This window comes from Nannobrachium achirus (genome assembly GCF_963921795.1).
Source record: "Nannobrachium achirus genome assembly, chromosome: 20".
NCBI classification, from domain to species: Eukaryota; Metazoa; Chordata; class Actinopteri; order Myctophiformes; family Myctophidae; genus Nannobrachium; species Nannobrachium achirus.
The window spans coordinates 14,039,917-14,107,331 of record NC_137827.1 but is presented as its reverse complement, the minus strand read 5'-3'; the positions used below and the strand labels follow the sequence as shown (position 1 = coordinate 14,107,331).

At 42.3% G+C, this 67,415-nt stretch overlaps 1 protein-coding gene across 1 annotated transcript; it reads left to right on the top strand.

Moving 5' to 3' along the window:
* Positions 1–8,471: 8,471 nt before the first annotated feature.
* On the top strand, positions 8,472–11,443 carry foxa2 (forkhead box A2). The gene is made up of 2 exons (XM_080750383.1): positions 8,472–8,835; positions 9,635–11,443. The coding sequence occupies exons 1-2, from the start codon at positions 8,767–8,769 to the stop codon at positions 10,934–10,936; spliced, it is 1,371 nt and encodes a 456-aa protein (XP_080606509.1). The 5' UTR covers positions 8,472–8,766; the 3' UTR covers positions 10,937–11,443.
* The last annotated feature ends 55,972 nt before the right edge of the window (positions 11,444–67,415 follow it).

Here is a 67,415-nt window from a genome sequence, read left to right as displayed (position 1 = left end):
CAGATCTACAAGCTCGCAGCGTGGCACTCAGTGCTTGTATATCTGCTATTTTTCAATAGCTAAAGCATAAATTAATGGTTAACATGCGTAATAATGCGTTCCAGCTCTAAATGGGTTAATCAATTGGGGTTAATCAATTGACAGTAGAGCACGCTCTGCTCGGGACGCCTGTCCCCCGCCTAGGTCCTAGGATAACTTAAAGGAGTAGTTCACCCTCCAAATGACTTTTTTTTTATTGATTACTCAAGCCATGGAGACTTGATATAATAATATTTTGTGGGGAGTTCTTCCCATTCCTAAGACAAAAATTTGATTATAGCAAATTTACCCCCATTGATTCTGGATGGGGACCCAAATGCATTCGGGTCCCCAACCGGAATCAATGGGGGTACATTTATTGTAATCAAATTATTGGCTTAGGAATGCAACAAAAAACTAAAAGTATTATTGAACTCATGTCTCCATGGCGTGAGTAATCATTAGGAAATAAGTCATTTTGGGGGTGAACTACTCCTTTAAGACACAAGATGTGCACTGTACCAAATGGTTATGGCCCACACCCGTGGCTCAGGAGGTACAGCAGGTGTTTGGGAACCAGAAGGTCCATGGTTTGATCCCTGTGTCTCTCCCAGCTTCTCTGTCCAAGAGACCCTGGCTGAACCTGTAACTTGCAGTGTGGCTGCATGGCTACACATGTAACTGATAGGGGGGGAAAACAGATAGAGAGATAACACATTTATGTTCAACTTCAGCATATGGTTGTAGAAATTATACCAGTAAGACTCCCTAATTGGGAGATAAGCGACCGTCACGTCGCAGACACAAACTTTAGAAGGCAATGGTAGCCAATCAGGAGGGAATATGGGAAATGGGACAGATCCATGTTGATGACATGACTTTAGAGATACTGTGTACCGCTTTGCGGGATTTTAGGGCAAATTCTGTAGGAGCAGTGTACCAAAAAATTGTTTTGCAAAAATCGGCCTGATGGTGGCGCTAGAAGAGGGGAATGTGAGAAATCACGGTTGGAGGTTGTTATTTGCCATCCAAGGAGTGTGTGCGCAAAGTTTGGCATCGATAGGGCCAACGGTGCCAGAGATAAAGTAGGGGCAATATTTCTAATGGACATACCTGTATAGAGAATTACACATCAGTTCTAAATTAACATCATGAATAATAATCAATTTATCCAAAAAAGTACCTCAGAAAAGTCATACTCAATATTGAATCCATGAGGAGACAAGGTTCTCAAGATGTCGATCCAATAAATCTTCACCAGAAAACAGGAGGTATTTATTGAACATTCATCTTTAACTATACTATACAATGAACAAGCAAACAATTTATTTCATGTATTCACAGATATCATATTCCCTATTATATCCAAAACCTTTTAAAAATAGCAGATCTGTAGAACTGCTATTATCTGACTGATACATTATTTACTTGGGGATGCATTACTTTATGTAGCCCGTATTGCATTGTGATGTTGTTCATTTGCATTTTATTTAAAACACATATAGTTTCTTGTATATGTTGTGTTCAATAAAATATATCATCCTAACCAATATATATCGGTCGAGCTCTGCTCCTAATAGCCTGGGTCAAATGCAGAGAAGTCGTTTCCCCCACAGGGATCACTGCAAATCCCATTCGTTTTAAGCATCTTATCGTTAGAAGGGCCATCACGGTAGTGACACAACTTTTTAATCGCCGGGCCAAGTTTGTCCTCTTGTCAACGCTGACAGGGATCTAGCAGCATGGAGGCATGAGAGTGAACAGCAATATCTCATCATGGATTAGGGCAGAGGCCTGATTGTAGTGATATTTAGAACCACCAGCTTCCCATGGGAGCCTGTCACTTTAATTAACATTAATTAACATAGCACTACTGTCCCCCTGGTTTAATTGTCTTCAGTCTGTGATTAAATGTGTATTGACTCTGCAGTTGGCCCACTAATGAATAACAATGTGATATTAAAGCCTTTGGCCCCCAATACGCTTCCCATTCACATGGCTTGGAATGGCACATGGCACACTACAAACAGGCCTGTAAATCGTCGTTGTCGGGTGGAAACCTTGTATGTCCAAAACTGTTGGTTTTGCATTTATCATTTTAAAAATGATTTAAACTAGTGAAAACAGCCGATCTACAAGCACACAACGCCTCGCACCGCGAGGCGTTGTGTGCTTGTAGATCGGCTGTTTTCACTACTTTTGTGCGATGAAGCAGGGCTTTACTTTGTGAAAGAACTTACACATTTGAAACTTGGAGATACAAGGTTTCCACCCGGCAACGACGATATACAGCCTCTATATTATATGTTCTTTAGTATATCACACTCGAGGCTCTTAAATGTAGGTTTGTTCAAAGGAGTAGTTCACCCAAAAAATGACATATTTTTACTCAAAGAGTCTCCGTTCCACCAGTCATCAAATTATTGTCTTGAATGCGACAAAAACAAAAAAGAATCTCTGTGAATTCAAGGCTTCATGGGATGTGCAATAATTGCTTGAAAATAGTGCTACTGCTTTAATGAAGTAACCTTTCAAGCTTCCTTGTAGTTGCTACTGCAGCTTAGTATACTGTACCATATGGTTACTTTCTTCTAGCACAGGGGTTCTCAAACTTTTCATGCCGCAACCCCCAAAATAATCATATTTTAACCGGGGACCCCCCACCCTGACGAGCACTAAGAGTTGAGGCATTACATTTTGTATAACACGGTTCTATTGTGAAAATAGTAGGCTATTTTCACAATTTCTGCCTCTAATATTTGACAATTGTGTCATTTTAGAGGTAGAAAGTTCTTCAAATTGTCACTTGTGTGCAGATACCCTCTATCTATATACACTTAAACTGAGTGAGAAAACAATGTTACCCATTAAGTTAATCATCTGGGGACCCCCCCAGGTGTCCCGTACCCACAGGTCGATAACCACTTTTCTAGCAGACCAGCTGAAGAGACATGCTATTACTTTTACAGTCTTACATATCGTCGTTGTCGGGTGGAAACCTCGTATCTCCAAGTTTCGCAAAGTAAAGCCCTGCTTCATCATACAAGTCCGTAGCACAAAAGTAGTCAAAACAGCAGATCTACAAGCACACAACGCCTCGCGGTGCGAGGCGTTGTGTGCTTGTAGATCGGCTGTTTTCACTAGTTTGAATCATTTTTAAAATGATAAATGCAAAAGAAACGGTTTTGGACATACAAGGTTTCCACCCGACAACGACGATATATTCTATTCTGCCCTCCTAAAACCTTTTCTCCTTTAGTGTTTCCTGGCTGTCCTCGTCTGCCCTTCCTTTCTGCCCAGCCTGCCCGGCTGCATTCCTGGATGCCATCTGATCCGAGCATCCCTTCAGATCCCGGCCTCTCTCTGTGTGCACCTTCTCCCCCTGTGGTCCTGCTATGATGAGATAATTCTGTCACCGTGTTTGATAAACGGACAGAGGGCAGTGGTCAACGTAGGCTCCTTTAACATGACAAGAGGGGGAAAAGTATTGACCCGGGCAAGGCCCCTTGGATACAGAGCCTATACGTAGAAACCTATCAAACGGCATTCCCGCCTGCATTCCTCCTCTCTATATCAAAAGGTGCGTGTTTGAGGATGTCCTTAGCCTCCGTTTACGTCTGTGTGTTTGCACCGCCAACCCAGATGGGCCCAGTGCAATAACTATGCCCCCCCCCCCTTCCTCCCTCCCAACCACCCACCCACCCACGGCGTCCAGTTGCAATTGGTTTTTATTTAGCCGGGGTTGTGTGTGCCTTCCCAGTCCAGCCGCTTTTCAGATTCATTTCCAGGTAAACATGGTGTCGCCAGCCACAAACCTGCAGCCAACAGCAGTTGTCACAGCTGTGGCAGATAATGGCAGGTCCAAACTCCAGCCTGACTCTGGAATGTTTACAATCACCACAGGCCGGTTGGCAGCAAACATTTTTTTCTCTCTTCTTCTCTCCATCGCTTCTCCCGAAAGAAAGGCCCCCTCGTTATTAATTTTATTTTGACAAATTGCATGCTTAACCCCTTTAACCCCCTTGTTACCCTGTGGGCATTTTGTCTCTCTCATGCTGTGGGGGCTTGGTGAAGAGTCAAATCTTTAAGTGAATCTTGAAAGCTCGGCTGAAAAGCACATGCTGAGAGAAAAGGGGAAGAAAAATAAATCCTAACTTTGAAAGTGATGCTTAAAGTAACACGTTCTCGCCAACAACTCTTGGGTGTTTGATGGAATGTTTGAAGGGCCCGCCTTTCTCTCAGGGTGCAGGGAGCACCCTATCTCCGTTCCCCTGCACCCAGTCCTAACCTGGAGCTCCCAGGCACCCAAGAATATCCCATGGGTGATGCAGAACACAGGCCCTTGTACTTTGTTTTTTAAGAGTTTTGCATTCACACCTGCTGTCACACTTTCACTTAAGGTTCTCTTCAGATCCATTCATTGACTCATTAAGAATGTCATTGTTTAATGTTTTCTCACATCATAATCAGTTAAGAAATGACACCTGAATGTGTAAAATGTGACACTTACCATCATGGGTACTAATTGATCAACAAAGTGACACATCTATAAGAATCGGTGTTAAAGTTCTTGAGTATTCAGTAACAGAGTAGACTTTAATCAACAGTAAAATGTTGACTCTACAAGAGTTAGGGTTCGTATTGTTCCAGCAGAAGTGTAATGAGTGCCAATGTGTACAGTGTAGGTCAAGTGACACAGTTCTGTCCTCGACTGAATATGCAAAAGAAGAACATATATAGATTTTTAATCTATTTTGATAATAATCACTAAATTATGTAATTAAATTGCATGTATACATACATTCATACATACAGTGCTATTTTAAATGATTACGTTTTTTCATTGAAATGTTACCTTTTTAATGTAAGACAATAAAATGTGTGGGGTTTTTTGTATGCACTGCGCGCACCTCTTGTTTCCAGGTTGTTTGAGCTCAAATATGTTTGGGAGAAGGACTGAAATAAAACCGAGAATGAAATTACATCAAATTCAGGTCATACAAGGTCCATGGCAATTCAGCAATCCATCATAAATCCAGTCTCCTCCATGCAAAAGTAAATCACGTCGTATAATATGAGACCTGAAAGAAAGCTATCGTTCTTTATTCTAATGTATTGTAGCTGTATTGATAATTTCTCAGACTCCAGCCTATAAGAAGGGATAGTGCATGTGTCATTCCTCATATGGCTGAAAGGATATCACACCACCATGACACAACCTCAGTCATAACCCTCTTGAAACAGCTACTAATGGTTTTAAAGTCAAACCTTGGCTTTTCTGTATCTAACTATTGGAAGAATGTAAGCATGGCGTCCATAATGCATGCTTGAGAATATACAGTAGACCTGTGTACAATCCTTAGTGCTATTATAGGGCCTGCATGGCAATATGAACAAAAACAAATATTGCAATATTTTTTTGACCAACCACCTCAATGTCGATATAGTGATAATATCGTATTAAGACAATACCAATTTTTGAAGAATTACAGAGATAAATAATGAATATACAGGCAATCAACAATGCAATGTGAAGCATTGAGAGCATGTAGATCAGCAATTTCTTGACTTTTTTTGTTGTTGTGACAATTTCAACACTTATACCATCAATATCCCAAATCCCAGAAGATAGTCTCATATGATGCCCAGCCCCTATAGTGTATTTAACTCTGTACAGTAGCCTTGGTCCACTATGGCACTGAGAGGACTTTGCTGTGTGCATGAAAACAGGGTGAAACGGCACAGCTTAACTTTTTGTTTTTGACCAAATCCAAAATGTGACCTTCACCCAAGAGAAGGGAGTGCAAGCTGTGGGTTAATGATTAAGCACAGAATTAGCAACATGTCTGCATCAGGAACATGATGTCATTCAGGTCAGGGACAAATCTTTTAGAATGTTTGCGATATATGGACTCTAAATCCAGGACCTGGATCAGGCCCATATATTTGTATGAAAGTATATCATAGTTTGTCTCATTATGTTATGTGTGATTTTTTTCGACTCAAGCTGTCAATAGCCAAACAAACATTTACTGAAATCCAACTTTTTCAAATAGATTATATCTCTGAATTGAGTACAAAGGACCCCAGTGTAAACAAGCCATAGTGCTTTGGGTTTACTTACTAAATCCTAGACCTCGTATCTGAACTGTAGCCTACTGTCCTGCATGTGCTTTTCCATGCAAACGCTAATAGAATATTCAGTCAACATAACTATATTACAGTGCATTTGGTTTCTGATATATCGAAAGCCAAAGAGTTGACTAACGCCATATAAATAGTCCTATTGCTCAATCCGTTTTATATAGGCTATATGTTAATTGTTTTAATATATTGGTAAATAAAGTGTAAGCTAAATAAAACCAAGACTTCAATGTGTGCATATTGTGACCATGTAGCCTATACTAATCCCGGTTAGTTCCATTAGGCCTACTCAAATTATGTCCTATTAATTTAACCCTGCAGACAGAGAGTTAAATTGATATTTGATTATATTTTCTGCACTGTGTTCTATTTGTCTGTCATTTAATGTTGTGTGAGCTGTAGAAGGGACCCCAATTTTAAACAAGGCAAAAGGCTTTTATCCTTTTAGTTGACCTTGTACCTGCGAACTGTCCTGTATACCTTTTCCTATGCAAACCTCTAATACAATCAATCAATCAATCAATCAATCAATCAATCAATCAATCAATCAATCAGTAGGCCTACAAGTGGAACCCACCGTTATTTGGTTCCATTTGTAGCCCATAGTCTACTCTCCTTGGAGCTAAATGAACAGCGCAGAGGGATTTATTTTACTGTGAATCCTCAAACACACAGACAGAGATTCTCATGATCTCATTTCCAAGTTAAGCAGAGTGGTGTTGGTCCCTCGTCAACATCGCAGGTTTACTCTGCCTTACTAATGGGCCTCTATACTGATAGTTATGCTCTTGCGTAAATATGCAGTCAAATAGATGTACAACTACTGGCACGCGTCTGGCACCGTTCTGTAGCCTCACCTTAATGTTTGTGTAATACAAATATAAATACTGTAACTGACAATGGCCCGATGATGGGCTCTTCAGTTCAGTCGGAGTCGGGCCTGGTTTTGGTTACATTGCGGTGTCTTCTAGGCCTAATAGTGCTTGGTTAGAAGAATACAGGAATTAACTGATATTTTCTATCGATCCCCAGCATGTTGACAGATGTTTGATTTCACTAGATAAGCGACACAAACAAGGGGCCTACAGCAACACAAAGCGATTGCGCAAAGGCATACCGAAAGAGGGCGCTGTAAAGCTTGATTTGTGGGTTATTCTCATGCCTAATTAAGCACAAATAAAACATCGATTCGGTCATTATCTCATTTAAAACGTGTGATTATTATCTTGCCTGTATCCGCTAAAGCTATATAGGAATAGTCAACGAAATTATAAATGCACACGGCTCTTGACAGTTGCATATTCCACTCAACAATAATTGGATATAGGCCTAATGTTTGCTTTCTACGAACAGGCATTTGAACATAATTCAACGCATATTATGCGTTGGATTAAATGATACATTTTAACGACCATTATAGCCAATTATACCAAGACAGTGTTATAACAGCGAGGACGTTTAGAAAGACAGATATTTACTGTGTGTATTCGTTATTGTTGGTTATTGGGCTCCTTAATTTAAAGAACATCTTCACCACAAGAGTAGAAATCATTTGAATGAACTTTGAATAACGGCAGTTGCAGTTCAGTTATATCAGCAGAAAATTAGTGTATTCGCAATGACCCCGTTTAAAGCAACACCTATTACATCCTATATAGGCTATATGGAGTATAGGCCTATATCCTATATCAATATCACATATTAACCTATATTATATTTACCCCATAACAAGACAAAATATATGTAGTGGTTTAGTCGCCCTTTAACGGAATAGGCCTACATGCATTTTAAAACATGGTAGGTCTATTTATTAGTCATTATTGAGATCATTAATGTCTAGGCCTGGTTTAATATAAAACAATGGCAGCATGCTGTAGTTAATTATGAATTATAAAATATAAAGCTGTTAAATGAATTGCCAACAAAAAGTGTCATTGCTATTTCCCCCCAAAACATCCACCTTATTTGTTTTAATAGTCGTTTAAATATTGTAGGCTACAGTATACATTCAATACAATAATATTCATCAGGCCAGTAATATTGAACAGGGCCACTTCGATGTTCTTCTTTTTAACCCCCCTCCCTCCCCATGCAGGCCAACAAGAGCACAATGAGATAGTTTCTAATGAACCTATTCATATGAAAGCGCTCCATTCAGCCGCATGCAGGTGTATACAACAATCGGGGGGCTGAAAGCATGGAAGGAGTCTCGCGTCTAGGTGTGAGAGAGGAGATTATTCAAATGGGGGCCGAGCCGAAGGAGTGAGGGATTGGAGGTTTGCCTCTTCGCGCACAGCGCAGCGCACACGGCTATATCACTGCGTTAACAGGCTGCACTCAACGTCATTCCAACCCCAGTCTTCCAACAGACAGCATTTCAGGGCACAGGCAACGACTACTACTGGCTCCACATACACACACACACCACACACACATGCGTCAGTCCTTGACGAAAAGGAACGACGCGACCCAACGACGATCCGAATATAATACCCGCGTGTCCCTAGTCACGTCCCGCCGCCACAAGACGGTTTAGTGACACTTTCTTTTTTTTTGTTTCTGCGGGGGAAAGGACTGGTCTGTAAACTCTGTGGATCTTCCAGGATGCTCGGAGCAGTTAAAATGGAAGGACACGAACACACCGATTGGAGCAGCTACTACGGAGAGCCCGAGGTGGGTACCTTAAATATAGTTTTTGCTCTCTCTCTCTCTTTCCCCGCGCCGTCCGCCTAGTAAAGCCGATCCCATTTTATACAACTCAATATTAGCCCTGAGATAATATTAACTTTGTGATCAAATATTGACTTGAGGCGCCTCCAAATCCTCTCCCATCTCCACGCAGCGAGCAGCGCACTATCCTAACAAAGTTGCTTGACATGTAAGGAGGAGGAGGAGGGGGTGGTGTGGTGGGGGGGCGAACTTTTCAAGCTGCAGGTTTATAATTTCATAAGTCTATATGTATCTTTTACTAAATCAGATTTTTTTTTCCTTTCCCCCGGCCATTAAACAAACATTTGAGGTATTTGTTGATAGATTGATTCGATCATTCAAATATTTGTGTTGCCGCCGCGGCGGCTCGCTCTATATTATGCTTGCTTGCAGCGCGTGAACATGCAGTGTTCTGGAGCGTTTCAAGAACATTTTCATCGATTTTGTATATTTCCAGTCAATCATTGATACATGGTTTCCCTACACACACATGTACTCGTGTAGCTATAATCATATCTACTCCAGGTTATATTTAAAGATATCAGCAATGAGCGCCAAACACAATACGGATCATGTTGCTGGCACACAAAATAGGGAATTTATACATATTTCTGTCATTTTGGATTGACATTCAGATTTTTTTTTTCTCGCATAGGAATGATAATAATCAATCAAAGGTTCGGACACTTACCGCATGTATTAACGTGTGATATATTTCTGTTCTGGTCTTTTAACCGATGTTTTTTCGCTTGTTTCTTTGCAGTGTTACACCTCAGTTGGCAACATGAACACCGGCCTGGGAATGAACACGATGAACACCTACATGAGCATGTCGGGCATGAGCAGCACGGCCAACATGACGGCCAACACCATGAACATGTCCTACGTCAACACGGGCATGAGCCCCTCCATGACCGGCATGTCGCCGGGCGCCGGCGTCGCCGCCATGAACGGCATGGGCCCGGCGGTGGGCATGACGGGCGTGATGGGCTCCGCGCTCAGCCCCACCGGCATGAGCCCCATGACGGGCCAGCCGGCCTCCATGAACGCGCTGGGCTCGTACGCCAACATGAACGCCATGAGCCCCATGTACGGACAGTCGAGCATCAACCGCTCGCGGGACCCCAAGACCTACCGGCGGAGCTACACGCACGCCAAGCCGCCCTACTCGTACATCTCGCTCATCACCATGGCCATCCAGCAGTCGCCCAGCAAGATGCTGACGCTGGCGGAGATCTACCAGTGGATCATGGACCTGTTCCCCTTCTACCGGCAGAACCAGCAGCGCTGGCAGAACTCCATCCGCCACTCGCTGTCGTTCAACGACTGCTTCCTCAAGGTGCCGCGCTCGCCCGACAAGCCGGGCAAGGGCTCCTTCTGGACGCTGCACCCGGACTCGGGCAACATGTTCGAGAACGGCTGCTACCTGCGGCGGCAGAAGCGCTTCAAGTGCGAGAGTGCGAAGATGATGATGAAGGCGGCGAAGGAGGGCGGAGGCGGCGGCGGCGGCCGCAAGACCAGCGAGGGCGGCTCCAACAGCAGCTCGGAGAGCTGCAACGGCAACGAGTCGCCGCACTCGAACCACTCGTCCGGCAACGAGCACAAGCGGTCCTCCCTGTCGGACCTGAAGCAGCAGCAGCAGCAGCAGCAGCAGCAGCACCAGGCGCAGCAGCAGCAGCAACAGGGCCAGGCGCTCAGCCCGGACCACGCGGCCCCCTCCCCGGTGTCCCAGGTGTCGCAGCACCTCATGGCCCACTCGCACCACGCGGTGCTCTCCCACGACGGTGCCCACCTGAAGCCGGAGCACCACTACTCCTTCAACCACCCGTTCTCCATCAACAACCTCATGTCCTCGGAGCAGCAGCATCACCACCACCACCACCACAAAATGGACCTAAAGACTTACGAGCAGGTGATGCACTACTCCGGCTACGGCTCCCCGATGGCCGGCGCGCTCTCCATGGGCTCCATGTCGGGCAAGGTGTCGGGCCTCGACCCGTCGTCCATCCCGGACGCCACGTACTACCAGGGCGTCTACTCCCGGCCCATCATGAACTCCACATGAGCTCGTTGTCAAAACGGACCTTTTCCAGCGATTTGTACATTTGTAAAAAAATATATAGTTTGTGTATAATAATATGTCTTTTCGGATATTTTTTTGACGTTTCTCACCGATTTTAGTTGTCGGAATTTTGTTAGTAGCCTATATAAAAGCCTAATTTATGCTCCCTATATGCTACGACCGACGGTGCATGTCGCGCATCAAGGAGTAAATTAAGGCTTTTAAATTAAGCTGAATTATTTTGAGAAAAAAGGATGTTAACAATGTGACAAAATCTGTTCAGAAGGCGGCTTCAGGATAATGGACCCAAAGACAATATGACCGTAACTCGCTGTAAAAAAAAGAAAACCGCATCTGCATCTGCTGTTATGGATTCCTTAAATGAATTTAATTGCCTCGAAGATCTCTCCAATCATTTGTGTAATTGCTATTTATGGCTTGTATATGTGTATTCTTGTAGTGACAAGAACAGAATCTATATTAAAGTGTTATTGTTTTCCCTTTTCTGAATATTATCGTTGATCTTGTTTTTTTTGCCCATGAATACATATTATTATAATAAGGCTATATACAATATTATTTTCATTATTATAGCTGTTCTTTTCAAAATTTGACAGAGGAAAAAAACTTTTATTAGGCTATATTATTATTATTATTGCATTTAATAACCACTTTAAAAGGCTATATGCAGCAATATTGAATGATTTGACTAGGAATATGATACATGTAATACTATTGATAATAATTTAATAATGTGAAATAATGGTATAAATTGAATCGTAATTTAATTTAATTGTCAATCCAGAATTAGCTACGTATTTTTCGCACCTGCAGGCAATTTTATTTTTAAAATACGAAATGTAGGCTACAATTATTATAGGCTAGATCTACACAATAATGCCTGAAAATTTACATTTCATAATTTCTCACCTGGTCATTGATTTATATCTAAACCATTACCTTTAATAACAATAATAATAATCCACACATAGGCCTATAATAGGCCAACATAAAATTAACAGAACATGTTTCTTCAGGCGAGGTATAATTTTATTTAAACACCAAGCACAAAATATGTATGCAACAACAAGATAGGCCTACAATCATTATCAAATGACGTAAACAGCCAAACTATCCGTGAACAAATATCTCTATTGGAAAACAAATAAGACAATCTCGTCAAAGTGTGTTCATAATTAAAATGTTTTCAGAAATACACATACACAAGTCCCCAAACTTTTGAAACCGCCCTCCATCATCTAAATTCTAACACATTGTGAATTTATGTCAAAAAAACACAAGTCAGTCATTCAATTCGAGTGGCGTTCCTAATGTTAAACCACCATATATCCAGCTTTGGCATATATATGACCAATATATGGAAAACATATGCCAGGTCTGTCTGTCAGTCAGTCAGTCAGTCAGTCAGTCAGTCAGTCAGTCAGTCATGGATGTCTGACAAGTTGACTGTCCGTCCAAAACCCTCAAGCATAATTTATTCCATAATTTATTCCAGACATATTATATGACAAGTGTCGCTTGTCATAACAAGTCAAGAACAGATATTTTTCGGCATGCGAAATTTGATGGATTTTAAATTAAGACCCCCCCCCCCTTCCCCTCCCCTCACACACACACAGTGCAAACTTAGTGTAGATGGTCGAACTGTGGTTAAGATTAAGTTTCATTGTCACAATAAAAACAAAGTCTCCCGTGGCGCTGGCTGGAGAATAGTTCAGGGACAGGAGGCTCATTTGGGGAACAGAGTCAGTCAGTGATGCTCTAAAAGAAAGAAACCCACTGTCTTCAACAATCTGGCTCCATTGTCTCCGCACCTCCTTGTAAAGCACTCGAACCCACCCCTCTCGTTGAGTCCCATTATCTCCATGATCAGATAAAGATAATAAAGATAGTTAGTGGTGTGTGTGGGTCTCTCTCTCTCCCAAATGAATCAAACACCCTCGTATATTCCAGATCTTTTCTCTCCTCTCCTTTCCCCGCTGCGCTCAAATCCAAGGGCGCAGAGAGAAAGCCCGTCTCCTAGCTGTTTGAGGCCCCCTGCACACGTACAGCTACTACGGGGCCTAAACTAAAAGTGCGCGTTTATTTTCCCAGTCCCCTCTTTACAGATCGTCCTTTAAACACCCGTGATCTGCGAATAAACAAAGCCAGTAAACAATGGAGTCACATATAGGGAAGGGTACACACGCAACCAAATTGGAGAAGTGTAAACTTTGGAATAGGACGTCATACCGCCGGCGCACGGCTCTGTAAATTTACACAGACATTACATTTCGTTCTATTCATTTTTTTAGACATATAATGCTAAGCTGATTTTCCTTTTCTTTTTTTTATATAGCACACTGATCGATATCTCTGTAAAATAATCATTTTTTTTAACTAGCGGGGCAGTGAAATCTTTGCTTTGTGCTAAAGTCAACAGTGACAGAGTTTGAGCTCAAATAAATGCTGTGGTGTGTGGAGCCGGCTCTTTGCAGACGGCAGAAGGAGAGCTTCTATCTACAATGAGCCCATGGCAGGGCGCGGAAAGAAATGCGGCTTGCAGCCAAACAACGAGCATCGACCGCTTCTTTAACAGGTAGGGACATTTCACACACTGCCTTTTTTAACTTTGTTTTTAATTTTTTAGTTCGGGAAGGTTGTTCCAACTTATAGGACTGTAAACGAGGTGGACCCATGCAGAGAGAGAAAGAGAGAGAGAGAGGGGGTTTTCTTCAAACAGCATCATGAACGATGAGGCCGTATTGAATTTATTTGAGGACAGAAGCTGAGGTGATTTGAAGCAGGTTGTTGCGTGCTGGTGGTGGTGGTGTGGTGGTGGCTGGTGGTGGTAGGCTAGAGCAGCCCTGCGGTGACTGCATGGTGATTGTTGCCTCTTTAGTTTGAGCGTCTTTCAATGGCGTCGTGACAGCAAGCCTCTTGATTGATATCGTTTGCTGTTGCACGGAGCAGGTTCACGCTCCTCCATGCACGGCAAAGAGAAGAGACCCTAGGCTATTATGTCTCAAACCTCATTTATGCGTAGATTTCAAGGTGTCGCTTGCCGAAAACAATCCGTCTTCTTCAAGGAAACAAACGCGTCTCGTCATCAGTTATAGCATATTATTATCATTTTTTATTTTAGGCCAGCGACATAGTTAAATTTAAGCATGCTTAGCCTACTCGGTATATTCTCGGCTATAGGCCTACTGCACGCAATTATGCTTTATTAAGTTGTATTAGAAGTGAATATATTGTGGGATTTCCTATTTATAAATAGACTTTATGTGACTTGTCATGATGCCAGGTGTTATTATAAGCTTGCCTCGCGGGTAACAACATTTTTGAGAGGGTATGACTAATCTCAAAGCTGCCCTATATAACTATCTCTAATGTAGCCTATTTTCTATTTTCTAAATATGATTTAAAAATACATATTGCACTGACAGCAATAATAATAATAATACATGCTTCTTTATCTTATCATTATCAATCAAATCATTATCATTATAAAATAATATTATCATAATTATTAGGACTATTATTATTATTATTAATAATATTATGTTATTACAATAACAACAACAATAATTATTATTAGGTTATAATATGCTATTAATTCGTTTTAAAAATCCCAATTGCATTGATTAATTGGAGCAGGAAATGGGAATAAAGGCCGTTTTTGACAAATTAATTCGCCCACAAATTGAATGAAGAGCCCATCATCATCAAATAACATCTCTCTGTCTCTACCGGTCCTTTGATAAGATAATAACTGATGATGGTCAAGCACTTATTATGTCCAATGAAAAACAAATGGCTTTTGGAAATTTTCTATAAAGTAGGCCAACTATAATCCCATTAGTGTGTGTTTGCATGCAACAATACTGAGTGTTATTTAAACCCTTTAGGATCCTTCAGGTCCATTTAAACAATATTTAACATTCTGGATTTTGTACAGTGTAAGCTTTGATTCATTGATTGATTGATTGATTGATTGATTGCATAATTTATTAACAAGTTTGCAAATAGTACAGAGGTACGGTCGATTATAAAAAAGATGCTTCCATTGTGGTCCTGTGTATTCAATTCACCAAGACATTTAAAGACATACATATACAAGATATCATCTGTTATAGCAGCAATACTTAGCGACACAGTATACTGGACATTTTCATGGCTAAATGTTCCAATGTGTAAACCAACAACACACCATGAACGTGCACATACCTGTGGACACACACACACACACACACACACACACACACACACACACACACACACACACACACACACACACACACACACACACACACACACACACACACACACACACACACACACACACACACAGAGAGAGAGAGAGAGAAAGATCAGACATGATACCGCCGGCCGCACAAGCTCTTGCAGACAAGCTCTTCTGTCGTCATAGCAACGGGATGGTCCAGCCAGCCTGTTGAGCATGCTAACCTCATTTCAGACATATTCCTTATAACTCATATACTATGCAACATATTTCTTGATTAAGGCCTGAAAGCAAGGCCTCATATTCTCACAAGGAAGGGCATATAGCACTAGCTGGCTGTGGGTCAAATTGGTGCGCTTTGGATGGCCATTCATACTGTGTGTATGTATGTATGTATGTATGTATGTATGTATGTATGTATGTATGTATGTATGTATGTATGTATGTATGTATGTACGTACGTATGTATGTATGTATGTATGTATGTATGTATGTACGTACGTACGTAGTTATCTATAGTGCTATGTGTGAGCACTTAAAACAGTGGGTGTAATCGTTTTAGTTACTTATAAGAGAAAGGGAAGAGGGGGAGAGAGATCAATAAAAACAAACAAATTGTCTACATATTTACACATAGTACTGTATTATGAACAGTGTTGTTAAAATTAGTATGCACCCATATTATGTCAGTCACTTAAGTAGCCTATTAATTAACCACTTAAACACTTTATATACTTAGTTGACCGGGGTGCCCCAGGGGTCTATACTAGGCTCCCTATACTTTCCTTGGCAGAATGTTCATCCCAAGAATAGTAGTGATGCTATAGGGTTCATGTGGTTAAATGCGATTTACTTTGGCCTATTGTGATATTGGGCCGGGACATGCCTAATTAATATTAGTATAATTTAAATATCATCTTGCCGGGTGGCCAATATCCAGATGTCTGAGCTCATTGGCAGTGTTGGTCTAACACAGTGGTTCTCAACCAGTGGTCCGGGGACCACCAGTGGTCCTTGAGGTCCCCAGCTAAATGATGGAGAGTTGGTAACCAAACGGACCCTTATTAGATCTTTAACTCTTGAGAGCTTAAAATGAAATCAGGTCCATTTGGTTTCCTTTCACACTCTCAAGAGTTAAATTATTGTTAAACATCTGCATTACTTAAAGGAGTAGTTCACCCCCAAAATGACTTTTTTTTCCTATTGACTCATTCCATGGACACTTGAGTTCAATAATATTTTGTTTTGTTTTAGTCGCATTCCTAAGACAAAAATGTCATCCCAATAAATGTACCCCCATTGATTCCAGATGGGGACCCAAATGCATCATTTGGGTCCCCATCCGGAATCAATGGGAGTACATTTACTAAAATCGAGATTTTCTCTTAAAATATTATTGAACTCAAGTCTCCATGGCATGAGTAATCAATAGAAAAAAAGTCATTTTGGGGGTGAACTACTCCTTTAATTTACAAGAAGTCTACACAATTGGAGAATGTAGAAGAATTGTTCTTTTTGGCCAACGTCTGCCTCTTGTCTCCCCTATGGTACCACCTCAACACACAACACAGCATGAAGTTGTGGACAAAATCCTATCCGACGATCCAACAAAATATTCAACGTTTTGTGTCAGAGAGGCAAAAAATCTCCTCAAATGTTGGTCCGGGGCTCAAATGCAGAATAAATACTGGACCTTGATATGAAAAGGGTTGAAAACCACTTGGCCTAAAAAGCAACGTGTTTTAAAGGCCAGCCTAGGTTTTGTTTTGGGCCTTACATTCCCTGCAGTGAATGAGTGCGTAGCCTATATAAGACAGCATGCAGGGGCGTCACAAGGGGGGGAAAAGTGGGACTGAGTTACCAAGGTGGAGGGGCCTTAATTATCTTATACTTTAGCTATTGAAAAATAGCAGATATACAAGCTCACAGCGCGGCACCAAGTGCCACACTGCGAGCTTGTAAATCTGCTACTTTTGTAAGTGTGCAAATTATGTATTTTTTAAGCGAACATTTGTAACTCAAATTTTGCTTCTGGGGAACTCAATATTTTGAGATAGGTGTCCGTGACCAAATACACTTCATTTTGGGGGTCTTTCACATGAAAGAGTTTGAGCACCACTGACATATAGAAACATAGGTTTTCCAACAAAAAACAGATCATGATTTTTTCAATAGTTAAAGCACAAAATACCCCCCCTATGAAGAACATTCATGGGTGAATCCTTGTACCCAGGGCCCAGAATGTGGTTTGCGTCGCCCCTGGACAGCAGTAACAGTCGTGGTTGAACAGTCAGGGCTCCTGGAACACCCAAGTAGAACGGTCTCCTGGGTGACAGCGGGACACCGGTCGAACAAGCTGTAATTCTGTTTTAGCCTATTGCAGGGGAGGGACCGACCACACTGGCCCGACTTAACTCCTCTTTCACCAGAAATAGTCCTAATCCCATATCTTAGCAAGGGAAACTAGCTATCCCACAGTATATTAAAGGACAACAAAGTCAAAAATTCAAAGCCACCCATCGTGGTTTCCTCGGCGGCGCGGCAAAAAGCGACGCTCGTCAAGCCCACTGTCCAATCGTTTTGCGGGAGGCTAATTAAGGATGGCGTTCTTTTGTCTTGTTTTTCTTTCCCCCACACCTTTTTTGATAGTTTATGAATGAATCACATTGATGTTTTTTTGTTTCCCCCCCCCTTCTATTCCAAGCCCAATATCAATGTTTGGAACAGAGTATTTTATGAGGTTATTATGGTTTTGGCCTTTCTGAATTCATGACCTGTAAAATCATCATTGAGTTAATCTTTATGTGTGGAGCTGTAGCTTATATAATGTTTTAACCTCCCATTAGTGAGCAGTTGTGTTGTTTTTTAAAAGACAAGCAATAAAACAAACATTATTTAAAGAGAGCATGAAACCTAAATGCATATAGTCCCATGCATAACTGGATATGAGGCCAATATTTGCATTAATAATTATATAGAAAATGTAATCTTTAACTTCACTATGGGGAATCCAGACAGTGTGGTTAATAGAGATAGGTAGTAATGTTCACATATTTCTACCACAATAAACCAAATGATGCATTATCAGAATATGTTCACAAATTTCTGCTTTCTCCCCCAAAATATGTACAGCGTATTGGAATGCATCAAATAAAAAATAAAAAATAATAAATAAATAAATAAATATATATACACACACGCACACGCGCACACGCACACGCACACACACACACACACACACACACACACACACACAATGTAGGGCTTCAAATGTTGGCAAACTATATACTGTATAGGCATAGTGAAAATAATAAGCAAACTTATGCCTCATCACGTATAAGCAAACAAAATGTGTTTCAGTTCTGCCGTGAATGTGTGCGTTTTGTGTTGTAATTTGTATTGCATTTTGGGCATCAAAGCCTAAAGCTGTTTTGCTGAAGAATTCAACATTCTTAATTCTTCAATTAATCAACGGTTATTCAGGTTCAGGAGGTAATTTTAAACAAATAAGATGTTGGATTATATGCGTTTTCTATCATCACCAGATACGTGCAAATATTGGACAGTTGAAAAGGTGCACATCACTTTAAAACACCCACAATAAATTCCAGAGGGTCAATTCAACTCCTGATGGTGTACAAACAAACAGACCCGTGACCGTGGAGAAGTGTGAACTTTGAGGGACAGTGGACAGTGTAGAGACAAAACCCATGTTCTTCCTGCTGATATCCTGAAGGAATCCCAATCTACCAGATAACGATCTGGGGATGTTCGGAGACGCGTGCGATCGCCTATCACCTCCCCCTATCCCTTTATATACGTACACGTCTTGTTTTACACTCAACAACGTGGCCTATCACGCTTTCTGCACGGGTCAGCTCTTTCTTTTAATGCCAAAATGTAAGGAGGGAGACGTCAAACGAACAGCATTTACATGATAACTATTCGTGGGAATCGTCATCGCCTATCAAAAGGCAAAACGGAACATCCATCATTTATCTTGTCGGCATCTTAGCGACGTTCAATCACAATCAACGTGACTGCACTGATAGGCGGAGCTGCTGCAGTGTGAATCTTTTGAATGCAGTTTAACCACTTAATCCCCTGTGTTCATTCACTGACCGGGGTCCCCCAGAGCTCCACACTTGGACCGCTCTTTTCTTCGCCAAATCCTTATGCCGAAAAGAGACGATCCGCAAGCTCACAACGTTGCTGCGTTGCAATGCGGTTGAGAGCTTGTATAGGTTGGCTATTTCCCCAGAATACTAGTGACGCTAGGGTTCTGTGGTCAAGCTGAATATTCACCCCCCCAGAATACTAGTGACGCTAGGGTTCTGTGGTCAAGCTGAATATTCACCCCCCCAGAATACTAGTGACGCTAGGGTCCTGTGGTCAAGCTGAGTGGCCAGACATGCATGGAGGTCAACCTGGAGACCTGTCAGTGTGTGGGAAAGGAGCGGAGCTTTGTGTGTGTGTGCGTGTGTGTGTGTGTGTGTGTGTGTGTGTGTGTGTGTGTGTGTGTGCGTGTGCAGGGGTGTCGCACAAAATTCCGGGCCCTGGGTACTTTAACTGTGCCGCTCTGTGAGCTTGTATATCTGCTATTTTTGAAAAATCGTGAACATTTGTGCAAGGTTTTTTGAAAAAACCTATGTTTCTATGTCAGTGGTGCTCAAACTGTTTCATGTGAATGACCCCCTAAATGATACGTATTTGGCCACGGAACCCATCTCAAAATATTTAGTTCCAGGGACCCCCCAGGAGCGAAATTTGAGTTACAAATGTTCGCTTAAAAAATACATAAATTCAAAGATTTGCACACATTTTCATGACTTTTTCAAGAATAGCATTCGCGGCACTTGGTGCCGCGCTGTGAGCTTGTATATCTGCTATTTTTCAATATCTAAAGTATAGAATAATTCCAGGCCCCTCCACCTTGGGCCCTAGTAACTCAGTCCTGCTTTCCCCCCCTTGACGCCCCTGTGTGTGTGTGCGCGCGCGAGCGTGTGCGTGCGCAAAGATGGACATGGTGAGAATGCAGCTACTGACTGTGATGTGTCTGCTTCTCCTCTGACACGACCGTGCGACATTCCTGCCTCAAGATTTCTTCTAGTCCTGATCCAGGAACCTAGGATGGACAGAGAAAGAAAGAGAGAAAGAGAGAGAGAGAGAGAGCGAGAGAGAGGTCCATCAACAATGCCCATTGACTACTGTTAGGTGGCAGCTGGTTGTCCCAAAGACAATCCATTCAGACCAGGGCGACGGGTCTCTCGGTGACTCGCGGCTTTTGTACATTGAACAGTGGATGTGTGGAAGCTCGGTTTATCCACGCTAAAGCAATGCAACGTATAGGGAAGTGTTTCTCAACCTTTTTTCCTGCATGGGCACACTTTTCATGTCCCAAGAATCCATGGGCACACCAACATAATACGGGGGTGTAAATATCGTCACTGTCGGGAAGAAAACTTGTTTAAAATTTTTGCGTTTCTTCGCAAAGTAAAGCCCTGCTTCATCATACAAGGCTCTTGCACAACAGTAGTGAAAACAGCAGATCTACAAGCACGCAACGCCTCGCACCGCGAGGCGTTGTGTCCTTGTAGATCGGCTGTCACTAGTTTAAATGATTTTTAAAATGATAAATACAATACTGGCTTTCAAGCAGTTTCAAGGGGCACACTTGAACCTTCTCAGGGGGACACCAAAGGTCCCCAGGCACAGTGGTTGAGAAACACTGGTATAGGGCTCTCATCACACAGGTTCCTTCACAACGCCGACCCGCCTCGAAACATAGCCCCACGGGGGTCGACAGTCTCGTTCTTTTAGGAGTCGTGTAATAGACCATCAAAGCTTTTTTCCAAAGCGAAACGAAATAAATGCCAGAAAATAAAAGAAGCGGGCAATCAATCAATCAAAGGGAGATGAAATGGAGATGACAGGAGGCTGCATTGTTTTGTCGGGGAGTGTTGAAGTGAGGACTCTCTCAGCCGTGTGCTGGAAGATTAGCTCCTACCAGGAGATACTAACGTACAATATATACACGCAAGCATCCAGGAAAACCCATCGCAAAAGACAATACGAGTGCAGCCAGCCATGCAGCGAGATGCAATATTGGATCGAGATTAAAGATGCTGGGAATATGAAGCGATTTATTGCTTGGGTTGACTAAAGTTATGCGTGTGTGTGTGTGGTGTAGGGAGGTGCAAATGTATTGTATGCACACACACACGCACACAAAATAATGCACGCTGACATGTATGCATGCATGCCATGGATGCATACAACACAAACAAACGCACACTCCACTATAGCGTCTTGCTGGTAACTCCAGAGCATTTCCCAGTGGGTCTCTCTCTCTCTCTCTGCTAGTCTTTGAGATCAAGCCTTGTTGTGCAAAGCTGCCATAAAACGATATGTCAGTCAGCTGTGGTAAAGAGATTCCTGCTGTGGCTCTGATTGATCTGACATGGCTTCTTTATTCCCCCTGAGGCTTGACAAGGTTTTAGATTCAGCGGGTCTGCAGTGCCGTCAGGATATCTAGGGATTTCTGTTATGGAATAACACCGTGCTATTTCTCCAGTGGTGGAGAAAGTACTCACATTTTCTAAGTAAAAGTATCAATACTGCATTTTAGAAGTACTCTGTTACAAGTAGAAGTCCAGAATTCAAAATCTTCTTGGGTAAACGTATGAAAGTATTGGCATCAAAATGTACTTAAAGTACTAAAAGTAAAAAGTACAAAATGTTTGAAAATGTGTAAGATGTGTAAGATTTTATTGAAGGGAAAGCCCCATTGAGATGCAGCATCTCATTTTCAAGAGGGACCCATGAAAAATAGCAGATGTACAAGCTCACAACGCGTCGATCGGCTATTTTCAAATAGCCAAGGTATAAAATAGGGCTAAAGAGGTTTATGTATGTTTTTCCATATTATAATTTTATATCAGCAAAGTAACTAATAACTATAGTGTACAAATAAATGTAGTGGAGTAAAAGTACAACATTTTGGATCCCAGATGTAGTGGAGTAGAAGTGAAAGTATTGGAATTTGGAAATACTCAAGTAAAGTACAAATACCTCAAAACTGTACTTAAGTAAAAGTACTTAGTTACTTTACACCACTGTATTTTTCCCTCTTTTTTTTCTCCCTCTTTTTTTTTCTCCTCCTCCCCCCCGGCAAAGACGTCCATCGACACATGACCGGCGCACAGAAGCCAGCAATACCGTAAACATCCCCCTCGCCTCTCTTCCCAAACCGGCGCACGCTTCCAGGAAGTGAAGGCAAGAGAGCCTTCGCCAGCCAATCGCGGCGAAGGACACCCAACTCATTAAAAGTTAATGAAACCTATAAACGCGGCGCACCAGCGATTCATTTAAACCCCCAATCCAATCTCCGCTCCCGACGAAAGGCAAACAAGCCCGAGTGCCCCCAATGTAGTCCACGGAATAACAAACGAGCGTAATATTTTGTCCTGCATATGTTCCCCCGTACAGACATGTGCCGGGAGTGATGGGCTATCTTACAATGGGACTTGTCCAATTTGCCGACAACGCCAAAGGACGGTTGTTTCTGCAGAGGTGACTTCTGTAATCTGCATTCCGAGTTGAATTTAACCCTGGAAAACCGGGAACGTGTCCGCGTCGCGTTAGATTTTAACCACTTTAACTATTACTTTATGCTTTAACTATTGAAAAATAGCAGATATACAAGCTCACAGCGCGAGTGCCGCGCTGCGAGCTTGTAGATCTGCTATTTTTGTAAAATCGTGAAAATCTGTGCAAGTCTTTGAATATCTTTGACCCGATCTTTGACCCGACTTCCTCTAAACCACTGGTTCTCAAACCTTTTCAAGTCAAGGACCCCCAAAATTACGCCAATGTATTTGGCCGAAGACCCCCATCTCAAAATATGTTGTTCCAGGGACCCACCCAGAAGCAGAGATTTGAGTTACAAAAGTTTGCTTTGAAAAATATATATTGAAAGATTCGCACACATTTTCATGATTTTTCAAAAATAGCAGATCTACAAGCTCGCTGCGCTGTGAGCTTGTATGTCTGCTATTTTTCAATAGTTAAAGGCCTAAATGGGTTAATACCTTTACCTTACACCGCACGACTCGTTGGGAACGGCCCGGCGATAGATATGCCATTTCAACATTCATGAGAATCACTGACATTCAAATAATGTGCTCATTTTAATACCATATGAGTTGGGAGCTAAACCTGTGTGGAGAAAAAAAACTGTATTTGTTCTTCTTCACGCTTGTATGACGGTGGCAAAGGAGGTCTGGTCCTGATCCAGACAGATAGACAGGGAGGGCGCAAATCTAAGGATAAGCTATTCTCTCTTTCCCAACTAAGCTCGTCTCTGGCCTTCCATCTACGGCAGGCTCCACTCCTCTCACTGCTCCACAGCCAGAGCCAAATATATCAGCCATTTCTTTTGGAACAACATCCGTATCAGCCATTTATGCAGCCAACGTGTGGCGATTTTTACTACACTTTCAGCCCGCCATCCCTATTTTTGGCCATGTTATCATAGGTACGATTTTTTTTCAAATTGTAAAAAAAAAAAGAAAAGAAAAAAATATATAACCTACAAGCTCAAAAGATTTCACAATGTGACTCGTTGTGAGCTTGTAGATCGTCTATTTTGCTATTGACTGTTTTGGAAAAATGTAGAAAAAGGTTTAGAACCCAGGATTACATAGCTTAGGGCCTAAGCCTTAGGCAATCGGCACTGGGTGAAAAAATGTCTTACAAAAATCGTGGGATAAAAAGTATATATAAAAAGAATTGATTCTGTCCCTTTTTTTCTTCAAAATATCAATAAGCCTGGGTTTCCGAGGCTAATCATCGCCTAGTCGGCAGTACGGGACTCTCCAAAATCGTCATCGGACTCAGAAATGTGGCAATATTGGTCACTCTACTCTTTCTCTCTACTCTCTCTCCCTGTCCCGTCAAACAGGCCCCCTCACCACCACCACCACCACCTATAATAACATTGCTACACTCAATTTGATAACAACCAATTGACAACCAGTCAACAGCAATAAAGCGCCAAGTGTCAAAATGGAGGTCTTAAGAGTGGGAACAATAAGCTCCCTGTCTTTTAAGACCTCCATCTCAACATGTCCCCCCCCCCACCCCCACGGCCCACCGTGATGGGTCCACCCCCCCCCCCCTTGGGGGCGATTCAAATTCAATTCCCCTTCCATGTATAGTGCCGCCACTGTCATCCCCGCTAATGAATTCCCATACCCTGACGTGAATCAAATTAATCCCCAATTTAATCCCATATAAATGGCCGTGTCGTTTATCACCGAGAGAGGCTGACGACGCAAAGCTGGGGCGCTGTCGGCGGGGGCTGTCGAGCAGATTACGCTTAAAAAAAAAAGAAGAAAAAAAAAGACGAGAAGAGGGCCGTGTCTCGGTTCCCCGGTTGCAGAGTAGTCCCCTGATACACACTATTTAACCCTCGCCTGCTTCACGCTGACACGGGCAGGGGTGTCACAAGGGGGGGAAAAGTGGGACTGAGTTACTATAGGGCCCAAGGTGGAAGGGCCTTAATTATTTTATACTTTATACTAGCTATTGAAACATAGCAGATATACAAGCTCACAGCACGGCACAGAGTGCCGCGCTGCAAGCTTGTAGATCTGCTATTTTCTAAAAGTCATGAAAATGTGTGCAAATCTTTGAATATATGTATTTTTTAAGCGAACATTTGTAACTCAAATTTCTGGGGGCGTCCCTGGAACAACATGTTTTGAGATGGGGGTCCAAATACATGTAATTTTGGGGGACCTTCACATGAAAAAGGTTTGAGGCACCACTGACATAGAAACATAGGTCTTTTAAAAAAAAAAACCTTCAAAGATTTTCATGTTTTTTTCAAAAATAGCAGATCTACAAGCTCGCAGCGCGGCACTCGGTGCCGCGCTGTGAGCTTGTATATCTGCTATTTTTCGATAGTTAAAGCACAGGGGGCCCCACGGTGAATCCTTGTACCCAGGGCCCAGAATTTGGAGTGACACCCCTGGACAACACAGGCGCGATGATTGTCATTTAATATCCTGTCAGATTAAGGAGCCTGCCCCTTCCAGATGTATGGCTCCCGATTGGAGTGTCCGCCTCTTATCTCCAGAAGTTCAGCCCTGAAAGGACAAAAAACGCGATAAAAATCAAACCCACTTGACTGATTTATGTGAATGGGCGCGCCGTGCGGTACATGCCCCCCCCCCCCCCCCCCCCCCCCATTCTATCACAGTTAAAGGAGTAGTTCACCCCCAAAAAGACCACCTCCTCACCCCAATTATTATTATTTTTTTCACCCCATCAATTACACACCCTATGAAACCTGGAATTCATGGAGATTTCTTTAGTCTTTGTCGCGTTCCTAAATCAATAATTTGATTACCGTCTCCTACCGACTTACTGATGTTTCCTATTGAGATTGGCACATTTCACCCAGGTTTTCATCTCACTCACGTCACTTTGTCTGCTGACTTCACTCAGCAACGAAATAAACAGAGAATAAACAAAAAATAAAACAATTCACGGGAGGCAAGCATGCAGTGATCAACCCATGATGTGCACTGCAATGTAGTTTCAAATGCACTAGATCGCATGTAGGCGCTTTTTGAGAGTGAAAAAAAATAAGAAGACAAGTGTGACATGGGCAGCTTGCTCCAGGAAATGTGCCAAGCTCAATAGGGAACAACGGTATGTATTCGGTAGGAGACACGAAGTAGACGCTTTGTGGCTCCTATACCAGAAATACACCCCGTCATGGAATGATTGGCTCTCAGGAATGCGACAAAACCAAAAGAATCCCCATCAATTCAAGGCTTCATGTGGGGTGTAACTGATAGACAATAAATATTTTTGGGGGGTGAACTACTCCTTTAAATTAGACCATAGCATACCTGAACGTCATTGGGAGCGTTTCGCTGTTACTGCGTGTCATCTTTTCGACACCCAAACTTAACCCTTACCCTAACTCTAACCTCTGTGGGGTGAGTCGCTAACCATCCCGGCGCTCCGTTGTCGACATGATGACACGTAGTAGTAGCGAGATCTCACCACGTTATTGTGTTCATAATGCCAGAGACAGTTGCAGTTGTGTCATTGATGCAAATGACACAGTTGGTACCCCCATCTCTCACACGCAAAATAAGCATTTATCAGCATATTTCAATAACGGAATGTTAATGATTAAGATGGAGCGATGAAACCCGTTCATTCATTATAATACTGTATATGGTTGGTTTCACGGAAAGGCATTTCATAAATGAGACTATTTTGTCCTACTGCAATGCCATGGTTGTCATGAGCAATAGAGACATTTTGCTACAACGCTTTTTCTAAAATGCAAATCTAACGGCCCACTATACTCTGACAGATGCATTTGTGTAAAGAGGAGCGGAGCAGGTGGTGACTCATCTTTCAGTTCCAGTGATGATAATGTGAAAGCTGTAAGCAGCCGGTTCAGTACTAGAATGCTGTTGGACGTTCCAGCAACGCTGTGCCAAATACGGCAGGATCGTGAATACCGTCGCTGTCGTAACTTTTTGGTCAATTAACGCCCTACTTGATCAGACAAAAGCATCAGAAGTAGCAGATGCACAAGCTCAAAACGTGCCGCAAAGTGACGCGCTTCGAGCTTGTAGATCTGCTATTTTCGCTTCTTTTCTTTTATTTGAATCCCGAAAAGTAACTGTTCTGGACCAGTGTTGTTTCTGACAGCAAATTTTGATTTAGTTTTAGTCATAGTCTTTTAGTTTTAGTCATAATTTAGTCACCTGAAAAGTTTTAGTTTTAGTCTAATTTTAGTCGACTAAATATCATAAGATTTTAGGCGACTAAATCTACAGTTGATTTAGTCAACTGAAATGTATTTTGGCAGGCCTTGATGGCATCGTAATGACTGATTTTAGCCTGATCTGAAAATAGCCGATCTACAAGCTCACAACGCAACGCGTTGTGAGCTTGTAGATCTGCTATTTTCAGCACGCAACACCTGAGAGCAACCAAACATAAAATTACTCTGTTCTCCACTAGTCCCTCCCTAACGTTTTAGTCTGGTTTTTATTTTGTTGACGAAATTGTCAATATATTTAGTCTTAGTTTTAGTCATCACAGCTTAGTTTTTATTTCGTTTTCGACAGTGAAGAAAACGCGGTCGACAAACATTTTTCGTCATAGTTTTAGTCGAGGAAATCAACACTGTTCAGGACATATGAGGTTTCCACCGGACAGAGACCTCCTGCTACTATTACCAACACAACAAATATGTTAATGACCTTAAATCTAATTTGTCTGTAAAAAAACAAACAAACAAATAAACAGACAAGCACCTATCATACGATGATGGAACATTGTTCAATTCTATGTTCATCATCTTCTGTGTCATGTAATGTCATTCAGATCCACATCCATCGATGTAAATTCACTGACGTCGGCATTTAGGGCGTTAAATGTGGTGAAGATCGTTTTTGGAAATGGAACGTTTCATATGATGGAGCCAACTAGGGATGGGACGATATGAAAATGTCATGTCACGATTATTGTGACCAAATGATTTACGATATTTACGATATTATCGCTGGGCAGAACATTTTCCAAAGAATTGCAGATCTACAAGCTCACAGATTGGCTATTTTTTGGCAAAGAGATTTGGTAGAGAATGGGGGAAAAAAGACTGTATCAAGTACGTTATTTCCAAGTCCGATTTGCAGCTCGGCAAAGAAAAGGTGAATTGATCCCATTGTATGACGGAGGATAGTTTCACAATACAATTTTTATCTCCATGATACGATTATCGTGTTTTTTTATCACGATAAACGATAATACCGATTATCGTCCCTGTTAATTTAAATAAATAACTTAAATATGGATCTATAAATCCATAACCAAAATAAGACTCAGAGATAGCCAAAGGACAATGTCAATAAATTGTTGTATTTGAAGAGAGTCAGACAAGGAGGACAAAACAGTGAGCTACCATAGTGGCAGCTTGCTGATCTTTCTCTTCTAAAGGTGGTGGTAAGACATACAGATATATATAAAGAATACAGTGCATGACAGTTAGATCGTGGAACTCACTGATTGGTTCCCATATCATAACAAGAAGACAGAGACTAGCCAGAACTTACAGTACAACCAAAACATGGTCTCAGGGTAACAATGACCTACACTGTAAGTTCAGACAGTAGTTCACAGAATTTAACCTTTATGGTCATATGAGCCTCATACATGAATCATACATTTATGTATCATAAATCATATCTAACAGTCCCATCCAGAGCCAACAGAGCGGCTTTGATGTTGTTGGCGTGGAAGCGCTCGTTTAGCAGGGCCATCTATATATACGATAGTGTGGCAGACTGCAGTTGTCCCAGTGTAAAGTTATTGGTTATCAGTTTAGCAAAGCAGTGGCATGGGATGTATGGGAGGACGACAGATGCTCTCTGAAGACTGTTTGGCACCTCGGACCATGGTTTGGACAACCGCTTTGGAGCCGGTAAAAAAAAAAAAACCCTGATCCACCAAATGTCTGACCAGCTAACGCTTTATTGGGGCATCTGCAATGCTACTCCTTTCACTGCCAAGCTTGGCTCATACTGTCGAGACGCACGCACACGCACGCACACACACACACGCGCATGCATGTGCACACACACACGTACACCACACACATACACACACACAAAAGTTTCCAGCGTATTTGCTTTCAAATTCCACCAAAATCGTTAACAGCCGCGCAGCTTATCTCTATTCGGACCGCGGCGATCGTGTCACAACAGCTAAAAGCCATCATTTGTGTTGCAAGAAACTCATCATCCATGTCTCCAGTACCGACTGTTTGGCGAGGCTCAACACCCGCAGAGCAACGGGGGCCGCACCCGGCATAATTCTGCTAGGAAACATTTTTTAACCGAACATTTGGTGATAAAAAATAAAAAAAAATGCCGCCGCCGTCGCCCGTCGGCCCCGAGGCTTAAAGCAATTAATTCAGGATCCTGACATAAACTCTCCAATCCTTCTGACAGCTTGGAGGCTGAAATAAAAATGCTAGTTCTCCTGGGAACGGGGCGAGGAGATAGCCGGAGGCTCCTTTCTGGACTGTTTGCTCACTGGGCCCTGAGAGCAATCTTCCCCAGTCAGAATGAAATGCAAGGACACAAACAATGTCCCGGGGAGAGAATGGGAGATGGGGAATGAACAGTTTGGACTATTTGCTCAGCAGAAGGGCAGCCACAATGGCTGGCCCATGGCTTTCCCATGCATCAAGCCTCTTAGTCTGAGGCCTCCCTTTGTTGCCCGGTTTGCGTCTTCTCTGGCCCAGATAAGAGCCCAGCTGCCCCGATACTTTTAATACCCATTGAGCGTTTTTCTACTGTATGGTCATTTATCTGCCCAACCGCATTTTGCCCAGCCACCACGGCGCACAGCCTAATTGAACGGGTTATCGCGAGCATGTATCTCCGTTCACCTCCGCATGTGCGCTCGTTTAGGGGATGAAATCCGCTCTCTTTTACCATAAGCATCGGGCGGGGGGGTTGTTGGCGGGGGAAGGGGGAGGGGGCGCGTCTGACCTCTTCTTCTTCTTTCTGGAGGAGGAAGCACAAGTCAAGCACGGGCTGTGATAGCGATACCGCTCTTCACGTGCGCGAGGACTGGTTTGCTTGTGATTGCGGATGCACAGCGGCTAAGAGTTGCGTTGAGAGTAAACTTGGGTCTATTTTGGGTCTTGTGCATCGCATCAGCTATTTTAGGGATCAGAATAGGGACTCTATGTAGGTTTCATGTGGTTAAATTAACTCAGCAGATTTTTAACAGAAGTTTAACAGATCTGTTCTCGTCAATTTTATAGGCTGAAGTTAAATTCCACCATGGCTTCCTACCGTAGATTTCTAAAAGATCTTTTTTTTGTCGGTTTTTTAGTTACATTAAGAAAATAAATCTCTGTAGCAAAGATTTATGATATTTACTTACATAAGAAATCTATATAAATATTAACAGTTGAGATATTAACGGGTGTCATTTATGTCAACAAGCTTATTTTAACCACATTCTTTTCTCCGTAAACAAAAGAATCATGTACAGTATGTGTACATTTTATTATATATTTTAATTGGGATAGGCCTACTAGAGACAAACATAAGGTATGGCATTTCAATCCATCAACATAAATGCTATATAGCAGTGGTTCCCAAACATTTTAGTTCAAGACCCAAACGAGAAAAGTCTCCCCAGGACCAGAACAAGTGGGAAAAAAAACAATCTATTTTATATTTTATGTGATGTGTTTGTTTAAACCTTTGAAATAATATATATAGGACAACATATATTTTAAAATGTGGGAAATGGAAAAAAGAGGATATTCCCTTGCGACTCATATAAATGTGTCAGCGGCCCACATTATGGGTCTCGACCCAGTGCTTGGGAACCAGTGCTCTAACACAGTGGTTCTCAACCTGTGGGCCAGGACCCCTAGGGGGGTCCCGAAATTATTTTGGGGGGGTCCTCAGATGATTAACTTAATAATGTGCAACATTATTTTCTCACTCAACAGTAAACAAACCAGCATAACGTTTAGGTGTATAGAGGGTATCTATCTACACATTTCTAAAGTGACAATTTGAGGACTTTTTAATACCTCTAAAATGACAAAATAAAGTCGAATTGTCAAATATTAGAGGCAGAAATTGTGAAAATAGCCGATCTACATGCTCACAACGCCTGTAGAACGGAACCAAAATGTAATGCCTCAACTCTTAGTGCTCGTATAGGGTGAAGTCCAGGTCAGTGCAGAGCAGCAGACACCAGGCCAAGAGGCTCTTGAGGGAGGACCCGACATGCTGTCCTTCTATAAACTAATGACATCTCCAGTTAGAAGAACAGAGCAAACAGAGGAGAAACGCGGATTCGCATTGTGTGGGATCCCAGCATCCATATTGTTGCCCCTTTGTTTTGCCCTGTTGGGTTGCCGTGTTTGTTTGCATTTACATTGACTCACTCCTTTATAGGCTGAATGGACGTGTATTGAGAACTCAGCGCTGCTGCTCGCTCGTAATGTTGCCGCCGTCGTCTGCAGTGGGCAGGAACCTGGAAGTGGAGGCAGCAGGTTCCCCTTTTTATAAAAGTCTGCCGAGGGGGGGGAAAGATAACAATAGTTAATGTGTATCTGTGTACAATGAGAGAGAGAAGGAGAGAGAGAAAGGGAGAGAGACAGTGAAAGGAAGTCATGTACTGTAACAACCAATACACAACACGTGAAGGAGCGAGCATTCACAGGAGCTTTATTGGCATGAGAAAACATACGTTTACATTGCCAAAGCAAGTTTCAAAGCGTAATAAAAAACAGTTGAAAATGGGGAACGTATAAACAGTGGGAGGGGGTACAGCATTGCGTATACAGAGCTACAGTATGTCACATGTTGTCCTTATGTACAGCATGGTATGAAGCTTCTTGGAACAAATAGCAACATTTCTTTTTTTTCTCAATACGATTTCAATAGTATACAAATAAAAGAAAAGAAGGTGCCATGGCATTGGTCCGACTGGTAAAAATACTATGCCTAAACCTAATCCTAACCCTTACCTCAGTAAAACTATGCCTAAACCTAACCAAACCCTGACCTCAGTAAAACTATGCCTAAACCTAACCCTAACCAAAGTAGGACGAATGAGATGTAGGACTAATGAGATGTAGGACTTATGTGCAGTCCCCGAAAAGAAAAAACCTTAGCAGCGCTGTTTATACTGTATGTGCAGTAGGTCTGGATGCCATTCAATGGTTTGTATGTGAACACACACGGTGCACGCACGCAGACAGACATACACGTGCACGTTTGTGCACACACACGTGCGCATGCAGGCTTGCACAAAAGGCACAAACACAGACACACACTTAAAAACCTAGTGTTAGTTTATCCAACCCTGAATGTGTACAAAATGTAACCAAATGAACCGTTACGGGTCCATTTGTTACACCCGTTACACCGCACACGCACACGCACACACACACGCACACGCACACACACACACACACACACACACACACACACACACACTCTCTCTAAAGGTTTGCAGTGTCAGGGACCCCCTGGGTGGTCAGACTGAGGAGTCACTGTGTAGAAGAACCTTCTACAAGCGACAACACCGATTCCGTGGCCGCAGGAAGACTACACATTTCCACCCAACAATATGACAAAAAATGTGTGCTTTTTTAATTCACAAACATTGCAGAATTTAACTGGTAAGCTCTTGGGTTAAACCAACTCAAATTGCTTCATGTGTAGTAGCAGCCAGGAAAAGAAGAGGCGACGAGAGAGTCAATTACACAATGGTTTATTCTAATGACTAAGCCCTTAATCTGCCATATCGTATTTCAAAGTGAGGCGCTGTTGCTGACTAGCCGTGCTGTAAAGCCGGGCTCCAGGAAGCACGACTTTTCATACGGGGAGAAAAAACTTTTCATATGAAAGCCAATTTCCGTGCTTATACTATGCTCGCAGAGAGGGTATATAATAGCCCTCGTAATCACCCCCAAAGAAAAGGCTGGAAGATGTTGTGTGAACATTGGCATCATTAACGAGACAGAAGAGTGCTTGTTTTCACGTAGGCCCTTCTTTGGTGCTCCGTTCGCTTGGCATTTAGCCGGCATGTCAAGCCCTCAGGTATGGCAAGATAAATAAGTGTCTTACTTTTCTTTCTTTTTTTTTTTTTGCGCTCTTGTGAGAGAGCTGCAGGCAGCGCTGCCTGTGGGGCGGTGCTCCCAGCTTCACGCTCCAGCAGTGCTGAAATAAAGCACTGTTCGAAGCATTTCAACAGCGCTTAAAGTTGTCTATGGCCGCGTAATTTATGAGTTGAGAGGCCTTGGGTTTTTAAGTTCACAACAAACCTACAATCTCTCTCTCTCCCCCAGCATTCAAGGAGTGGAGAAAGAGCCCTGTGTGACTCACGTAGGAAACTTACAACACTCCTTCAATTATCTGAAGCGCGGTGTCAATCTATCTTTAGGGATACCTGCGCCGGCGGCATTGTCACCGCGCGAGGGTTCAGCTCAGTCGAACCGAATGTTGATGTTGTGCGACCTTAAAGTCATGGGACGGGACGTGCCGTGCTCTGTTGCATTGTGGGTGTTTTGTCACCTGCACACGGCGCCGTCTGAAACGAAGAGACCGATACAAGGACGAGAGCCGTCTCATTCAGGACCCGGAACGGCGTCTCCGTGGGTGGCCATTACGCATGGACAGACAGACAGGCTGTCAGACAGGCAGACAGACAGACAGACAGACAGACAGGCATCAAGGACTGTCATTGGTTGCCGTTTTAGCAAACCGCAGAGGAGAGACGTCCCGATATTTTCTCAGTCGGTTTGCGTACAACATTTGACATGCAATTAACGGGTGACGATGCCCAAATAAATGTTCCAATGTTTCAATAAAGACTAGGTTTATAAATTTGACTGTATTTCTAAAAAATAAGCACAAAACTGAAGCGCTTATAGCTTGAAATTGGGGTGTGTGTGGTGATATAAAGTAAAATTTAGGACTGCAACTTACAGAAAAGTGAACATTTAAATTTCTTTACTTTTTTTAAAATCTAACAATTCAAATATTGATACACCAATATTTGATATACATGTCTGCTTTGTGTTATACTGTCTATGTATCACTCTGTGATAATACATGTTTTATAGCTTAACCACAGTGTTGTTTGTGAAATAAAACCCCTCCCTATCTGTGAATATTTATTTGAATTAATGACCAAACTAAATCACTCTGATTATACTATGTAAACAAAGGAGAACATCTTAAATCAATATTCATCTATAAGAGAACAAAATTATACGATTCATATATATAACATGCATTATTTTGTCATAAATGACATTTGAATAATAATGAAAAAGACTTATTTGACTTAAAAAGACTACATACTGACAATTGGTAAATTACTTAGAAAGTAAAATAACAGTTTGCTGGGTTAATGTGTATTGACTTTTATTGAGGTTTGCTGGGTACTTTGCCATTTCATAATATTCCTAAAGTAAATTATAATACCTTAATTAAAGTAAAAGATATATATTGATTTATTAAAGAATTAAATAATTCTGTATTGTTTAACATTTGTAAATCAATAATGGTTTTCGTGTCATTACTACAATCAGATTCAAACGAAATGTCATAAAATATCTGAATGATGCTATATGAAATGCGCTCATGAACAAATTTCATGAAGGTTTGAATATGAAAGGAAAACGGACAACACAACTCTAATCAGACCAATTTCCATCAATGATTTGACACACCACTATACATTTTTTGCTAAAACTGCTACATTTAGCTGTAACATTTGAGCTTGTGCAAATGTAAACCATGGTGTGTTGTTTAACAGCTGATAGGTGGGGTGGTTGGTGGGGTGGGAGAGGGTGAGCAAGCTATCTATGTATGAACCTATCGGTTTATTTGTATTGTAGCCATATATCGTCACTGTCGGGCAGAAACCTCGTATCTCCAAGTTTCAAATTTGTAATTCTTTTAGCCAAGTAAAGCCCTGCTTCATCAGACAAGGCCGTCGCACAAAAGTAGTGAGATCTACAAGCACACAACGCCTCGCGGTGCGAGGCGTTGTGTGCTTGTAGATCGGCTGTTTTCACTTGTTTAGTTAATTTTTTTAATGATAAAAACTAACGGTTTTGGACGTACAAGGTTTCCATCCGACAACGACGATATTGTCGTTGTCGGGTGGAACCTTGTATGTCCAAAACCTTCCTCTCTTTTGTTCTTATTTTAAAAACGATTTAAAATTATTTTGTGTGACACCTTTCTTTGTATGTTGAAGCAGGGCTTTAATTTACGGGGAAAAAACAAACAAACTTGGAGATACGAGGTTTCTGCCCAACAGTGACGATATGTATCTATGTCTGTTATTCATGTTTTTATGGGACCCCCTTGAAAATGAGATGCAGCATCTCAAGGGGCTTTCCCTTCAATATAAATCTGAAATGTGCTTACATTTGTAATGTAATGTACTGCACTGTCTGCATGCCCGTTTTGTTTCTATGTTTTTCTGTGGAGACTGGGATGTAAACCTGCATCTTTGCTAAATCCGATATATATTTACATTGCATTGTTATGTGATGTTCATTAATATGCAGCATCCCGTCAGACTTATTGATTGATTGATTGATTGATTGAAGACTTTATTAGAATTTTGCATAGAAAAAGGTACAGTTTCATGACGGTACAGTTCACTGGTACAAGGTCTACTAAAAGTTATATAGTTCACCCCCAAAATTACTTTTTCCCCCCTATTGATTACTCACGCCATGGAGACTTGAGTTCAATGATATGTTTTTGTATTTGGTCCCCATTGATTCCGGATGGGGACCCAAATGCATTTGGGTCCCCAGCCGGAATCAATGGGGGTACATTTATTGTAAAACATTTTTTGTCTTATATCTATGAATTCAGGTCCCCAATATCTCCAAACATCTATTATCCTGGGGCGGAACGTTTGGCAAAAAAATCTGATCTACAAGCTCACAACGCGTCGCAGCCTCGCAGGCGTAACGTTTGCCCCAAAAAATTGCAGATCTGCAAGCTCACAACGCGTCGCAAAAGAGATTTAGTAAAGAGTAAAAAAAATACATTATTTCCAGGTCTGTTTGACCAAATATAGAGGGTTTAAAATGTATATGCAGCTCGTCAAATGAAAGGTGAATTGATCCCAGTGCATGACGGTGGATCATTTCACAATAAATGTAAATCTCCACAATACGATTATTGTGAGTGTTTTTTATCACGATAAATGATGATAACGATTATCGTCCCATTCTAAACTAAAAAGCCAGGACAACAGAAAAGGTCGTTCTCTTCAGCAGCGTTCAGTTCACCTTCTACCTCTCTCTGCCAGCGAGAGAGAGTGAGAGAGAGTGAGAGAGAGAGAGAGAGAGAGAGAGAGAGAGAGAGAGAGAGAGAGAGAGAGAGAGAGAGCGAGAAGAGTGTCAACACCCTGTAAAACACCTTTGACACACAGGCTTGAATGTGACGGGCAGAGTTAACTAAACATTCCTGGGTGTTCCCCATATAGCGGCACATGTGCCACTCACACACCAACACTACACACACTGTCACACACCGCTGACCCGGCTCCCACGACCCAAATAACACCCCCGCTTTTTTTCTTCTTTTTTGTAATGATTATTATTGTTGTTATTATTGCGACCGTATGTCAGTTAACTATGAAAACCGTCACGTCTTTCCGTATCTTGTAACGCCTCAATGTCTATAGCTGCTGTTGTGACATCACAGTGTGATCAGGGCTGTCACGATATGACATTTTACATGACGATTAATTGTCACACAAACAATTGCGATTAACGATTTGATAGTGTTTTGGTCGTTGATAATTACATTTCTGTTCGGCCTTAGGCTTTGAAGTTGCACATTTTTCAACATTCACGATTATGACGATTATGACAAAATATTTGCGATTATGTAAAATAATTGCGATTAGACGATTATGTAATAATTGTGACAGCCCTAATTGTGATATCATATTTTGTTGTCCCCCCAGTATGCCCACATCCCCATTGTATGACATATATGGAGATCAGGGATCTCCATCAAACATATAATTTTCCAAACTCACTCACGCTCTAACGCTCTAACGCTCACGCTTATCTACGTTTATCTATTCACTCGCTTCAGCAACTGATCCCAAAGTTCACATGGTATTGGCCATTAGCATTATACCAACGCTGACGGAGCCCGAATTTCATTTCTCCCAAATTAAAGCTGTTTATTAGCGTTTTCTTTGCCTGTTGTCATGGTTACGGTCCGTTCCTCCAGGCCATGGGATCTGTAGCCCCACACACACACCCCTCTCTCTCACAGTTAGGAATGTGCTCTCTCTCTCTCTCTCTCTCTCTCTCTCTCTCTCTCTCTCTCTCTCTCTCTCTCTCTCTCTCATCTTCCAACGGGTATGAAAAAACTACTGTATGTGGAGCAAGCGCATACATTATGCCTTACATTATGATGCTCCCACATATGCTCCCACATATTCCCACGCACGCACCAGTTACAGTAACTTTCCCCACAACCCACACTCTGCACATATTTTGGAGCACATATCTTCGAACGGGTAAGGTCTAGTATATGTCTATAGCTGACCTATGACATCACATTGTTGTGACATCACATTGTGACATCACATTCCGTCCTTGTCCCTTGTATGCCCATATATGGAGATCATCAGAGAGTCATCAATATTAAGCCTGGGATATTAGCTTGGAATGCCCATATATGGACATATTGTGTGAGTCTCATGTGGTCTATAACATACGACATATATGATGTCAGACGTCAGTCATATCCATATTGGGAAAATAATTTGTCCACATTTTGTCCAACTTAAACAACCAACCGCAACTCCAATCTGTCCTGTGCGAATTCCGTCCTGCGCGACATCGCCCTTTAGGGCGAGATCGCTTTTCGCACTACGGCGTCTTACTGGTTATATTATTATTATTTGTGTATGTTGTAGTGTACAGTTTTCGATTCTCGATACTCGATTCTGTAGGGCAGGGGGCTCTCAACCTTTTCAGGCTGCGACCCCCAAAATAATCATATTTTAACTGGGGACCCCCCCCCCCCCACACACACACACCCTACGAGCACTAAGAGTTGCAGCATTACATTTTGTATAACATGGTTCTATTGTGAAAATAGCAGATCTACATGCTCGTTGCGAGGCGTTGTGAGCATGTAGATCGGCTATTTTCACAATTTCTGCCTCTAATATTTGACAATTTGGCCAATGTTTAATTTGTCATTTTATTAAAATGTCCTTAAATTGTCACTTTAAAAATGTGCAGATACCCTCTATATACACTTAAACTTTATGTTGGTTTGTTTACTGTTGAGTGAGAAAACAATGTTGCACATTAAGTTAATCATCTACTCCCTACATCACTGCTGTAGGGAGTAGGCTATATGTCTGTCTGTCTGTCTGTCTGTCTGTCTGTCTGTCTGTCTGTCTGTCTGTCTGTCTGTCTGTCTGTCTGTATCTATTTATCCATCCATCCATCCATCCATCAGAATCAGAACCAACTTTGTCACATCACATGTTTACAGGTGTAAAACAGTGGATGAAATTCGTTTTTGTGCAAGCTCCATAGAGCAGGGGTTCCCAAACTTTTTTGTCTCAGGGCACCCCGTGAATATTTTTTTAAATCTGAGGCACCCCTACATTATCATTTCCACTCCCAGCACCTCATATTTATTGCATATCGTTGTTGTCGGGTGGAACCCTTGTATGTTCAAAACCGTTCGTTTTCTATTTATCATCTATAAAATGTACTAAACTAGTGAAAACAGCCGATCTACAAGCATGTGTGCTTGTAGATCGGCTGTTTTCACTAGTTTTGTGGGACAGAGGTTTCTGCCAGACAGTAATGATATTTTAGTGATTATGTTGCGAGGAAAACGTTGAGATAATAGTCATTTTAGTTAGAAGTGACTGAAAATAACTGTGTACTTCAAGTTTAAAATGATAGTGTCCAAATAAATTCCAAATATTATCAAATGATCTCGCGGCACCCCTGGACTTCCGTCGCGGCACCCCAGGGTGCCCCGTCACCCACTTTGAAAACCCCTGCCATAGAGAATGTGAAGAAGAATCTTAGTTACTATCCATCCATCCATCCATCCATGTATCTACATAACCATATCAACATTACACATGTGGCTATATCTGACTATTTCTTCAAGTCCATATACAGGTATATACCGTATATATACTGTATATATACGGTGTGTTTCCTCTGGTGTTAAGATGCGATAGGTCGTTCTGCCGCTCCACAAGGATTTGGGATTTGGGGAATATAATTCCGGGCCGGCTGCTTATCGGAGCTCCCAGACTATTTGAGATGTTTTTGAGATGCGGGATCCCTGAGGGCGGATGGAAGGCGTCCTGGCAGAACCACGCATCAAATAAACACACAACAACCACTGTCTCAGTGTTGATTTCCACAACTATGACGAAAAATGTTCGTTGACTACCTTTTTTTTACGGACAAAAAAAACAAAACAACAACTAAGCTGTGATGACTAAAACTGAGATTAAATATATTGACAATATTTCCTCAACAAATAAAAACTAGACAAAAATGTCAGGGAAGGACAAGTGGAGAAGAGATCCAGCGGAATTAACCTACAAATCATGTTATGTTTGGTTACAAGCTCCAGTCCTGACGCGCCACAAGCTTGTAGATCGGCTATTTTCAGCATGCAAACAAGTGTCACAAGGCGTTGTATAGATCGGCTTGTAGATCGGCTTTTTACACTATTTTAAATCATTTTCAAATCGATAAATACAAAACAAATGGTTTTGGACATACAGGGTTTCCGCCAGACAACAACGTTTTATTCAAAAAAGACTATGACTAAAACTAAATCAAAACTTGCTGTCAAAATAAACACGGCTCTGTCTGTCTGTCTGTCTGTCTCACAGGGCTACCCTTCCCGCTGAAGAAGACAGGACCGAGGAAGGGGAGGAGAGGAAGAGGAGGACTGGCATGGATGAAGGATCACTATAGGGCGGGCAGTGGTTCTCAAAACGTCTCCAAGTCAACGACCCCCTAAATTTAGTGTTGGAAAAAGTCATTTTTTTTTTACTCAATGTAAAAGTACTAGTAAGACGTCTCAGGGCGACAAGCGACCTAGGTCACGCCACAGTGATGTGGACATCAGGGTTGTGGACATCAGGGATCTCCATATATGGGCATAAAAGGCATTTGTTCCCCTGGCATCACAGGGATCTCAATATCTCCATATATGGGCATAAAAGGGATTTGTTCCCCCTGGCATCACAGGGCATCATTAATATTGATGACATCAGGGAACTCCATATATAGGCATAAAAGGGATTCTGTTAGTATGACATCACAGTGAAGCCAGAGTGTGATGTCAGAGCGTTGCTACGCATTGTGAGCTTGTGAGCATTGTGAACTTGTAGATCGCTATCTCCATGATGGCCGTGTAGGGCTTTTAAGCCGTGACATCATTTTGTAGGCAGAGGAGAACTCTGCCCCCAGAGCATTTTCTGTCCCTCGCTATTTCAACAGATCCGAGACAAAAATAACGACTAAAGTATAATTCTAACACTTTCCTTTCAACAACAAAGAGAAGAAAAATGTGTAAATAGTAAAAATAGTAAAAAGATTCACGGAAACTGGGGGCAGAAATTCTCCTCTGCCTACAAAATGATGTCATACTTAACAGCCCCCCCTAGAGCGGCCATATTTTGGGTCAAACACAGCCTTACACAGATGTTCTGATTGGAGTATCAGTGTATCTGTGTGTGCTGGCATTTATTTTACCATTGAGATAATAGAGCCATTTGTCCCCTGCTTGCTCAGGGGAAAAATCGAATCTTGACCATCAGGATAAAATGTGTCAGATCCTGTGTCTATAGGTCAGACATGAACTTTGACATAATCTAAATGTCTCAAAAGAAGAGCAGGGAGAAATAATTCAACCGCCGCCAAAGTTATATTGTATTGACTATTCTCAAAGTGGATTCCAGGAGGTCTAAATTGACCCATACAAGTCTGTAACTCTGACAGTGTACAAATGGAACCAAATGAACCCTGATGGGTTCATTTGGTTCCATTTGTACACTGTCAGAGTTAAGGGGAGAACTTGACATTTGAAAGCTTGAAACTAAGGCTGGGCAGTATATCGAAAATGTATCGATATCGAGGTATCAACATGCGAGGTATACATATCGATGAAGACAGCTTGAAATGAGGTATTGGTGTAAGTGTCAAATTAATTAACAGACACTATTGCATGCATGTAGCACATGCAAGAAAGCAGTCCATCTGTAACCAGGTGTGGTAATTTCAATAAAACCATTGTTGGGAAATGGAAATAAGGCATTTAATGTCTTTATTCTATGTGTAATGTGCAGTGTGCATGCATGGATATGCTATTCATTATCTGGGTTAGCAGGCAGTGGACATAAAGCAGAACAACATTAAAAACTATATAATGCATTTGTTTTGACTAATATCGTGAGTAATATCGATATCGAGGTATTCAACAACGTTATCGAATATCGAAGGTTTTCCTGCAGAGCAGTGAAGTCTGACGTCATTTACCCATCCTACCTGGTTCATGTTTTTTCCCCCCCATTCTGAATTCCCATAGACTTTTTTCATATTGCGTCATATACGAATTGTGTTTCAAACATAAACAAATGATTTAAGCGGTTTGACTCATATGGATATGAAGAATCAACTGATGGTGAGAAAACGCTAATGTTACTGTCGCCGAATCAGTTGCATTTTCGCTAGAAACAGGCTTTATCAAATATGAGTGAATGACTATCATAAACCATACAGAGCCACCTCCCCGACAATATCGCGCAAAGCGTTTGTTTATTTTTGGACCACACAAGGCTTATATGAGACGATTTTAAGATGACTCAATGTTATATTCTCCATAGAGAAATTACTTCCGTGAACCGGGGGATGAGCGAGTCAGGTCATGACTTCACTGCTCTACACTGATTGGAAAACATTAAAATGTATTCATCCAGGGACGTGCTGGGCCCCTGATTCAGCTCGGGAAAAAGAGTTGTAGAGGCCCTCATTGCGCGCTATGGAGAGAGATCTCTCTCTATAACGCTGCTGCTACTCAAAGATTTGCCATTTCAGATCATGACAAGTGACAAGTGAGTTATATTTCGTCGTTGTCGTATGGAAACCTTGTATGTCCAAAACCGTTTGTTTTGTATTTATCATTTTAAAAATGATTTAAACTAGTGAAAACAGCAGATCTATCGGCTGTTTTCACTACTTTTGTGCGACGGCCTTGTATGGTGAAGCAGGGCTTTACTTTGGGAAAAAAAATTACAAATTTGAAACTTGGAGACACAAGGTTTCTGCCCGACAATGACGATTTACTTTGTTGGCCGCCCAGCCCCCAAAATGGAACGAAGGCCGACATTTTATTTTTTATTTTTTCCTAATGGCCGGCCTAGCTGGACCGGCCGGGAATGAACCGGCCGCTCGGGAATTGTCCGGCTTTTCCCAATGGCCAGCACGTCCCTGTATTCATCATAAAAACAAGTTACATATGTGCCGCTTTAAGTACCAGCTAGTTACACACACACACGCACCCACGCGCACACGCATTCACACAATGTCTCCCTCAGTCCAGGGCTGTGACCGGCGCATGGCATGGGTCAGGTATGACAACTATGTTTGTCGAGCCATCCATCACCCACCTTCCTCTCTCTCCTGAAACGGGAACCTTTGTTGGAGGCATTACAGTTTGCTGAGCCCATCCCCTCCTCCTCCCCTGCCCTACTTCCACTCCTGCTATAGCCAAATCTATTTCCTTATAGCCCGGGCTCAGGGGTGTCGCAACAAATTCTGGGCCCTGGGTACAAGGATTCACTCACTTTTGGTGCTTTAACTATTGAAAAATAGCAGATATACAAGCTCACAGCGCGGCACCGAGTGCCGCGCTGCGAGCTTGTAGATCTGCTGTTTTTGAAAAGTCGTGAAAATGTGTGCGGAGTCTGAATGTTTCAAATCCTGTGTTCCATCCTCATGTTTCTATGTCTGTGGTGCTAAAACCTTTTCATGTGAAGGACCCCCCAAAAATATGTATTTGGCTACGGACCCCCATCTCAAAAATATTTAGTTCCAGGGACCCCCCCAGAAGCAAAATTTTAGTTACAAATGTTCGCTTAAAAAATACATATATTCAAAGATTTGCACACATTTTCACGACTTTTCAATAATAGCAGACCTGCTATTTTTCCAATAGCTAAAGTATAACATAATTAAGGCCCCTCCACCTTGGGCCCTAGTGACTCAGTCCCACTTCCCCCCCACCTTGTGACGCCCCTGCCTGGGTTAAAAAGGATTTATTGTCCTATACGTTTTCTTTTTTTGTGTGTGTGTGTCCTTTATTTTTGCCGTTGTTGTAGTGTTAATGTGTTGGACGTGGATACGGGAGGTGTGTGTGTGCGTTGTTGTCGCTAAAGAGAGATTGTGAGTTACAGTTTGGGGACACCGGTGACCCTTATCGTGAGTGGCCAGGGTGAGCAAATAAACAGGCTATATGGGTGGAAGAAGTCACCCTGCGTATAAAAGAAGGATTTATGGCTGTATGACGTTAACGGATGATGCAGTAGTTATAAAAATGTATCGATTGTCTGATGTTATTTCATTTATTTACCGTAATTGCATATAGCACTGAAATGAGTGGACAATACGTGATATTATCGTTTATCGTGATTAAAAAACACTCACGATAATCGTATCGTGGAGATTTAATTTATCGTGATATCGTCCTCCGTCATGCAATGGGATCAATTCACCTTTTATTTGCCGAGCTGCATATCTGGTACCACTTAAACCCTCTATAATTGGTAAAAGGTACTTATAATATACGTACGGTACTTGATACAGTATTTTTTCACTCGCGTTGTGAGCTTGTAGATCTGCAATTCTTTGGCAAATGTTCCACCCCAGGATAATGGATTTTGATTATCGCGATAATATCGTAAATCGCGCGCGATTTCTTTTGTCATAATAATCGTGATATGACATTTTCATATCGTCCCATTCCTAGTATCTTGATGTTCAAAATGAGCATAAAGATGTATAAAAATGAATATACTTTGTTTTATTAATAACACAAACTGCTTAGCTTCATAACCAGTTCTGAATATCTCTGCTGTCGGGCCGAAACCTCCTAACTCCAAAATGTTTTGACCGAAGGGCTTTTTACTACTTTCCATTGGTTCAATATTATTTTAACCAACACTCAGCTGTAAAGGGTGTTCAATAGCCCTGATTTATGCCAAAAAAATCTAACACCTCAAAAATGGAGGTTTTGGCCAGACAGTGACGAATATCTATGTTTTTAACAATGAAAAATGTCATTGTTGGGACTTAAGAGATAGAAAGATTGGATAGTTAGCTTATAGAAGTTAAACAGTGAATCAAAGAAAAAAGAAACAAAAAAACAGCTAGAATGCTCAAAAACACACACGCACACAAACGCACGCACGCACGCACGCATGCACGCGCAGTGTGTCACTGTGACATTTTGTTGACCAGCAACTCAAGAGACATTCTGACATGGAAAACCAATCACAAAAAGTCTCAAAGCAAACCAACAAAGTGAGGGTTGGTATGTTTGTCAAAGCAGCACGTACGTATACATACTTTGAGCCTCTCTCTCTCTCTCTCTCTCTTGCACTCTAGCCAGGAACTCAACCTTCATTTATCTCCTGACTTCTCCTCTGTGAGTGTGAGAGCAGATATCAGTCAAATGTTCTGCGTTAATGATTCACCCGGGCGCTGCACCAAGCATCCTGCGTGGAGTGACCACTTTGCCTGTGCTCTTGACTTGTATTTTCAACCAACGGTTACACATTATTGTGTATCATTATTTTATGCTTTAACTATTGAAAAAATAGCAGATATACAAGCTCACAGCGCGGCACCGAGTGCCGTGCTGCGAGCTTGTAGATCTGCTATTTTTGAAAAATCGTAGAATTTTGACCCAATTCTATAAGTGTCTTTTGAATCCTTCTAAGGTTTTTTGAAAAACCAATGTTTTTATGTCAGCAATCTGGCAAGCCATCGTCAAAGAAAAGGTCCTTTTCACTTAAATGGAGCTCAGTTAGTCTGTTCTTGAGAGACTACTACTATGTCAGTGGTTCTCAAACCTTTTCATGTGAAGCACCCCCAAAATGATATTTATTTGGCCACGGACCCCCATCTCAAAACATTTAGTTCCAGGGACCACCCCTAGAAGCAAAATTTGAGTTGCAAACGTTCGCTTTGAAAATACTTACAGTATATTCAAAGATTTGCACTCGGTGCCGCGCTGTGAGCTTGTATATCTGCTATTTTTCAAAAGCTAAATAAATTAAGGCCCCTCCACCTTGGGCCCTAGTAACTCAGTCCCACTCCCCCCCCCCCCCCTTGTAACGCCCCTGCGTGGAGTGACCACTTTGCCTGTGCTCTTGACTCGTATTTTCAACCTTAAAAAGAAAAAAAACGTTTGCGGCGGCGGCGTCGCCTCCTCTCGTCTCCAGTTCTCATACAGTATTATTAGCTCTAGAGGAGGAGGAGGAGGAGGAGGAGGGTTGGGGCGCGGCAGACTAACGCACAATAAAGAACCACTGGAACGCCGAAGGGAAATGGGAAGATAAGAAGTTAGACCCTTTTAGTGTTTTATAAGAATGGGGACTGTGTAAACTTAATTCCTTCTTAAGATAAATGTGTTGGCCCCCTTCTTCTTTGTGAGAGCGGAATTCTTGCTTTACTTTGTTTTTTCTCCCCCCCCCCCCCCCCCGCCATCCCTACTAAAGCCCTCTTTGACAGCCACGAAATGAGAGCTGGAGTTTTTCATTGATGGCGCAAGATGGAGTGCAAACTGAGATTAGGGCCTGTTAATTAATTATGGTCCTCCAGCTCATGATGAAAGACTTTTAGTGTTCGTTACCGTCCCACTGCCAATCAGGCTGTGGGAAAGTTAAAAGAAAATCGTGAAAATTACGCTTTTCCACTTTTAAATTCTAATCACCAATTGCTTTATATCAACATGTATTTAAACCCTATACAGTATATAGATTGTTGATTGGGGTCCCCCCTCCCTTATCCCCGCTACACCAACTATTTTTGCCAAAAATATAGCCGATCTACAAGCTCACAACCTGCCCCAAGGTGACATATTATGAGCTTGTAGATTGGCTATTTTTGCCAAATGTTCGCAAATGTTTAACATTAGAAACAAGTCTTGAAGTGTTTGAATCGTTTTAATGTTGTATCCACAAATATTCTCTTCTGGGGGCCCCTGGCACAAAACATTTTCAGATGGGGGTCCGCGGAAAAAGTACATATCATTTTGGGGAGTCAGCGGCACAAAAAGGTTTGGGAACTACTGATTTAGAAGGCTTTTGTACAATCAACCTCAGGTCTACTCTACAACGATACTATACTCTAAATGAATATTAACCGCACGCGGGCCGTCATCTGAACAGAAACTCGTGACAAGGGATGGGATGATAATCGGTATTATCATTTATCGTGATAAAAAACACTCACAATAATCGTATAGCGGAGATTTGAATTCATCATGAAATTATCCTCTGTCATGCACTGGGATCAATTCAGCTTTTATTTGGCGAGCTGCATATCTGATACCACTTTAAGTTTCTTAAACCCTCTATAATTCGTCAAACGGACCTGGAAATAAACATACTCTCAACCAAATCTCTTTGTCAAACGTTCCGCTCCAAGATAACAGATGTTGGTAATATTTTGTTGGGGATATTTTGATTATCGCGATAATATCGTAAAATGTTTTTTGGTCACAATAATCGCGACATGAAATTTTCATTTCACATCATCCCATCCCTACTCGTGACCCCATCAACCTTTATCGCCCGCCCCCTCCGCGACAAGAGGTCAAAGGCGCCGTCCTGTGTCAATGTCACCTGGCGCTAGCTCGCCCCGACCCCAGCGTCTGCTGCGCGAAATATCACCGACCGACCGACCTGTCTGCCGTGTGTATATGAAACGAAAAGAAAATATCAAAGCCTCTGTCAAGCGAGGGCCGAGGCTGAATGGGAACAAAAGAGAAGGGTTTTCTACCGTCAATGATTAACTGTTCTTAAAAGCTCCGGGCTTTTGTATTCCCATGGAGCCCGGGCTATCTGGCCGCCATGTGACATGCTCGCAGCATTTTTCGAGCAGATTGGGGGAAAGCTAGTGTGCAAACACAGGTGCTTTGGAGCAACGACGTCGACTGGTGTCAGGGACAACCACAAACAAGAGCAGCTATGCTCTGAGCTAAATGAACCCCCTCCTCCCTTCACGGGTGTCGCACCAAACTCTGGGCCCTGGGTTCACTGTCTGTGGGGGCCCCTGTGCTTTAACTATTGAAAAATAGCAGATATACAAGCTCGCAGCGCGGCACCGAGTGCCGCGCTGCGAGCTTGTAGATCTGCTATTTTTGAAAAAATCTTGAAAGATCTTTGAATATTTCAAATCCTTCTAAGGTTTTTTTTTGAAAAACCTATGTTTCTATGTCAGTGGTGCTCAAACCTTTTCATGTGAAGGACCCACAAAATGATATGTATTTGGCCACGGACTCTCTCAAAATATTTAGTTCCAGGGACCCCCGTCAGAACCAAAATTTTAGTTACAAATGTTCGCTTAAAAAATACATATATTCAAAGATTTTGCACCAACGACTTTTTCAAAAATAGCAGAGCTGCAAGCTCGCAGCGCGGCACTCGGTGCCGCACTGTGAGCATGTATATCTGCTATTTTTCAATAGCTAAAATATAAAATAATGAAGGCCCCCTCCACCTTGGGCCCTAGTAACTCAGTCCCACTTTCCCCCCCCTTGTGACGCCCCTGCTCCCTTCCCCCTCCCCTCCCCTTCTCCACTGCCCTCTCTCTGTCTCTGTTTAGCTCATTTGCTCGCCGGTCCCCCCCCCCAAGAGTCTTCCTGTTGGAGTAGGCTCCCCGCGTTACCCTACGCTACCCCCCCTCGAACCCCGACGCCTGCCTGCCTGCCTGCAGAGGCCGCGCTGCTCCACAGCCGCGCGCACACGCACACGCACAAACACACACACACACACACACTCCAAAGAAACAAACAAATAAAAGTGAGGAGTGTGGAGGCCGTTCTTTGAGGACGGTGGCACTTCGCCGTGGCGGCGACGACTAGTGGGAGAGCAAACAAATGAATGGCGTTTGGTGGTTTTCACTTTCCAAACCAAACCAGAAACGTTCTTTTTAGCTCAAGTGGGGCAATTCCAGTGACCCTGGGTGTCAAACAGTGTGTAGAGAGGTTGCACACTCTTACACTCGAGGAGTCTTATTATATAAGGGGCAATAAGAGACCCAGAGGGGTGGTACAAGGTAGCCAGGTAGGTCATTCACCATTTGAATATTTGAATATTCGAATATCATTATCATTATCAAGTCATTATTCGACGTTTTTCACCGGAGTCGAATATTCGCTTATTTAATTTTTTTATTGTTTTCTCTTTAAAAAATACATAGTTTATAAAGCTTGGCTAGATGGGAAGTCATAAGAATGTGTTGTCAATGCCCCCGGTGGATGAATTTGTAAATGCTCTATACCAGGGGTTCTCAAACCTTTTCAGGCCGTGACCCCCAAAATAAACATATTTCAACTGGGGACCCCCACCCTGACAAGCACGTGGAATTGTAGGTATTACATTTAATGTGACTCGGTTCCCGCAGATAAATATTGTGAAAATAGCAGATCTACATGCTCACAACGCCTCGCGTTGCGAGGCGTTGTGAGCATGTAGATCGGCTATTTTCACAATGTTCACCTCTTGCTGACTTAATATTTTAAAGTTTGGCCAGTCCTGTAGAATATTCGACTATTCAAATACTTTGAGGTTGAATAATTAGATTACTAAAAATCACTATTCGTGAATGCCCTAGTACAAGGATTATATATCTTATGATTATGATCCTAAAATGTAATGTTAAGTGACAGGTCGTCAAGAAATGGCAAAATGTATTTATTGACAGGTTGCACAATATAACTGACATATCAATATTGTGATACGTTAGATGTTATCTCGGATTTGGGATGGGATATCCCCGATGGTGCAAGAGTTATGTGTGTGTGTGTGTGTGTGTGTGTGTGCGTGCGTGCGTGCGTGCGTGCGTGCGTGCGTGCGTGCGTGCGTGTGTTTTGAATCACGTTTCTCCCATACTGTACGTGTGTGAAGAACTTAGCCTTTTATAGTCAGTGGTGTAAAGTAACTACATTTACTCAAGGAATGTACTTAAAGGAGTAGTTCACCCCCAAAATGATTTTTTTTTTTCAATTGATTGCTCGCACCATGGAGACTTGAGTTCAATAATATTGTTTTTGTCGCATTAAGACAAAAATGTGATTACAATAAATGTACCCCCATTGATTCCGGATGCATTTGGGTCCCCATCAAGAATCAATGGGGGTACATTTACTGTAGTAAATGTTTTGTCCTTAGGAATACGACGAATAAAAAATACATATTATTGAACTCAAGTCTCCATGGCGTGAGTAATCAATAGAAAGAAAGTCATTTTGGTGGTGAACTACTCCTTTAAGCACAATTTTGAGGGACTTTTACTTCTACTCCATTACATCTCAGAGGCAAATGTTGTAAATGTTGTACTTCACTCTACTACAATTATTTGAAAACTTTAGTAACTAGTTACTTTGTAGATTTCGATTATTATTACAAAACAGACAAACAACTTAAACCCTATTAGGCCCTACGCCTACGGTATATACATTTCGACCATTTGAAAATAGGCGATATACAAGCTCACAATGCGTCCCATCGATGTATTGTGAGCTTGTAGATCTGCTTTTTTCTAAATATTTCTATACAATTTACATATTTGAAAACTTGTGAAATGGGACATTCTGCATAATGAGTACGTTCTACTTTTGGTATATCACTATGTCACTGTCGGGTGGAAACCTTGTATCTCCAAGTTTCAAATTTGTATGTTTTTTCGCAAAGTAAAGCCCTGCTTCATCGTACAAGGCCGTCGCACAAAGGTAGATCTCCCTTCGGTGCGAGGCGGTGTGTGCTTGTAGATCGGCTGTTTTCACTAGTTTAGATCATTTTTAAAATGATAAATGCAAAACGAACGGTTTTGGATATACAAGGTTTCCACCCGACAATGACGATATTTAAAGTACATTTTCCTACCAATAAATACATTTTGAATACGGAACTTGTACTTGTACTAACAGAATATTTCGACAATGGGGTATTATTTATACTTTTACTTAAGTAAAAAAAATGGAGTACTTCTTCCATCACGGCACACATTTTCAGCCATACTGTAGCAAACGTGTGTGAAGCACTTAGCCGTTTAGAGCAGCCTAGCCTGCATGTGCGTGGCTTAAACTTTGATAAGACAATCAGATGATAGGACGGTTGTTATCTTAACACGGGCTTTCCGGGCCGCGAGACAAATGAACGGTGCACGATAACGCGAACAAAAGCCTCGCTTGTTATTGGCCAGTCGCTGAAAGGTGAGAAAAAAAAATGTCAGGATAGGAAGAAAAAAACAAAACACACACACACATATACTACGTCAGGTGCAGTCCATTTCATTTGGAATGCTTTTTAATGCGCATGGCCCAGGCAGCCGCAGGGTCAATAGGACACCTTCGTTTTATGTTATTTTTTATCATTCAAATATTTAGATTGTCTGTCTGCTACAGGCCGTTTTGGATTTACGCCGTCTGCAATTAACCTGGAGCCTGTAAAGCAGTTATTATCACCAAGGGGAGGGGGAGGGGGGGGGGGGGGTGATGATAAAAATGGTTCAAAACAAACACTCCAAATAAACTGGACAGGAAATTAAGTTGTAAAGGAGGGAGGGTGAGAGAGAGAGAGAGAGAGAGAGAGAGAGAGAGAGAGAGAGAGAGAGAGAGAGAACAGATGGAGAAATGGACCATCACATTGAGATTGAGAAAGGGAGTTGGGAATGACACACACACACTAGGGCTGTCACGATTATGACATTTTACATGACGATTATTGTGTTTTTGTCGTTGACAATTACATTTCTGTTTAGCTTGTAGGCTTTGAAGTTGCACATGGCAGATATGACACATGACCTAAATATACAAAGAAATGACTGACATAATATTGACAACTTTATACTTAAAAAAGAACATTGATAGTGGAAATAGCCTATCTACAAGCTCACAACACACACACACACACACACACACACACACACACACACACACACACACACACACACACACACACACACACACACACACACACACACACACACACACACACACACACACAGTGGTGAGTAGCTGGACAGAAAGACAGAGACAAAGGGACAGAGAGAGAGAGGGAGACAGTGAGGGAGAGACAGAGACGGAGAGACAGAGGGAGAGAGAGGTCAGAAGTAGTTACTACAGCGACCAGAGGCTGAACGAAGACTCCATGGATTCATTGTGGAGTTTGTTTGCTCTAGTCCCCCAAAAAATGATTGGAGAAAATATTGGTACCACTGAAGTAAAATGAAAGAGAAAAAAAAGTATATAAAAAAAAAAAGAATAAAAATGAAATGAAACCTTGAGAAAATTGTAAGAACAATGTATGTTTTGTGTCATGTATTATCTTGATGAGATTCAAAAACTAAATAAAAATGTCTCCAACCCCCCAAAATATTTGTTTTTACTACTAAAAAGTCTTCTTTTGTTAATGTATTTCCACATCTCACTTCAGGGTTTTCAAACTTGTCCATAACAACGCATGTAGATCTGCTATTTTCACAATAGAACTGTGTTCTATAAAATGTTATTCCTCAACTCTTAGTGCTCGTCAGTCGTCAGGGTGGTGGGGGGGTTCCCAGTTTAAATATGATTATTTTGGGGGTCGTGGCCTGAAGAGGTTGAGAACCACGCCGGTCTAGAGGAAGATCTATTGGGAGAGAAGCAGCTCATCTTGATCTGATCTCCAGCTCTGCTGCCGACCGCCTGCGAGGATTTACCCTCCGTGAGCGGAGTGTGATCTGAGGAGTTACTAAATCCTCCACTTTTAGAGAGGCCTTACTGTAATTCACACACAGGACCTGTCGTGGATCAGCTAAAGCACCGAGACCCCTCCCCAGGCCCAGGGGCGTCACAAGGGGGGGGGAGTGGGACTGAGTTACTAGGGCCCAAGGTGGACGGGCCATAATTATTTTATACTTTAGCTTTTGAAAAATAGCAGATCTACAAGCTCACAGCGCGGCACCGAGTGCCACGCTGCGAGCTTGTAGATCTGCTATTTTTTTGAAAAGTCGTGAAAATGTGTACAAATCTTTGAATATATGTATTTTTTAAGCGAACATTTGTAACTCATATTTTGCTTCTGGTGGTCCCTGGAACGAAACATTTTGAGATGGGAGTCCGTGGCCAAATACATATCATTTTGGGGATCCTTCACATGAAAATGTTTGAGGACCACTGACATAGAAACATAGGTTTTTCAAAAAAACAACCTTAGAAGGATTTGAAATATTCAAAGATTTTCGCGATTTTTAAAAAATAGCTGATCTACAACCTGGCAGATATACAAGATATATCTGCTATTTTTCAATAGTTAAAGCACAAAATAATGCGTTCCCAGTCTAAATGGTTTAAACCCCCTCCCCTCATGAAGAACATTCATGGGCGGCCCGCAGAGAATCCTTGTACCCAGGGCCTAGAATTTGGTGCGACACCCCTGCCCTGGCCCGGCCCAGCCATCTCGAGAGGGGATTTGAGACAAGCGTCTTTTTGTTGTGCCCTCAGCCATTATGCCTCTTGCAGGCAGAAAGTTGTCCGGGACCCATTGTCGGACCGAACCCCGGCCTACAGACCAACCTCAGCCCAATCAAAGAGAAGTTTTCCAGTAATGAGGCGGTACAAGAGAGATGAAAGCTGCGGCGAACAAAAAACGCCAGAGCCACATGGTTTTGAAAAGCCCTTTTGATCTCGCCCGGGGCACAATGGTCAAATCTGAAAAGAGCAAAAGTGTTCTTGTAAAGCAGCGACGCACACCGCATTAATCCCTTGTCTTTTGACAGGCCCCACACACACCAATAGAAATGAAGTCATATTCCATCACGCCATGGAACATGTAATTCATGATGAGTAAGCTTCTTGGGAGGAGGAGCCACTTGACAATTCACCCTTTGTTAGCCTTCTGGTTGGTCCCTGACTGACCAACCAGCAGGCTCTATCTGACTTGTCCTGCCTTGGTTCCGCCTTTTTTATGTTTGCTAAAACATAATTTTTGGAGAAATAAAAACATTTAAAAACATGGCGAGTCACTATACTGCCACTGAGCAGCTCCAGTTTACTGAAACCAAGTTTTAAATAGAATTGAACACACAGAATAACAATACGAAGCAACTGAATTAAAATGGTAGTGGATGGAGTGTCCCACCGAGTGTCCCACCAAGACACAGCAACCAATGAGTGTGAAGAGGGGCGGGACAACATGCAGGACTTGTGCGGGTGGTATTCACTTACTATACAGGAAAAAAAGACCCCCCCCAAAAGATCTTCTTTAAGTAGCATGTGAGGGGTCTAAAGGTGGTTGCACACTGCTGCGTTTTTCGGGCCGAATATCGGACTGAATTTCGGAGCACGCAAATAAAAAAATCCACCTCACGTTATGTCAGTCACGTTTGCACACTGCCGCCCGTTTCGCGCACCACTCGGTCCCTTGCTCTCTCTCTCTCCTTGCCCTGAAAAACGCATTTCGCAACGAAAAACGCAGCAGTGTGCAACCACCTTAACTAGGGGTTTTTCATGATTCTGAATTCATTGCAAGCATTTGTCTTGCACGAAAACAATTCCTTGGGCTAAAAACTGAAAAGTGATGAGTTAACACTTTTCACAGTTTTATGGGGTCCATTTTTAGCCCAAGGAATCTTTGTGCAAAATGGATAAACATTGAATTGCAATGGATTCAGAATCATGAAAAACCGCTAGTTAGACCCCTCACATGCTACTTAAAGAAGATTTTTTTTCCTGTATTGTAAGTGAATGGGTAGGTGCAAGAAATCCTTAAAAAAATAACCCCTTGGGACGATATTTCAGCCTGTTACCTGGTAGAATCTTAAAATATACCCTTTAAAGGAGTAGTTCACCCCCAAAATGACTTTTTTTCTATTGAGTAGAGTTCAATAATATTTTTGGGTTTTTGTCACATTCCCAAGACAAAAATTTGATTCGAGTAAATTTATCCCCATTGATTCCGGATGGGGACCCGTTTCGAAACGGGTCCCCATCCGGAACGAATGGGGGTAAATTTATTGTTATCACATTTTTGTCTTAGGAATGCGACAAAAAACAAAAAATATTATTGAACTCTACTCTACCCTCTACTCAATAGAAAAAAAGTCATTTTGGGGGTGAACTACTTTAACTACTTTAAGGATTAAGAAAATACAGGTGGCGAAAACAAAATCCACCCTATGCGCGTGGACCCCCCTTTTCCTACAAGACTAGAGAGACAGTGCTTCAAAGTGGACCGTGTTGTTTTATGAAGAGTGATAAAAGGTTAATGGTGCTGTGGTGGGAGCTGGTAAGGGGTCAGTGCAGGGACGACTCCGTCCACCACAGTCCCTCCGTTAAGTAAGTGGCCCGTCGTCACTATCTCTGTCCATCAGCCCAGCCAGACGGCTGCCTCCCTGGACAGCTGCTAATAAAATGTGTTTGTATTCACAGAGGCATCATTCAAAGGGTTCAAGGTTTCTTACATCTTGCCATTGGTGTTATTGTCATTGGTGTAAAGTAACTAAGTACAATTTACTTAAGTACTGTGCTTAAGTACAGTTCTGAGGTATTTGTACTTTACGTGAGTATTTCCAGTTTTCAGTACTTTTACTTCTACTCCGCTACATCTCAAGGCCGGCCAAAAATGTTCTGTCCACAAAATCAACTGTACATTTAGTCGACTAAAATATTATATTTAGTCGACTAAAACTAGACTAAAACTAAAACATTTCAGATGACTAAAATATAACTAAAACTAAATGCAACTAAAACTAAATAAAAATTTTGCTGCCAAAATTATCACTGGTGTACAGGTACATATAAGAGCAGTGCTTCTCAAACTACTGTGTATTTGGCGGACAATGCGATGCAACAACATGTGAGCGTGTAGATCGGCTCTTTTCAAACAGAAAACGTATATAGACTTAAAAAGTGGTTAAACTGATTTTGATGCTTTATTACCAAATGTTGATGTGGACCTCCCCCCTGGAACGCCCTCAAGGACCCCACTGTGAGATCCACTTCATAAGAGCGTAGAAGGGATCTGCACACCAGCCAGGTAGCTCCCATTTGCAAAGATTTATTCTCAAAGTGACGTTTCGTTTTGAGCACTAAATCTCTTCCTCGAGTCTGAGGAAGAGCCTTAGTGCTCGAAACGTCACTACGACAATAAATCTTTGCAAATGGGAGCTACCTGGTGGAGCTACCTGGTGTGCAGATCTTTGTTTTCCTCCCCAACATGTTGAGCTTTTCTGGGGTAGATCAAGCACCCTCAAAGCGTACTTACGGTAATTACATGCACACAGTGATGGAAAAAGTACTTGCATGTTTTACTTAAGTAAAAGTATCAATACTGCAATGTAGAAATACTCTGCTACAAGTAAAAGTCCGGAATTCAAAATGTACTTGAGTAAAAGTACGAAAGTATTGGCATAAAAATGTACTTAAAGTACCAAAAGTAAAAGTACAAAATGTTTAAATGTTTGAAAATAGCCTAGGTATAAAATAGGGCTAAAGTGGTTTCATGTATCTTTTTATAATAAAATCATTTATATTTGCAAAGTAACTTAAGTTTTCAAATAAACGTAGTACGGTAAAAGTACAATATTTGGATCCGGGATGTAATGGAGTAGAAGTAAAAATATTGGACATTGGTAAATACTCAAGTAAAGTACAAATACCTCAAAATTGGACTTAAGTACAGTACCACCCTGAAGTTAAGTACAGTACTTAAGTAAATCTACTTAGTTACTTTACACCACTGCACACACATCGACAATGGGCGCTACCGTTAAAAAACCTACTATGAAGCTGGAGTGCAGGCTTTGCTCTATAAATGGTAAAGAGACATTTTATCAGAAATGATAACGTACTAAATGGATCTTCTTCAGGTCAGTTTAAAATGCACACCTGCTCTGTTCTTTTCAAATCCCTTGATGAACTGAGCACATAGGAGCACAATGGATACAAGCCCTCGGGGCTTTTTGTGTCATCCTTTTTAGCATTATTGTATGACTGTGTACCTCTGTACTGTTAATAAAGTGTTCAATCAATCAACCTTGTCCCCTCATTGAGCACCTCCCCCACTGTGAGCCGCTCCTACAAACACAGCAGGTGAGCCTCGTCACCCTTGAGGAACGGAGTTTCTGACAGAATATCGCCACTGTCTGGCCAAAACCTCTTAACTCCATTTTTGAGGTTTTTGAACACCCTTTACATCTGAGTGTTGGTTAAAATAATATTGAACCAATGGAAAGTAGTAAAAAGTGCTTGGGACCCTTTAACTCCACACTTTCTGCCAAACCAGCTAACTCCACCCGAATGGGCCTCTCTTTTTTTTCATAAATATGTGCTATTGAACACCCTTTATGTCTGTGTGTTGGTTAAAATAATATTGAACCAATGAAAATTAGTAAAAAGCCCTTCGGTCAAAACACCACTTGAGCTCATTTTCCAGAACATTTTTAATTTGGAGTTAGGAGGTTTCGGCCCGACAGCAGATACAGTATATATACGATATACAAATTACACAATACAATTTAAAACCATTTTTATTTAGTGAATGACACCTCCTTTCTATGGGAATTAACATTTACCCTTTTTTTCCAGGCCAATTTGTAAAGAAACCAGTGATTCACATCTTTGCATGTTGTCAGGGCACTCCACATTTTGGTGGCAGAGTAGCAGAATGAGACTTTTCCCACGTTTGTTCTAAATTTGGGTGTTGCCAGCTCTAGGTCGCTCCCTCTATAGTCTTGTGGCTGTGTGGGTGGGTGTCACTCACTATGGAGAAGTAGGTATGAGGGTGTGGAGGCCACTGTCCCTTTGACTATCTTTAGACAAAATATTACACCCGATACCCAAAATATACAAATCTAATGGGCTACCGTTAAGTGCACCTGGACACAGAGCCACAGAAACAACTCGCACCAGAGAGTATCTTCAACTGCCTGGAGGATGAGTTTACTTCATCAAGCACCCATCATATACAGTAGACCCTCCTGAAAAATGTGGGCAAAAATCCTTGATTTTGCGATGAAATACGAGGCGTTTTATGTGATTTTATGCGGTGAAATTGCAGAAAGTTGCGGATTATGCAAAAGGTTGCGAAATATGTGACATGCAAAATATTCTTATGAATTAGTTATGAATTAATTACACGTAAAGTTATGAATTACATGAAATATGCGAAAAGATGCGAAATATGCAGGGGTTTATGTGATTTTATGCTGTGAAATATGCGGGTAGTTCCGAAATATGCGGGCGAAAATATGTGATTATGCTGCCTTTTTGAAAATATGTGACCCCCCGCATATTCTGTGGCATTTGGCTGATTTTTCGTGAAATCGCATAATCGCATCAACATATTTTTCTGGAGGGTCTAATATCATATAGGCTAAGACTGCACGAAACTAGTGAAAATAGCAGATCTACAAGCACACGCCATGAGGCGTTGTGTGCTTGTAGATCATTTTTAAGAGATCATTTTTTAAAATGATAAATACAAAACGAACGGTTTTGGACATACAAGGTTTCCGCCCGACAACGACGGTATACTGGCTTCTATTGAGCACAGGTAGAGAAAGGGCTGCAGTGCAGGTGGTGGTAGTCAACGTTTTCTACCATTTGTTTAACATTTCCCTGGTCGGATTGTTCACGAGCCTGATAGTAGCCTGATAGTAGCTATTTAACAGCCTTGCGGCTGCGGGGCCGATTTCCATGTGAAACGGTCCATGACTGGGGTGGCTACTATCTTTGCTACCGTTGAATGAAGCAAATCAGCTCCCACACGCGCATGCATGCATGCATGCACGCACACACGCACACACACACACACACAGAGTAAGACTTTCACATCATACAATTGTTCGACGGGTCGCCATAGTTACCCACTAAATATTATCTGGGAATTCTAGTCGTTATGGTTACCACTGTGAGTCAGACCACGTCACAAAATATACCTGGGATGACATGTCAAGGAAATAAAAAACAAAGAAATCTCAAGAGATCATTTTTGTATTCAACCAACGGTTTCCAGAATCTTCGACTGTCTCCAATATTCAGGACTCAACCTTCAGGGCCCTCGACCAACTCCCATCAGGAGAGAGTTCAGTGTCTCCTGTAACAAACCAGGTTATTTGGCCTTACAAACCACATCTCCCGGAGTCGTTCAGGGCCCTTTGCACTTGTGCCATTTCAGCCTCTCTTCTACCAAGGGGTAAACATTGAACCACCTTGCAAACCACTTGGGTTAAGAGTCTAAGACATCTCTATTTTAGTTGTGCTTGGATAACACTGGCTTAGGCTTTGATAACCAGAAAAGGTCTGACTGTATAAATGTATGTTTTTGTGTATTATGTTAACAACTTTCCATACTCTGTCTCTGGGGAACATAATAGCCAAACATAGCCTATCTATAAGTTCACAACGAGTGCATGAACTTTTAGATCGGCTATTTTAAGAGAGATTTGGTGTAGACAGACAAAAGCAGTCCAAGTACAGAGACAACTCAGGTACAGTACTAGAGTCTAGAGAGGGTCAACAACCTGTACTAAAGTATTGTATATGAGCTTGTAAAAAAGGTTTTGTGTAGAAGGGGGAAAAGAGCAGACTAAGTACAGAGTGAAAGGTCAAGTTTTGTTAAGTATTGTTCAAGTGGTTAGATATCTGAAATTGACATGAATCCAAAATACACTGATGATTGTGCTGTCAAAGAATGAAACTATATGGAATCTATGATAAGGTTGCAGGGGGCCCTGCTTCATCTCTCTCTCAACTAAGGGGTCCTTGGCCTGAAAACATTGAAGACCCCTGCTTTATTGTCCAAATTATGGGACGATTGTTGCGCATATCAAGGGACGATTGGCTGACCCTAGTAAACGGGTGTAGCCCACATCACACTGCACATACAACCAGACATACAACACACAACACAACCTAACCTCCCACCCGTCCCTCTCCCTCCCTGTGACCTGGCTGCCAAAGAGCTGCTCTCCTCCCAACTAGGGATGGGACGATACGCACATTTCATATCACGATTATTGTGACCAAAGAAATCGCGATTTACGATATTATCGCGATAATGAAAATCCATTATCCTGGGGCGGAACATTTGCCATGCTATTTTTTTGGCAAAGACATTTGATAGAGTGAAAAAAAGTCTTTATCAAGTATGTATATTATAAGTACCTTTTACCAATTATAGAGGGTTTAAGTTACTGAATTTCCCCCTTGGGATAATAAAGGTATCTATCTATCTATCTAGCCTGCTTCCAGACCATAGACCCCGCCCACTTTCAGAGTGGACTCTTTCTCTGGTCTGGAGCTGAGTACATGAATCGGGATTTATTTTCGGCTGCTCCAATGAGCGCGGGGGGTGGGGGTGGGTCTAACGAATATCCAATCCGCGCAGCAGTTGAAATGATTCAAACGAAGTTCACACACACAGGCAGGCTGAGGAAAGCACACACACACACACACACACACGCACGCGCGTGCTGATTTCACCAAGCTGTTAATGTGGATTACATGTTTCTGGTCGCAGTTCTGTGTGGAAGCAGTCACCCTGCACAGACAGAGACACACACACAATCACAAACACACTCCGCGACCGTGCGTCGCGACCGTGCGTCGCGTCCACCGTGCGTCTCGATCACCGTGCGGCACGATCACTCGCGCGCGGATGCGTGCGTGCACGCTCGCAAAAAGTGCCTCCCCCGTAAATCGCTCAGAATAGGCACAGTTTCAGAGTACTGCGTGAGCTGAGTCTGGCTAGGTTTAAGTGGTACCGGATATGCAACTCTGCAAATAAAAGGTGAATTGATCCCAGTGCATGACGGAGGACAATTTCACGATAAATTAAAACTCCACGACATGTTTTTTAATCGTGATAAACGATAATATCGCTTATCGTCCCATCCCTACTCCCAACCCACCCTCATAATAACCAACCACACCGCCTCCCGTTGCACACATAACCAAACCCATTAGCGAGCATTCATTTTCCACATGGAGCGATAAGACAAAGGGTGTTCCGCTCAGGTAATGGAGAGAGAGAGCATGAGAGAGAGCATGAGAGAGAGGGAGAGGTGGAGACCTTTAACCTATTTAGAACGGGTACACATTATAGTGTATTATTATTTTATGCTTTAACTATTGAAAAATAGCAGATATACAAGCTCACAGCGCGGCACCGAGTGCCGCGCTGTGAGCTTGTAGATCTGCTATTTTTGAAAAATCGTGAAAATTCTAATTTTGACCCGATTCTATAAGTGTCTTTTGAATCCTTCTAAGATTTTTTGAAAAACCTATGTTTCTATGTCAGCAATCTGGCCAGCCATCGTCAAAGAAAAGGTCCTTTTCACTTAACTGGAGCTCAGTTGGTATGTTCCTGAGAGACTACCATGTCAGTTGTTCTCAAACCTTTTCATGTGAAGGACCCCCAAAATGAAATGTATTTGGCCACGGACCCGCATCTCAAAACATTTAGTTCCAGGGACCACCCAGAAGCAAAATTTGAGTTACAAACGTTCGCTTTGAAAATACATAATTATATTCATGGCTTTGCACACATTTTCACGACTTTTCAAAAAAAGCAGATCTACAAGCTCGCAGCGCGGCACTCGGTGCCGCGCTGTGAGCTTGTATATCTGCTATTTTTCACTGGTTAAAGCATTCAATAATTCAAGCCTAAATGGGTAAGGCAGCCTTCGTCATGCCTGAACTGCAGCAAATGACGGGCGTGCAGCCGGCGGTGCACACGGCGTCCCACGCACACCTCACAGCTGGCAGATGCTCTCTCGTTGCTTCCAATATCTCGCTTCTATTCACCGAACTGTCTGCCTTCCTTTTATGAGTCCGCCCCCCTCCCCCTCCCCCCGTTGCCTTCCGTTCAATTACTTAAGTCAATATGGATCCATTGAGCTCCAACATATGAGTCAAATCATAAAGTGTGTATGGGAAGAGAGGAGGGGCGGCTGTTATGGGACCTCGCCGAGGCGCGCCGGTGAAAATTACACGGGGTGATTTGCAATGCCAGGAAGTAAACAAAAGGGAAATGTGGAAGTAATAACGTCTTAAAGGAGTAGTTCACCCCCAAAATGACTTTTTTTTCCTATTGATTACTCATTACATGGAGACTTGAATTCAATAATATATTTTTGTATTTTACGCATTCCTAAGACAATAATTTGATTACAATAAATGTACCCCCATTGATCAATGGGGGTAACTTTACTATAATTCATTTTTTGGGTTAGAATCCTACCCTTCTTTTTTGGGGCTGACGACAAAGGGGCTGATGACAGCAGGCGGCAGAGCATATAGCTCTTCTGACCCCATTACTATGGGCTGATAATACGTGATAACCGGCCATTGTATGCCATGAACATCCGAAACGGGTACCTATTCTAGGCGGGGCAACACACCATGGCACCATCGGGCTTAACGGGAAACACACTCAAGGTGGTTTGTTTTGGTGCAAGCAACTGTTTACCAGCATTAAGAGAACGAAAAAGGCTTCTGTGAGGAAAAAACCCAACACCAGCTGAGTGAGTTCCACTGATCTCATTCCCCCAGATTTGGCACCAACATGGGGATGAATGAATTCTATCATTATGCCATCAAAACGTGGAATGCCCCAGGGGTCTTCAACGTTTTCAGGCCAAGGACCCCTTAGTTGAGAGAGAGAGATGAAGCAGGGACCCCCCACAACCTGTTCATAGATTCCATATAGTTCCATTGTTTGACAGCACAATCATCAGTGTATTTTGGATTCATGTCAATTTGTGTTCTCAGATATTTAACCACTTGAACCGTAAAGTTGACCTTTCACTCTGTACAGCTATTTTCGCTACTTCTTAAACATTTGTTTGGGACACGTAAAACAAATTAAGGGACCTATAAAAATGTGTCCACAAGCCACAAATGGGTCCTGACCCACTGTTTGGGTGATCTAGTATAGTATAGTATCCCATTTCTTCATGAATTGAATACCACAATGGAAACAAGCCCTCAGAGCTTTTTGTATTATCCTTTTAGCATTATTGTGTAACTGTAACTCTGTACCTTTTACAAACTGTTAATTGCGACCGTCAGGTCGCAGTTACTATCAAAACCTCCACTGGCTGTCAGTCATTCAGTCAGTCAGTCAGTCAGTCAGTCAGTCTGTCTGTCTGTCAGTCACACGTCACATTTTTCCCCTACTCATATCTCCGCCACCGTTGCCCCGATCCATGCTTAAATTTGCACACACAATCCTTGGCTGCCAAACCACTACCTAGCGCCACCATGAGGCCGATTCTTGCAAAACACATTTTTGGACACTGCTCCTACAATTTTTGCCCTAATATCAAGCAAATCGGTACACAGTATATCTAGACTCATGTCATCAACATGGATCTGTCCCATCTAGCGCCACCATCAAGCCGATTTTAGCAAAACACATTTTTGGACACTGCTCCTACAGATTTTGCTCTAAAATCACGCGAAGCGGTACACAGTATCAGTCATCAACATGGATCTGTCCCATTTCCCATATTCCCTCCTGCTTGGTTACCATTGCCTTCTAAAGTTTGTGTATGCGACGTGACGGTCGCTTATCTCCCGATTTAGGGAGTCTTACTGGTAAAGTATTCAATCATTCAATGTTATGCACCTAGATACATGCATGTGTGTGTGTGTGTGTGTGTGTGTGTGTGTGTGTGTGTGTGTGTGTGTGTGTGTGTGTGTGTGTGTGCCAGCCAGCAGCAGCAGCTGTTGCACGCACACACACACGCACGCACGCATGCACGCACGCTCGCGCACGAACACACGCACACACATACACAGACTCAGGTAGCAGCTGGGCTGGCTCACCTGTTGTATTAATAGACTCAAGTCAATCCCTTCCTTCAGCAGCAGAGTTATGGACCAAAGCAGCCAAAGAGAAACGGAACAAAAGAATGATGGAGGCGTGTGTGTGGGGGGGGAGAGAGAGGGGTGTGGAGATGAGGGGTAGAGGGGTGTGGAAACCAGGGGGATAGTGGTGGGATATTGTTTTAAAACAGTGGTTCTCAACCTGTGGGTCGGGACCCCCAGGGGGGTCCCCAAATTATTTTGGGGGGTCCCCAGATGATTAGGTTAATGTGCAACGTTGTTTTCTCACTCAACAGTAAACAAACCAACATAAAGTTTAACTGTATAGAGGTCTACACATTTCTGAAATGACAAATTAAACATTGGCCAAATTGTCAAATATTAGAGGCAGAAATTGTGAAAATAGCCGATCTACATGCTCACAACGCCTCGCGTTGCGAGGTGTTGTGAGCATGTAGATCTGCTATTTTCTCAATAGAACTGTGTTGTACAAAATGTAATGCCTCAACTCTTAGTGCTCGTCAAAATATGATTATTTTAGGGGTCGCGGCCTGAAAAGATTGAGAACCACTGGTTTAAAAAACATATAGACAAAAATAATAAAATATATATGAATTGCACTCGGGGGGGATGATTTCCTGGAGTCAGTCAGAGCAATCAGACAAGACAATTGGTGGGCAAGGCTTTGGGTGATAAGGAGATGGACAATGCTGATAAGATACAGAAGGCAGTTGGAAGATTTTTCCGATCGTGTGTGTCCTCGCGTTTGTGTTTTCTGTGTGTGTGTGTGTGTGTGTGTGTGTGTGTGTGTGTGTGTGTGTGTGTGTGTGTGTGTGTGTGTGTGTGTGTGTGTGTGTGTGTGTGTGTGTGTGTGTGTGTGTGTGTGTGCGCGCCGCGCGCGTGCCTGTCAATCTGAGAGTGCATGCTCACACTTGTGTTCTTTTGGCATCAACACAAGCCTCCAACGCAGTGAGAAGACCCAAGGGATGGAGGGATGAGAGAGAGAGAGAAGATAGAAGAGAGAGATAAAGAGACAGAAGATGGGAGGGAGAGAGAGAGAGAGAGAGAGAGAGAGAGAGAGAGAGAGAGAGAGAGAGAGAGGCCTGTCATTTTACAAAAACTCAATTTCCCATGATGCATCACGGAATACTACATTCGGCGACTTCCGGCGCCCATTGCATTGTATACATCCTGGCTGCAGATAAACAAGGATATATCTCTGCTTCTTTTCCCATATCGCTTGTTTGGTCAAACAGCCTGTTTTCTATGGACCATAGCGTACACACAGATCATCGCGGTTGTATTTTGTCTTCTCCGTGTGAAAGAAAAGACTCTGAACGGCCCGGGAACGGGAGCCGCCTGCCGTGTGCACGGCGCCACCGAAAATCTGGTAAATATCAGGAGGAATCCATGGCAGTTAATTAAACTGTGGCCGTCTACTCTAAGTGTTAATGTTAAATATTAATACAAAAATAGTAATGACTATGTAATGCCTTCTTATATACTAGACCAGGGGTCTTCAACAGGGGATCCGCAGAATTACTACAGGGGGTCTTTGATAGAAGATGTGATAGAAACTTTTTTTCTCCTTTTTTATATTAACCATGCACTTGAACCCTAACGTCCATATTCGGAGAACTTTAGCCAAAAATAGCAGATCTACAAGCTCACAACGCCTCACGCTGTGAGCCGTTGTGAGCTTGCAGATCGGCTATTTTCGGCAAAGAGGTTTGGTGTAGAGGGGAAAAAGAGCAGACTAAGTACAGAGTGAAAGGTCAAGTTTATTAAGTAGTGATGGTTCAAGTGGTTAAATTATTTAAAAACACAAATTGACATGAATCCAAAATACACTGATGATCGTGCTGTCAAACGATGAAACTATATGGAATCTATGATAAGGTTGTGGGGGTCCCTGCTTCATCTCTCCCTCAACTAAGGGGTCCTTGGCCTGAAAACGTTGAAAACCCCTGTACTAGACTTAAGGGTGGTCCTTAAGAATTGTCAAAATATGCTAGTGGTCCTCCAGATTGTTGAGCTTAAAAAAAGAAGAAGCCCCATGCATTAACCCCTCCAATGCCAGAGCTGAGTCACTGCATCCATCGGTGCAGCGTGGGTGGGATCTGGGATGTTTGCTTTGACCTGCAGAGCTCACAGAGGAGCTGATACAGGCTCCAATGTGTCATAACTGACAGCGCTGTGAAAACACTTTCACGGATTCTCAAGATCGTCGCGGCCACCTTGACAGACTGACGTGGATTAATATTAATCCACCGCTGGCCTCGGTGAGAAAAGGAAAAGAATGGATATGATTCATAGACTTACGACCCAAAACAGAAAGCCTCATTTACTTTGGTCAAACAACCGTGTCACTCACTAGCATCACATTTTTAGTTTTTTAGTTTTTTTGCCATTTTGCAGATTTTCGGGGCAAGCAATGTGGTTGTACAAAGAAGCATTCGTCTTAAAAAGAACAATACCAGTCTAATTTGCATTTCTTGCCATTAGCAGATGTTTCCCCTGTCGGCAACAGTAGATGGTAACACTTCCTATGAATCTCTTCATGGCTATTATGGCCTTCATAGAGAGTGCTATCGATCTCCAGCACTTAATTTAAACATCATCCACTCTATTTCACTAACGTTCGTGTTGACAATTTGTCAAAAGACACTTTGAGACTTTGCTAGGCATTTCACCAAAGGCAATTCACACTCTGTTTTGATCTAAAATGACAGCTGATGTTTGTTACATCATTGTACTTTGGTCAGCTTGTGTTGTTTTAAATGTGCTCTATGAATAAAGTTTGATTTGATACAGTTTTAGCTAACAATGACAAAAATTGTAAAAAAAAAAAAAAAATCTAATAATAGAGCAATTTAGGGTGGGACAACTATGTAAACTATGTGGCCGACATTGACAATGGACAATGACATGTGGTGACACTGGTGTGAACCTTTACAACCCTTTGTCTCTAAATGATAACCAAATTGCTGACATTCTGACAGCCTCGAACCATTTAGATTAGTACGGTTATCTATAGCTCGATAATTTAGATTGGTATACCTACCAACATCAAGTCATTTAGATTAGTGTGGCTACCTACATCCAAGCATTTAGTTTTTGACGGTTACCTTCATCCAAGTCATTTAGATTAGTGTAGTTACCTACAAATCATTTAGATTAGTGTAGGGGTGGATCCTCAACATGCGCCCAAGAGCAGAAAGAGGAAACATCGCATAAAGAATCTTTTCAGACGGAGTGACAGGGCCCGGTGAGCGAGCGTCGATTTATGGATGAAGACACAAAACGGGAAAAAGTTCTCAGTGTTCATCGCAGGCCAGTGAATTCAAAATGAACTCTTTTTATGAGGCCGACTTTGCCTCCGCGATGGCGCTCGCACAAAGCGGCCAACAAAGGGAGGCAGTAAAGGGGGAGTTGCGACAAGATAGCGGCAACAAAGAGGAGAATCAACTTTCACGTGGCTGAATGGAGGCAGCAGCCCGGCCCAGCTGTTTTTAATGGCGCTGTATTGACAGGAGGGGAGGCTATTTTTAACCGTGCGCATCGACACCCCCCCTTTCAGACATGCACACAAACACCCCCCTTTTCACAGAGCTTTGTCAGTAACCTGCAGTGACCTGCATTCAAGGCTGCGTCAGGGTCCCCTGCACAAAAGGTGCCCCCACAGAGGGGTGTAGTGTAGAGACAAGGCCACCACCAGAGCACCACAGACCTCCACTGGACCACCACGGACCTCCACTGGACCACCACAGACCTCCACTGGACCACCACAGACCTCCACTGGACCAGGGATTCCCAAAGTGGGTGCCATGGCACCCAAGGGTGCCGTGATGTCCAGTCCAGGGGTGCCGCAGAATAATTTGATATATTCATCACTATCACTACATCAATATCACTTCACTATGCTTATTAAATCAGACCTGATCTGCACTGCACTTGATGAGTTCTTTTTCCATCTACGCCCAACTCTTTCACCAAAAATAGCAGATCTACAAGCTCACAACGCGTCACGTTGTGAGCTTGTAGATCGGCTATTTTTGGTGAACCTTCACCCCCAGAATAGGGATACAGGGGTTCAAGTGGTTAAACGTCAAGTATAAAGTTATTTTCCGTCAGTTCTGATGGAAATGGATATTTCTCCGTGACATAGCAGATGTCACTCAACTGTAAACAAACCGACATAAAGTTGAAGTGTATTGAGGGTATATGCACATTTCTTCTAAAGTGACAATTTAAGGACTTTTTAATAACTCTAAAATGACAAATTAAACATTGGCCAAATTGTCAAATATTAGAGGCAGAAATTGTGAAAATAGCCGTTCTGCATGCTCACGAGCATGTAGATCTGCTATTTTTACAAGAAGAACCGTGTTATACAAAATGTAATGCCTAAACTCTTAGTGCTCGTCAGGGTGGGGGTGGGGGGGGTCCCCAGTTAAAATATTATTATTTTGGTGGTCACAGGCTGAAAAGGTTGAGA

Bases quoted from the DNA above. Each gene is read 5' to 3' on its own strand.
- foxa2 (XM_080750383.1), top strand. From the start codon at position 8,767: ATGCTCGGAGCAGTTAAAATGGAAGGACACGAACACACCGATTGGAGC. The intron at 8,836-9,634 runs GTGGGTACCTTA...GTTTCTTTGCAG, and splicing joins GCTACTACGGAGAGCCCGAG to TGTTACACCTCAGTTGGCAA.